The sequence below is a fragment of the Dasypus novemcinctus genome, chromosome 24 (genome assembly GCF_030445035.2).
Source record: "Dasypus novemcinctus isolate mDasNov1 chromosome 24, mDasNov1.1.hap2, whole genome shotgun sequence".
NCBI classification, from domain to species: Eukaryota; Metazoa; Chordata; class Mammalia; order Cingulata; family Dasypodidae; genus Dasypus; species Dasypus novemcinctus.
In genome coordinates this window covers 31,891,682-31,960,351 of record NC_080696.1, presented here as the reverse complement: position 1 = coordinate 31,960,351, position 68,670 = coordinate 31,891,682, and the positions used below count along the sequence as shown (strand labels likewise).

Below are 68,670 nucleotides of genomic sequence, written 5' to 3'. Positions count from 1 at the left end.
TGAGAAATAAGGGGCTCCGAAGCAAGCGGGAGAGGTCTTCCTGGGTAGGGGCCCAGTGGGAGAGGGGTGGGATTCTGGGCTCAGGGAGGAGACGCAAGTGAGGGCTCCACGAAGGGAACAGAGGCCCAGGGAGAAGAGGACATAACGAGGAGATACAGACTATGTGAGGGGATGGGTCTTCAGGGAGAGGGGTGGGGGCTTGCGGGGGTGACAGGACCTTCGGTGAGGAGTTTAAGGGGCTTCATTGAGGGATGGGGCTCCGGGAGGGGGTGGGATGTCCATGAAGAACCTGGGGTCTCTGAGAGAAGAGAAAGGAGCTCTGGGAGCTGCAGGGGGGCGCCATCCGCAGAGCCAGCCCCTGGGCGGGCGGCCCCCTCCTCCTCCCGCCGCGGCTGCGGCGCAAGCGCAGACAGCACCGCCGCTGGCTCTATTCCGGCTTCGGCTCCGGCTCGGCGAAGGCAGCAGGCGGACAGGTGAGCTCAGCTCCCGCTCCACGCGCGGCCCCACCCCGCCTCCCCAGTGCAGGGGAGTCACCCCCGCCCTCGGCCGCGTCCCGCTTGGGCAGGATGGCAGCGCCCAAGCCCTGGTGGCCTCCGGCTTTGCGAGGCGAGGTCCCAGCGAAGTGCGGGGCTGGCACCGCACCAGCCGCGTCGCCCCTCCACACCTCAGGCTGGACAGACTGAGCGCAGGCTAGGCAGGACAAGGCCCCACCCGCTACAAAAAGCCCATTCCCACCCCACTCTGCCGCGCTTTCCTCCCAGGTAAAAGGACAGAGTTCATCTCGACCAGGGGCCGGGTGGTCCGAACACAGACGGGGGTGCCGGGGGCAGAGGAGGATAGGGGGGTGGCCGAGGCCTGGCTCCCCTGGCCTAGCTTCCCGGGAGGATGCCCCTTCCCCTGGCCTGGGCAGCGACCCACGCTGAAGGGGGCGGGGCTGGGGTCAGGGAAGGAGACCCACGAGGGAGGAGGGAGGCCGTGGAGAGGCGAGCGACCCCACCCGTCAGGCCCCACGCCCGCCACCCACCCGGGATACCTCCGTCCCCTCGCCTCCTTCGCCGCGCGCTCCCCGCCCGGACTCCGCGGCCCCCTCCTCTTCCCGCCCCTCCCCCCTCCTCTTCCCGCCCCTCCCCCCGGCGCCGCTCCCCACTCGCGGCTAGGGGCACCTCCCCAGCGGCTCCCGCGGCAGCACTGGGCCCGGGTACCCGCGCCAGGTTCTCAGTATCCTCTCCCTTCCTGCTCCCCCTACTCCTGGCTGCCTCCCGGTAACCCCTAAAATGGGAGGGGGAGGGGGAGGGGCCGGGCGGAGGGAGAGGCAGAGTCAAGGTCACCTTCCTACTCGGGTGCCGCAGGACCGAGGGATTGTGCACTTGAGGGAGGGGCACTGTGAGTTGCCCTCTCCCGGGAGCCCCCGCGGTGACCCCTCCCCTAGGGCCTTTAGGTTGCGGCCCTGAGAGGCTCCGGGTGCCCCCTGCCCCATTCTCTCCTCCAGCTGGGCCTCCAGCCGCCCCCCCGACCGCGGCCGCGGCTCAGCGAGCGCGCCGCCCCCTACCCGGGCCGCCCCCTCGCTTCCGCCCCTCGCTTTAGGTCTCTGCTCTGCTCGTCTCTACCTTTCTTTTTTCTTTGTCCTCCTTTCTTCCTCTCTCCCTTGAATTGTGGGTTAGGGGAGAGGAGGCCGTGATTTACGGACAGGTTGATAGCAGTTTTGTGGGCCTGTGTGGGTTCTCTGGGGCTCCAAGAAGCAGCTCTCCCCGAACCCACACGGTGTGTGAGTGTGCGCGTGAGTCTGCGCGTGTGTCTCTGGGTGTGTGTGTCTGTGTGCCGTGTGTCCTGCGCTTCTCTGTGGTGTGCCTCGGTGTGTGCTGTTTCTGTGTGTTTCTCTGGGTATGCCTCACGGTGCTTGCGGGTCTGTGGGTTTGTACGCGGCTGTGTTGTGTGTGCTGCTTAGTCTGGAGGAATTCGAGGGCCACGTCTGATTAGAAGTGCGAGGAGCCGGGAGATTTGACTTGCCCTTCAGAGCAAGCAGCTTTATTTTATCTGAGGCTGCCCAGGGGGGCTGAGGGCCATCAGCTGGGGAGGGGGCGGCCCCCTAGCCCTTCCAGCCCTTCCCAGCGTTGATTTGAACCTTGCTGGTGTGTGGATACGCAAGCACCTTTCATCTCCCAGCCCTCGATTGTCTCCATCTGTGAAAATAATGATTTTTCTAAGTAATCTAACCTGACAACCCCTGACTTCCACTTCTTTGGGACTCGGAGGCTGTTACCTTCCAAGGCACAGCCCCTGGGAAGGCTCTTTTGGGGCCCTGCAGTTTGGGGAGCCCTACTGCTTGGACAAGGGTCATCTGTGCCGGTTACCCCATGGAGGGGACACACGGGGAGCAATAAGTCCAGGATGATGATAATAAATTACAGTAATAAGAAACAACAGTTTCTCTGCACCAGAGCACAATAACTGTATGAAACAGGTATTATTGACTCTGGCCTTTTTTTCGTAGGTGTTTTTTTGGATTCGCCTTGTTTTACCAATGAGGAAACTGAGACTCAGAGAAGAGAAGGCACTTGTCTATGGTCACAAGCAAGGAAGTGGTGGATGTGGCATTCTAATCCAGGCAGTCAGGCTCCAGAACCCACAGTTCCAGCCAGTGGGCAGCCCCTAGAGTCAACCTGTGCACTTACTGATACCTGCAGTTGGCGGATGTGCAGTTGGAACAAGCACATCAGTGCACTGGCTCATCCACAGTGTACCTAGGGAAAGACAGGCCAGGATTCTAGAAAGCCAGACTGTGCCGTGAGTGTGGAGTATCTAAAAGGGGAGAAGTGGGTCAGGCCTGAAGATTCAGGGGGGCCTGGGAGTGTTACCATGGGCGGCTCTCACTGACCCTTCCCTCTATCAGCTGCACCTTCCTGACCCACAGGGATCCATGATGCCAAGCTGTGACCGCTCCTGTGGCTGCAGCCGTGGCCCCAACGTGGAGGATGGCAAGTGGTATGGGGTCCGCTCCTATCTGCACCTCTTCTACGAGGACTGTGCAGGTACCGCCCTCAGCGATGACCCTGAAGGGTCCCCAGTCCTGTGTCCCTGCAGACCCTGGCCCTCCTTGTGCTGGAAGGTAAGGCCGGAGGAGGAGCAACTCCTGGGATTGGGGAACAGAAAGAAAAGAGTTGGTATAAAGTTAGTAGTCTTGCATGTAAAAGCAATACAAACCGCAGCTCAAATGGGTTTAAACAATAAAGGGAAGATATTATTCATTTTAGAGAAGGTACCACGGATTTGATACCTTCAGGTAAAGTTTGATCCAGCAGCTCACACTATCAAACCAAGGAGTTCTCAAGGTTTCACTTAGTTTTCTGACTAAGTGTTTGTTTAGTTAGTTAGTAGCATCTTCTTATTGCCAGGCACTGTGCTAGGCTCTCAGGCGACTCAGAATTTAAGAAGATGTGTTCCCTGTCCTTGAAGAACTCTTAGCTCTTAGTTCATTTAGTCATTCAGCGAACATTTATCCAGCCGCTGCTCTGTGCCAGCACCGTGCTAGGCACAGAGGGCACCTATGAGCCCAAACAGGCACAGTGCTTGCTTTCATGGGGCTCTCAGTCCGGTGGGGCAGGCTGACATCATTTATATAGGAAACAAAATACATGTCAAAGTGTGCACCAAGGTAAACTCGGTGAAGAAGGAGCAGGCACGGTGCTTGCATGTGCGCAGGAGTAGAGGACCAGCCCGGTCCAAAGTATCCTGGAAGGCTTCCTTAAGTAGGTGAGCTTTAAGACAAGATCTGAGAGATGTGTAGGAGTTAACCCAACAGAGAGATAGAGGAAAGATGGGACACAGGGATAAGGTGGCACCCAAATAATGCAAGCAGCAGGACTCAAAGTTGGCAGGTGAAACCCACTGTTGGGTGGAAGCTGGGAAGGAAATTAACAAAGAGACCTCGCGGTTCTCTCATGACAGTTTGTACTCCCTGTCAATCAGATCCCGGCAGGGGTTTTCTGGGACTCCTGCCTCTTAAGGTTGGACCAAGGAATGACCTTTAAGTCCCATTGGAACCCAAGGTGACCCTTTGGCCCGGGCTCCTACCAGACCCTGACTGCTTCCCTTCTGTCTGCCTTTCCCCAGATCAGCCTGTCCTCGGGCACCCTGCTTCTGCTGCTGGGTGTAGCGGCCCTGACCACTGGCTACGCAGTGCCCCCCAAGCTGGAGGGCATTGGCGAGGGTGAGTTCCTGGTGCTGGATCAGCGGGCAGCCGACTACAACCAGGCCCTGAGTACCTGCCGCCTGGCCGGCACAGCGCTCTGTGCGGCAGCCGGGGTCCTGCTGGCTGTCTGCCTGTTCTGGGCCATGACCGGCTGGCTGAGCCAGGACACCAAGGCCGAGCCCTTGGACATGGAAGCTGATAGCCATGTGGAGGTCTTCGGGGACGAGCCGGAGCAGCAGCTGTCCCCCATCTTCTGTGATGCCAGGGGCCAGGCATGGTTCTCACCACCCACCAGCCCCTTTGGGCAGTCTTCCGTGCAGACCATTCAGCCCAAGCGGGACTCTTGAGCTGCCCACATGGCCAGAGGAGGAGCCAGACCTGGGGGCTAGACCCTTCCTCTGCCCTGCCACCCTCCGCCCTTCCATTGTCTCCCCAACTTCTCCCTTTCAACGGGGCCGGTTGCATCTGAGTCCCCAGAAGGCCCAACTCCAGGTCAGAAAGTCTGGAGCTCACATCCCCTTGTCCTGTCCCCAGGGTACGGCCCCAGTTCTTCCAAGACGCCAACCTTCCTCAAGTCCCCCTAAAACTTCCCACCCACCTCCCCTTCCTAGACCCCTTGGGGCAGAAAACATTTCATCCTGTCCCTGTTTCCTCTGTGTGACCTTGAGCGAGCCCCTTAGCTTCCAGACCACCCGTTCTTGCCTCTGTACTGTGAGGGGTCTGGCCAGATTCTAGAGTTCCAGGACTTTCCATTCCTTTCTTCCCAGTAGATGAACTTGGATGGGGGAGGGGTAGAGGGCTCGTTCTCAAACTCCAGGATACGTCAGGGTGGCACAAAGATGCTCACTTGGGCTTCCCCTCAAGGATGGGGCAAAAACATCCCAGTGTCCCCAGATGGCATGTTCTCTGCCTGCATTTTGGCGTCCGAGCTCAGGACACTCCACCACGGGCTGCTGTTACCGCTGGTTGCAGATGAGGTTGCCTAGGGAGGCTGAGAGGAGAGGCGTCCAAGGTTGCAGAGCCAGGCAGTCCACAGGAACTCCACCTCCCATCTTTGGACTCCTCCTGGCTCAGCTCTTGGTCCATGGCTGGAGCAGAGCCTTTACACCTTCCTGGTTCCCAGGGGACCCACGGGGGCGGGAACACGGACAGCTGGAGAGACTAGCTGGGCACTTGATGGCCCCAGGTGGCTTGGAAAATAGTTTGGACATGGATTATTTAAATGGCCACTAAGAACCAGGGGTCAGGACAAGTGGGAAGTCTTTGCCCCTCACCTGGGAACCAACACCCACAGGCTCTGCCCCTGCCCCTGATACAAACATGCCCTCCTGGCAAGCCTAGCCCCTCCATCTTTGGGCTCCACAGCCAGAGTTGTCATCTCCTTGCTCCACCACAAGGCGGAGCTCCAAGACAGCCGGAGAGACGTGTTCACGGACCAGCCCCCCACCCATGCCCACCCCGGGGACCACCACCACCCGTAGCCTCAACGGCAGCCTGGACGCACCTCCTGGAAGGCTGCCAGGCTCTACTGCCCTTGTGCCTCGGCCTCCTCTCCTACTCCTTCCAGCCGCCTTCTCTCTCAATAAACAGCTGGATGGATGCTGATGGTGCTTCCTTTCTCCCTGACACGTGGTATGGGAGGGAGGAAAGAAAGCGACTTCTATGAGCACCTACTGTGTGCTGGGCACTTACATCCGTTATTCCACCTTTGCTCTTCACGATGACCCTGAGAAAGGGATTATTGTCCTCCTTTTACAGATGTGATAAGTGCGGCCAGGAGAGGTGGAGGCACTTGCCTGAGACCTCCGCGGGCTGGATTGAAACGCTAGCCTGAGTGGTCCAGTGCAAGAGCGTGTGTGGCGCTCCTGTCCCTGAGTGGGCAGGAAATATCCCAGTCACGGTCGACAGACAAGGAGAGGGATGAGGGAGGGAGGGTCTGGGGAGGGGACTGGCGTGCCAAAGGGCCACGAGAACAGCTACAACCTAAGGGAACTTCCCAGGGTCGCTGTTCTCAGGGCTTTACATTGAATACTCACAGCCACCTGTGAGGTGGACACCAGTGTTTCCAAACCCTGCTTCCAAACTCCAGGCTTGTTTCCAACCCCATGAACCCTGAACCCTAGCAACCCCTCACCCCCGCCCTGCCGAATCTGCCCCTCCTGCATTGTCCACATCTTAGACAGTCACAGCTCATCTTTTCTGGATGCTCCAGCCAAAATCTCGGAGTCACACTTGGTTCTCTCTTTCTCTCACACCCGGAATGCAGTCCGCCAGCAAGTCCAGTCCACCCAACCTCGGAAATACGACCTGTGCCGAACCGCTTCTCACCATCTCCGCAGCTGGGTCGGAGCCGCCAGCACCCCTTACCTGGGTTGCTGACCAGCTTCTCCCTGGCCTCCCTGGTCCCTCTTCTGTACACCACTCCCCACCCCAAATCTACTCTCCACGGGGCAGCCAGACTGATCTTGGGGCAACATAAGGGTCAGCTCATGCCCTCCTCTGCTTAGAGCCCTCCCCTGCTCCACCCGCCTCAGAGTAAAAGTCAGAATCCTCACTGGCCTACAAGGCCCCACACAATTCGCCCCTCCGCGGCTCCTTCCGCCGTAACCTCAACGCCCACTGTCCCCCTTCCTGTCTCCTCTGCAGCCACACTGGCCTCCTTGTTCCTCCAGCAAGTCAGGCCTCAGGGCCTTTGCTCAGCTGCCCCCTCTACTGGGTGCTTTTCCCTGTTAACCGAGTGGACAATTCCCTCGCCTCCTTCAAGTTTTTGCTCAAGTGTCACCTCAGTGAGGCCTTCCTAAGCATCCTATTTTAAAATGCAACTGGGCCTCTGTTCCCCATTCTCTGAGCACTTTGGATTTTGTTTTCTACTTACCACCTTTTAATATACGATATTGTTCAGTTATTTATTATATCGTTGTTCATTACCTGTCTAATCCTGCCACAGTATAAGCTCCACAAGAGCAGGGATTTTTAAAAATGTTTTCCTTATTTTCTTTTTATTTATTTATTTATTTATTTATTTTTATTTCTCTCCCCTTCCCCGCTCCTCCCCACCAAGGTGTTCTTCTCTGTCCACTTCTGTTGTTGTCAGCGGCACGGGAATCTGTGTTTTCTTTTTTGTTGTGTCATCTTGCTGTGTCAGCTCTCTGTGTGGGTGGCGCCATTCCTGGGCAGGCTGCACTTTGTTTCGCGCTGGGTGGCCTCCTTACGGGGAGCACTCCTTGCGTGTGGGGCTCCCCTATGCAGGGGACACCCCTGCGTGGCTCAGCACTCCTTAAGCGCATCAGCACTGCGCATGGGCCAGCTCCACATGGGTCAAGGAGGCCCGGGGTTTGAACCGTGGACCTCCCATGTGGTAGACGGACGCCCTATCCATTGCGCCAAGTCCGCTTTCCCTATTATTTTCTTTTAATTCATTTTTATTTTTATATATTTTTAAGGAAGTACCGTTATTGAACCCAGGACCTTGTACATGGGAAGCAGGCGCTCAACCACTGAGCTACATCCACTCTCCAATAAGACTTGGTTTTTTCGTTTGTTTGCTTTTTGTTTGTTCGTTTTTAGGAGGTACCAGAGATTAAACCTGGGACCTTGTACATGGGAAGCAGATGCTTAACCACTTGAGCTACCTCCACTCCCTGATAGGAATCTTTGCTCACTCTACTTAATGACATATCCCAAGTGTCTACAACAGTCCCTGGCACATTGTAGACACGTAGTAAAAATTTACCAGCTCCATCTCGGGTTTTACAGGTGAGGACACCGAGGCTTAGCAACCTGAAGCACCTTGCCCAAGGATGCAGAACTACTAAGGAAAAGCTGCGATTCCAACACAGGTGCTTCAAACACAACATCAGGTGCCAAGAAGTGTGTCTAAATGATTGTCGCCACATGGGAAAGTGAACCCAGTGTTAACAGATTTTTTTCCCAGAGAAGGTACCCCTTTTTATATATTAGTATCTAATCCAAAATTTGACTAAGCACGGAGCAAGACAAAGCATTCCTGGGGGCAGTGGCAACGCCTGGGCAGCTGTGGGTGACCTCTGACCCAGACACTCCCGAAGGCTCATCAGGACTAGGGATAGACTTTCATGCTGACTAAATGGTCCAGGAAACTGATTCCCACCCTCACCCCCAAATATCTGTGTCACATCAGCTTTCCTTCCGAGCCCCACATGGGAAGACAGGGGTAACCCAAATAAACCCCAGGCTTTCACACAGCCCTGTCTTCACAGGACATCCCATTTCAATCTTACCCCTTGAAGACTGTTAAAGGAGGTTCAATTTTATTCCGGTACTTGCCAGCGGGAGTGCAAACTGGTGCAGCTATGAGAGCAGCAATGTGGCAATGTCAAAATCGAAAATAAGCCTGTCCTTGGATCCCTTCCTCTTGTAGGGATAGATCTGCCAGTTAAATTCCACGTTGCCTCGTTTGTAACAGAAAACATTGAGAAAATAGCTAAAGATTCATTGGCAGGGGACTAGTTCATAAATGGTGGTGTGTTTAGACACTGGAACCCCAGGTGAAACAATGAGAAAGGTTTTTATGCACTGATCTGGACCAGTCCCCAGGTTGCATTGTTAGGTGAACAGGTGCAAGGGGCAGAATTCTAGGAATACTTTTCTGCCTTTTGTGCAAAAAGAAGAATATTAATGGTCATTGCTTATAAATGCATTAAGTCTCTATTAACTTTGGTTGTCTTTGGAGAGAAGAGATGGGTGACTGCAGATGGGGGTGGGAGGGAGACTTTCATGATAAACTCTTTCAACCACTTAAAATTTAGAAGCATGTGAATGGATTATATTTTTTAAATAATTAACTTTTAAAATTTAAAAATAACACAATTGATTAAATAAATAAATAAATAAATAAATAAATAGGGGAGAAGAAACAACTATTCTTTGCAAAACAATTCCAATTAATAACTATAGAAGGATTGAAAGACATAGAAAAACCACTATGAAAAGACCACAGCAGTAATTACTGCAGGCAAGATCTACCAATGAATTAAAAATTAGTGGGTGATACTTTAAGGTCAAATGGCATTTGCATAGCCTCAAAGCATCTTCCCCAAAATATTTAGTAATTATTGGGTGGTTTTAATATAAGTCCACAAATATTTTGATACAGCACCCTTTTAGAAGTGTGGTTTAGTTTCCTCCCCTTGAATGTGAGCTGGACATAGCAAATTGCTTCTAACAAATAGAATGTGGAAAAGGAAAAACAGTGACTTTACAGTGGAGAAATCTGGCAGAAACCATTTTAACCATATGATCAAAGTTAGTACCATGGTGATACCACGCACCCCCTGATATGATGTAAAGAAAAGGACACCTCACTTCTATAGTATTCTATCCCCAAATCCAGAACTTCAGCCTCATCATGAGAAAACCCAACCTGGACAGTCTGCAACATATCTGAGCAGAACTCTTTAAAAGTGTCGAAGTCATGAAAGACCAGGAAAGACCAAGAAATTGTCACAGGTTGGAGAAGACCAAATAGACTTGACTGAAGGGAGTACAGAAACTCTCTGTACTGTCTTTACAACTCTTCTAGAAATCTAAAATTATTTCACAATAATTAAAAAAAAAATAAAATTGTTCTGGGTAAGATGGAGTAACAGGAATCAGATTTATCCTCGCACCTGAAAGAACCAAGACTGGACTAGGAAATAAAAAAGAGGAGCCCTACAACTGTCATCTCACTTCTCTGGGAGACTTTCCAGGCCATGGCATAGATGTCAACACTTTCCCTCAACAATTTATGGAACAAGCAGACAGAAAATCAATAAGGATATTGTTACGGGTTGAATCGTGTTCCCCAAAGAGATATGTCCAAGTCCTAACCCCCAGGCCGTGGATGGGACCTTATTTGGAAATAGGGTCTTTAAAGAAGTGTTTAGTTAAGATGAGGCCAAACTGGATTAGAAGACGAGGAAATCGCGATGCAGGGACAGAGAATGGGGAGTAGGCCACCTGACGACAGAAGCAGAGATTTAAATGCTGCAGCTGTGAGCCGAGGAACGCCAAGGATTGCCCGCAGCTGGGAGGAGGAAGGGACGATTCTCTCCTGTGGATTTCAGATGGAGCGTGGCCCTGCTAACACCTTGATTTTAGACTCTAGCCTCCGGAATTGTCAGACAATACATTTCTGTTATTTTAAAAGACACAGTTTGGGCTACTGATGGCAGCCCTGAAAATCTAAATAGACATGGAACATTTAAACAGCACTATCAATGACTTGGCCTAGTTGGCATTCATAGAGCATCCCACCCAAGGACAGCAGAAAGCACGAGGCCTTGGTCCTGGGCAGCTCCTGACCACTGGACAGGCAAGGCAGCTGGGGGATAAAACAGACACCAAATGGCCGCAGCCCAGTGGTTTGACACCCTCCCCTGACCTGAGAGTATTCCCTCTCCTCTCAGAGATGGGAGACCTGAGAAAGGCCAGTGGGGTCCACCTTCTGCTCCACCCTTCTTGATCCCAGCATCTCAGCACTCAACCCCCACAGCACCCCTGGGACTGTGCCTCCCTCCTGCTGAGACTGTCTCCCCCATCCCTACCATCCCAAGGGTGATTTCTCAAGCCCAAGGGAGACGTCAGCTTCAGAGACGCCCCTCCACCCTAGTGAACCAGAGAAAGGGTAACCAGAGGCCGCCGTCTCACCTCTGGGGGGCACTGAGTCAGGGCAGGGAGCTGAGATGCCCCAGACAGAAAGGGATATTCACACAGATGGGGAAGATTTTACTGGGAAGTGGCATGAGAGAGAGCAAGCTGGGGTGGGGTTGGGGCATCAGGGAGGCAGGCATCCAGCAACATTCGTGCCCCCAATTTTTTGTCCCAAGTCATATATGGAGTGTGGGCGAAGAGTGAGTCAGTCCCCGAGGTTCAAGTCACTGTGCGAGCCTGGGCTATCTCTCTTTCTCTCTTTCTCCCTCTCTCTTTATCTCTTAAACTCTGGGCAGTCTCTTAACCTCTCTGAGCCTCTATTTCTTTGTCTCTAAACTAGGGACAAGAGTGATACCAATCCCTTGAGATTCTTTGCAAACTGAATGAGCTTAACAGTGCCTAGTTAAAAGTGCCCTATAAATGCAAGCTATTATCATTAAAGAGGAGAAACCTGAGGCTCAGAAAGAGCAGTCAGAGCACGGGTTATAATTTGGGATGACTCAGACCTGGCCCTACCCACCAGGCACTCACAAGTGAGTGAAAAGGACAGACCTGTAGACAGACAGTGGAGATCTAATGGTATGGCATATGACTGGGGACAGACACAGGGGGATTCAGAGAGCGACACATAACAATCACATATCTAACACTGATCTGTGCCAGGCACTGTACTCAGTACTTAAATATATGAATTCTTTTAGTCCTTATACCATTATTATAAGATGTTTTCTTTTGTTTTTACAATTAACAACCAATGAAGTTTACTTCATTCATTGAAAAAAGAGGGCAGATCAACATTTCCTTCTTTTTTAAAAAATATATTATTTATTTATTTTAAGATGGTTTCTATTAACTCCCACTCACAGAAAAAGCAGCTGGGGCACAGGGTGTATGCTTGTTGCGTTCGTGTGTCAGCTGGGCTAGGTGAAGGTGTCCAGTTGTCTGTTCAAGCATGCAATGGCCTGATTGTTACTATAAGGATATTTTTTGGATTTAAATCATCAGTCAGTTGATTGCACCCATGGCTGACTACATCTCTAATCAACAAAGGAGACTGCCTTCAGCAAGGAGAGAAGTCTTATCCAATCAGCTGAAGGCCTTAAAGGGAGAGCGGATGATCTGAGCAGTCAGAAAGAATGTCCATCTCGATCTCAGCCAGCCAGCGTCTCCTGGGGAGTTCATCAGAAACCTCCGCCGGCCTTCCCAGCCTGCAGCCTGCCCTGCGGAATTCACACGTGCCGTCCCCGTAGCCGCATGAGCCAATTCCTGTAATCCACCTCATAATACTTACATTATATATATTCCCCGATGATTCTGTTTCCTTGGAGATCCCCCACCAGTACAGGGTGTTGAATCATCCTGCTCAAGTTATTCAGCTTAGCAGAACTGAGATTTGAACCCAAACAGTCCAGCGCCAGAGAGCCCACACCGTCCAGCTCCAACAGCTGCAGAAGTTGCTCAGGCCCACAGACCCCACCGAGCAGCAGCCTCACAAGGGGTGGGGACTGTCCTCGACACGAGTTTGTGCAGGCACAGGCCGGCCGCTGAGTGCCTACCCAGATAGACACCAATTCCTGCCCGTTATACATGCTCAGAAAATCCTCTGAAACCCCGTCCCAGCAATGGTGTGCACTGCGGGAAGAAAATTACCAGCCCCAAATGAACTCACAGACACACGCACCATCCATGGTGGGCCCGCACACAAGTTCTTGAGTAAGCGTGCTACATGCACGGGTGCACTCGGGCGTTTATTCGCGGGCACACCTATAGGCATGTGCATTGTCAGGATGATGACTGTAGACACACCGAAACACTCCGTTGTGTATTTGCACTTACTCTGCCACTGATTCTTTTTTAGCAGTTACATTTATTGAGCACCTACTATGTGTAAGTAGGTACAGATGAGGCTCAGAGAAGTAAAGGGGCTTACTCAGGGTCACACAGATAGTAAATGGGATGCAAACCTGGTCCTATAACATTAGGGTGTAGTGCCTACCTGCACTGCTGTGCAGATGTGTTCATGAGTGGACCGATGTTCCGTGGCTGAATTCCTACATTGATATTTCCTGTGACCTTGGATACATTATAGCCTTGTCCAGGCCATGTCCTCACATCCGTCTGCTCTCAAGCTTCGTGGGAATGTGTGGTGATGATACCAGTGACTCTGGCCCCTCTCCAAGCCTCCCCCTGGACTGGCGTCATTGAGGCGATGAGCTTCCTGCCCCAGCCTTGCCATGCCCCCAAGCGTGGGGCTCAATGCCAAGCCTCGGCTCCAGGCCATCAGGGCCCTGGTGATGGAAAGACTCACAGGATTTCATAAGCATCCAGCGGGGAGAAAGAGGGAGGGAAACAGGATGCCCACTGGGGCATGCACCCGGGCAGGGTCCACAGACCGGATCTGGCAGGGGAATTGTTGTCAGGACTTGGCATCTAATGGACACTGGGCAATGCGTGGTGTGGGGGAAGGCAGTGAGAAGAGAGGGAGGGAGGCACGCAGGACGGCAGGATTCCCCAGCCCTGGAGGCCCTAAGGGAGTGACTAAATGAGCGAGGGAGGGAGTGAATGCAGTGGCAAATGAATTTAGGACAGGATGAGCGAGGGAGGGAATTTATTTTTTCCACAAATCTTGAGTGCCGCTCTGTGCAGATCTTGGGCTGGGTCCTGTGGCTGCTTGGTGAACAGGGGACACAGCCCTGCCCTTACAAAGCTAAGAGTCAAGGACAGGAAGCATCTAAGACTAAGTGGTTTTTGATGAGTGCTAAGTGCATGCAGTGGGGGAAAAGGATAGCCTCATCAACAGCTGATGTTGGGAAAACTGGATATCTACGTATAGAAAAATGAAATGAGATGCCCACCTCGTACCCTATCAAAAATCAACTCAAAAGGGATTAAGGACCTAATTATAAGAGCTAAAGCTATAAAATTCTTAGAAGATAACTTTTTTTGTTGTTGCATTGTAAAAATTTATCACTTCTGGATATTAAACCATTACCCAATATCTGGTTTGAAACTATTTTCTCCTATTCTGTAGGTTGTCTTTCACTTCCTTGGTTAATTTCCTTCAATGCACAAAATTTTTTATTTTGATTAAATCAAATGTATTATTGTTTCTTTTGTTGCTTGTGCTTTTGGTGTCATATCCAAGAATCCGTTGCTGAATCCCAGGTCATGAAGATTTTTACCTATGAATTTTTTACAATGCAACAATGAAAATACAAACAACCCAATTTAAAAATGGACAAAGGACTTGAATAGACGTTTCTCCAAAGAAGATATAGAGATGCCAATAAGCACATGAAAAGATGCTCAGCAAATTAAAACCACATGGAGAAGCAGATGTGACTCAAGTGACTGGGCTCCCACCTACCATACTGGAAGTCCAGGGTTCAATTCCTGGGACCTCCTGGTGAAAGCAAGCTGGCCTGAGTGGAGTGCTGGCCTGCACAGAGAGCTGATGCAGAAATATGGCGTAACAAAAAGAGACACAGAGGAGAGACAGTAAGAGATGCAGCAGACCAGGGAGCTGAGGTGGCACAAGAGATTGAGCCCTCTCTCCCACTCTGGAAGGTCCCAGGATGGTTCCTGGTGCCGCCTAAAGAGAAGACAAGCAGCCACAGAACACACAGCAAATGAACATAGAAAGCAGACAGCAAGCACAAAAACAACAGTGGAGGAGGGGGAATAAAAAAAAAAAGTCCTTAAAAAAAACCACTTTGAAATACCACCTCACACCCACAAGGATGGCCATTATTTTTAAAAAGAAAATAACAAGTGTTGGAGAGGATGTGGAAATCACTATAGGGGGTTGTTTTTTTTAAAGATTTTATTTATTTATTTATTTATTTATTTCCCCCTTCCTCCCCCCCCCCACTCATTGTTTGCACTTGCTGTCTGCTTGTCTTCTTTTTATTTTTATTTATTCTTAAAAATTTATTTCTCTCCCCTTCCTCCCCCAGTTGTCTGTTCTCTGTGTCCATTTGCTGTGTGTTCTTCTGTGACCACTTCTATCCTTACTAGCAGCACCAGGAATCTGTTTCTTTTTGTTGCGTCATTTTGTTGTGTCAGCTCTCCGTGTGTGTGACGCCATTCCTGGGCAGGCTGCACTTTCTTTCGCGCTGAGCGGCTCTCCTTATGGGGCGCACTCCCCTACGCAGGGGACACCCCTGCATGGCATGGCACTCCTTGCGTGCATCAGCACTGCACATGGGCCAGCTCCACGCGGGTCAGGAGGCCTGGGTTTGAATCGTGGACCTCCCATGTGGTAGGTGGACACCCCATTCATTGGGCCAAGTCCATTTCCCTGCTTGTTTTCTTTTTAGGAGGCACCAGGAACTGAACCTGGGATATTCTATGTGCTAGGTGGGCTCCCAACTATTTGAGCCACATCCATGTCCCAGAACTCTAATGTTTTATGAGTGGGAAGATAAAATGGTGTTGCCACCAGGGAAAGCAAATAGCAAAAAGTTAAATGTAGAATTACCATTTGACCCAGAAATCCCATTTCTAGGTATAGGCCCAAAGAAAACAAAAACATGGCAAACAGATCCTTGTACACCCATGTTTATAGCAGCATTATTCACAGTAACCAAGAGCTGGAAACAGCTCAGTGTCCACAAATGAATGGATAAACAAAAATTGTGCATACACACAATGTTATATTATTTGGTCATAAGAAAAAATGAAGTTATGAGACATGCTGCAACATGGATGAAATGTGAAAACATTATGCTCTGTGAAATAAGCAAAACACAAAAAGACAAAAATTGTGTGTTATCATTTAGAAGAGATACTAGAAATAACAAATTTTCAGAGAGAGAAAACAGATTAGAGGTTCCTGGGGTGGTGCAGATATGGCTCAAGAAATTGAGCTTCTGGCTACCGCATGGGAAGTCCCTAATTCAGTTCCTAGTGCCTCCTAAAGAAGACAGTGAGCTGGTGTGATGGGTAGGCACAGCAAGCTGACACAAGAGACACAAGAAGAAGAAAAAAACATAATGAGAGACATAACAAAGCAGGGAGAAGAGGTTTCCGGTGCCTCCTAAAGAGAAGGAGCAGGATAGCGAACTGGCGTGACCAGCGGATGCAACAAGAGACACAAGAAGAAAAACACAATGAAAGACACAACAAAGCAGGGAATGGAGGTGGCTCAAGAGATTAGGTGCCTCTCTCCCATATTGAAGGTCCTGGTTTGGTTCCTGGAGCCTCCAAAAGAAACAAGGAAGACAAACAGAGCAAGGCAAATGAGGGGGTGAGAAGAAATAAAAAAATAAATCTTAAAAAAAAAGTTACTGGGGTAGGTGGGAGAGGCGGGAGGAAGGAGTGTTTGTAAACATTAAAAAAAGAATCCTTGCAAGCCTCCAGCGTGCTTGGGTCTGCAGTGACCCTGTGCATTCCTCAGTGCTTGCAAGAACAGTTTTGAAATGGTTTGAGGACTTGCTCTGCTCCATCTATGGGGCAAGGTTATAGAAATTTCAGAAAGTTGCTTGCCCCCTCCTGAATCTCATCTACCAGGCATCTTGTCTGTACTGTCTAATATTGTAGCCACTTGGCCATGTGTGATTTTTTTATTTATTTACCTTATTTTTCTTTATTAATCCTCCCCTCCCCCAGATAGTTCTCTCGTCTGTCTGCTCATTGTTTGCTTGCCTTCTCCAGGGGGCACTGGGAACCGAACCTGAGACCTCCCACGTGAGAGGCAAGTGCCCGATGGCCTGATCCACATCCACTTCTTGACTGGTTTAAAGCAAGGCTATGATGTCTTTCCACCATGGTGCATGGCACTTTGGAGTCTACCATTCCCCTGGTGTTTGAGCAGCAAAATTCCCATAATGCCAGAGCTGGAAGATCCTTGAAAGGCTGCGCCTTTGGTAGCGATCAGGCTGTTCCATGGAATGAGTGCAGTGATGAGGAGGTGGATGTGGCTCAGGCAGTTGGGCGCCTGCCAACCACGTAGGAGGTCCCAGATTTGGTCCCCGTGCCTCATAAAGAAGACAGCAAGCTGATGCAATAAGATGATGCCACAAGGAAACACAGTGAGAGGCACAATAGGCAGCAAGCAGGGGTGGTTCAGGCAATTGGGCACCTCCCTCCCATGTGGGAGGTCCCGGGTTCGGTTCCCAGTGCCTCCTTAAAAAAAAAGAAGAGGAGCAGACACCGAGAGAGTGCAAACAACGGGGTAGGGGGGTTAAATTACCCTCAAAAAAGTCACTGGAATTTCTGGTTCTTGGAGTAATGCTGGTGGGTAGAGGGTCTAGTTGAGGCTTAAGCCTGGGTGGGGTGGGGGTGGTTCAATAAAGGTGGTTTTTAAATCTGTGGAAAAAAAATAAAAGAAAAATTTAAAAAAAATCCTATTAAAAAAAAAATTTTTTTTAAGATTGCTGAGTGGAGTTTTTTTTTTTTAAAGATTTATTTTTTATTTATTTCTGTCCCTTTTCCTGCCTCACCCCCCAGTTATCTGCTCTCTGTGTCTATTTACTGAGTGTTCTTCTCTGTGTCCGCTCGGATTCTTGTCAGCGGCACCAGGAACCTGTGTCTCTTTTTGTTGCATCACCTTGCTGCCTCAGTTCTCCGTGTGTGCAGCACCATTCCTGGGCAGTCTGTACTTTCTTTCACGCTGGGCGGCTCTCCTTACGGGGTGCACTCCTTGTGCCTGGGGCTCCCCTACGCAGGGGACGCCCCCGCGTGGCACAGCACTCCTTGCGTGCATCAGCACTGCTCATGGGCCAGCTCCACACGGGTCAAGGAGGCCCAGGGCTTGAACCGCGGACCTCCCATGTGGTAGGCGGACTCCCTATCCATTGGGCCAAGTCAGTGTCCCTGAGTGGAGTTATTTATTCCCCATAAATAACAATAATGATAGCCACTAGCATGAATATAATAATAGCACCCAACTGTTTTTTGAGTATTTTGTTACGTGTCAGGATTGTGCTGAGCAGTTTATATTCATTCATTCACTCAGCACCTATCCATTGGACACCTAGTAGGACCTGGCTCTGTGTTAGACTTGGGAATACAGCACCCCTGTCCCCAGAGTGCTTACATTCCAGCAGGGAGGAGAGACAGATAACAAGCAATTTAATACATAAATGAGATCATTCCAGACCTTGACAAGGGCCATAAAAAAAGTAAGACAGGTATGGGATTAGAGAGGGACCACAGGGGTCCAGGTGGGACACGGTGTTTCATGAGGGGTCTAGGTATGCTTCTCAGAGAAGGTGACATTTGAACTGAGACATGAAGGAGGATAAGGGGCCTGGGAAGATTTATAAAAAGATCCAGAGAGATGGAACAGCAGGGGCAAAGCCCCTGGGGCAGGAAGATTTCGAGGTGTTCAAAGGTAATGTGGCTGGAGCAGGAGGAACCAGGAGAGGACGGAAAGAGATGACTTGGAGAGGCTGGTAGGGGCCAGAGCACTTACTATCCTTCCAACTTTAGAGACAAGAGAACCGACGCTCCTAGAGGGAGCCCAAGGTCACACAGCTATTTCGGGGCTAAGCAAGGGTTCAAGCCCAGTCTGCCCTGACTGCAGAACCCAAGCATTGTTTTCCTTTACACCAGGCTGCCACAGAGGCACACACCTGTGGGATACACATCAACATATGCACGTCTGTAGCCACTAACTGCTCACTTGCTAAGGGCTGGACTGACAGATAGGCCAAGAGTCTAACCTTGTGCTTGGTGTCTTGTGGGGCCAAGTAGGAGGCTAGATGTCACCTTAGACCAACCTCCCAGAAACACTGGGCCAGGAAAAGGTTAAATAGCAGGAAGAGGGCTTCCCAAGGGAGCTAAGGGAGGGGCTGGGAGCCCTGGGATGGCCTCTGGGGATGTAGAGTTGAGGGGAGGAAGAGGTAACTAAGAACAGAGTCAGCAGAGGGAGCAGAGACTGCTCTCAGAGGTGCAGGGCCTCCCCGATGGCCGCAACCCTGCCGAGGCCAACAAGCCCTGCCCTGTGTTGGGTCACTGTGTGCCAGAGTCTGGGTTCCTCCGTTTCTTGACCCAACCCCATCTCAATGCCTGCCGTGGTAGTTGGTACACTGCAGGAGTACAGGAGAGATTCTTAGCTTACAGATGAGGATGGATGGCTGGGAGGATGGATGGTGAATGGTGGATGAACAGGTAAATAAATGGAAGATGGTGGTTGAGTAGATTCATGAATGAATGATAAATGAGTGGATCTTTAAAGCAATGGCTTTTACTTGATCCTGCAGCCCTTCCCATATGTACCACCTCATTTTGCTTCTTTTGCAGCAAACATCTTTGAAAAAATTATCTATAGTCACAGTATCCAATTCCTCTTTTCCTCTTTTTTTCTTAAATCTATTCCAATCATGCTTTTACCCCCATGACTCCACTGAAACTGCCCTTGTTAAGGTCACCACATTGCTAAATCCAAGCTCAATTCTCAGTCTTAAACTTCTTCACCAATCAACAGCCTTTGGCAATGTTGGCTGCTCTGTGCTCCTTGATCGACTTTCTTTCTTTGCTTGGCATCCAGGACACCACACTCACCTGGCTTTCCTTCCCTCACTGGCCCCCTTCCCATTCTCCTTTGCTTCTCCCAAGCTCTCACTGCGGAGCTGTCCAGGACTCAGTACTTGGTGCTCTCATCCAGTCTCACATTGAGGACTCCCAACTCTACATCCTCTTCCATGAACTCCAGCACAAACGTTCAACTGCCTACCCAACGTCTCCTCTGGAATGTCTAAGAGGACATCTCAAACTCAGTGCAAACAAAGACAAACTCTTGGTTTTCTCCCCCAAACCTTGCTTTGTCTGCAGTCTTCCCCATCTTATTTGGTAGCAACTCAGTACTTACAGTTGTTCAGAAACCTTGGAGGCATGCCTGACACGTCACATTCCTTCCCACCCCACATTTGAAACATCAGCAATCCTGTTGGCTCCACTTCAAAATATATCCAGAATCCAATCACATCTCAGCACCTGCCCAGCCTGAGCCCCTAGAGCACCTCAACAGAATTATAACAGCGTCTACCTCTCATCTCTCTATCCTTGCCTCCTTCAGTCTATTCTCAACACAGGTCCCAAAATGACTCTATTTTCAAAGTAAGTCAGAGCATGTTTCTCCTCTGCTGAAACCCTCGCATGGCTCCCCATGGCTCCCCAGATCCTTTCTAGGGCCTCTAATGCCCCAGTGGTCTGAACCTCCATAACCTCTCACCTCATCTCCCATCTACCCCAATGGTGCTTGTGTTTAGTTAAGAGATAAACACTAAACACATAAAAACAAAGAACTCCAAATTCTGATGTGTACTTGAAGGGAAAGAACAGGGTGCTCAGGGAGAGAATCATATGGATGAGCGATGGATAGATGAGTAGCTGAAGGTGGTAGGACTTGGACTGGTTGCTTCACCTTAAAGGTCCTTGGCGGCCACATGCACCACCCAGCATCTCCAGACCCGGGGCCTCCACACCCTCCTGGTGGCTCTGACCTGGGAGACACACTGTCCCCTCTGCCCACACTGACTCAGGACCTGCCCCAGCCCATCCCCAGTAGTCCTGCCTGACTCCACCTCCAGCCCCCACCCTGCTATACTGAGTCACAGCCTTCTGTGACCGGGCCCACCCCTCCAGGTTCAATCCTGCCTCTTGGCCATTCTCAACCCAGGAGGAGGTAAGAGGACCAGAGGGAGGGCAGAGGAGCCAAGTTCTTGCCGCCTATGTCTCAGTACCGGCTCTTTCATTTTGGGAGAGAGTATCTGTGATCAGTCTGGGACTGGGGTTGGAGTTTATCTGGGGGCCAGGGTCAAGGGTAATGGATTAGAACTGCCTGTCTCCAGGTTTATAACTGGATCAGAAGTTAGCATTGGGATTTGGGTTAGGGATCAAAATGGGAAAAGGGGAAGTGAATGTTGCTCAACTGATAGAGCAGCCACCTATCATGTAGGAGGTCCTGGATTCAAACCCAGGGTTTGTGGTGAGCTGGCCCATGCGCAGTGCCGATGCACGCAAGGAGTGCCATGCCATGCAGGGGTATCCCCCAGGTTGGGGAGCCCCGCGCTCAAGGAGTGCACCCCACAAGGAGAGCCGCCCCACGCGATGAAAGTGCAGCCTGCCCAGGAGTGGCACCACACACACGGAGAGCTGAGGCAGCAAGATGACACAACAAAAAGAGACACAGATTCCTGGTGCTGCCGAGAAATGCAAGGGGATGCAGAAGAATGCACAGGGAATGGACACAGAAAGCAGACATGACTAGGGTCAGTGCTCAGGTCTCAGCCTCTGTCCAAGGGTTCAGTTCAGAGTTCGGAGTCCAGAGTCAGGGAACAAGGCTCCGTCTACGGCCAGGGTTGGGGCTTAGGCTTCAGTGTCCAGGAGACCAACTTAGGCTCTTCTCTGCCCAGGGAGGGACTGTGTGGCTGAGCTAGGGTCAGGGTACCCTGTGCAGCACCTTTGGTCCTGATGTTCTGTCACTTATGGCAGCCGGAGCCACCTTAGCACCTGCCTCGCCCACCCAGCCCTTCATGTCCTCCCCCCACCCCAGGTCACTCCTCCAGGGCCAGGCCTGGCTCAGTGACCCCCATAAGACCTACCATTCCTCACTCGGGCACCCCTGGGAGCCAGGGTGAGGGTGGGAGGCTGGGCTCTGCTCCTGACCCAGGAGGGTGCCTTGCGCAAGGCTTTCTGATGCAACTGGCGGAACACCTCGTCCACCGGGAGCCCCCACCCCCTCTCCCAGCTTTTCTCAGAAAGGGAAGGGCTGGGCAGTGGCCTGGATAGAACACACATAATCTCTTTCCTTCCCAGGACCCACGGGAGGCTGCAGGGAGCAGGAAGGCAGGCAGGCGGCGCAGGGGTCAGATGACTCAGCGACAACCACCTTGTGTGTCTTGGGAGGAGAGGGGAATTGGGCCCCCTCCTCCACCCAGCTGGAAGATAAGGGAGAGGATCAGGATCCCTGGGGGCTCAGAGGTCTCTGCCCTCGAAAATGCACACCCTCTCCACCCAAAGCAGGAATTAGGTAACTGAGCCCAGAGAGGGATTGCTGGCCACCCAAGGTCATCCACCTGTCAGAGGCCAGGTCAGAACCAGAAAACAGCTTTCCTGCGGCTGCCTTCAGCACGCAGCTGCTACTCTAGCTCCCCCAACCACAGGGAGAGGAGAGGATCCTTGCTTTACCTTTGATGGGATGGGGGGAGGTGTTGAACTTTTCTAGGAACTTGCATTCAGTCTCGTGGAGGCTCCTGAAATAGAGAAATGACCTGGGATTTGAACCACACAGACCTGGGTTCATATCCCACTGGCTTGCTGTGTGACCCTGGGCAGGCTACTTTCCCTCTCTGATACTCAGTTTGCTTACTTCTTATAAAGTGGGCATACATCCATCCTTGGCTCACAGGGTTTGGGAAAATTTCATCAAAATTGCCATGAACAGGGAAGCGGATGTGGCTCAATTAATAGAGCTTCCACCTGGGTCCTATCCCTGGGGCCTCCTGGAGAAAAAAAGAAGAAAAAGCACGCACACACAGCAAGCCAGTGCCTGTGCGAGTGCCCATGCAGTGAGCCAGTGTCCCATGCAAGTGAGTCACACAGCACGATGATGATGCATCAAAGGAGAGACAGGGCAGAGTCAAGGTGAAGCACCTCAGGGACCAGGAACTGAGGTGCTAACAGTTGACAGGGAACATCTTTCCACATCAGGGGTCTCCATGATCAAATCCTGGTGAATCCTAGATGAGAGAAAAAGAGAAGAGGAGACAACACAAATAGCAAAAATAGCAGGGTAGGAGGAGGGGAAGGGGGGGGGGGGGAATAAAATAAATCTTAAAAAAAAAAAATTGCCATGGGCAAGTCTCAGACAATGTGTCCCCACTGTCAGGAACCCCCAGCCTGGGAAATAACAGCCACTTATGGAGTGCTCACCATGTGCCAGGCGGTCTTCTAGGCACTTGGTCTGTCTTAACTCATTTAATTCTCCCCATAACCTATCAGGAAGATGCATTAACTCATTTTATGGATGACAGCTCTGGGGCTCAGAGCAGCTAAGTGACTGGCCCAACGTCTCACAGCTAGTATGGGCTGAGGAGGAGGTGGTACAAGCAGTGGACAAGAGACTACATGGGCTTTGAGCCAGACCAACCAAAGACGTCAGCTCTCTGAGCCCAGTTACTGGCATCTGTCTCTAGGATGAAAGCAGCAGCTTCGCTGGGAGGTTTAAGGACTCAGGGAGAGGATGTGCAGGGATCACTCGCAGGGTACCGAGCTCCACCGTGGACACGAAGCACATTCTTCCCAAGGAAACAGCCCACAGGGTGCATCCGGATCACCTAGTTAGGGCCGAAGTTGTCACTGGGCCACCTCTAGGCAGTGATCTCCTGGGGCCCAGCCCGAGCCAGATCTAGATGATGAAGGATTTCTGCAAAGCCTCTGGGACCCTCCAGAGCCGGGCAGGTGCCCAGTCACCCCACAAAGGCTCCCTAGGAGAGGCCCAGCCTAGAGCTGCAACTCTTCAGTCTCCCAACATCCTCCCCAAACTGATTGGCCCAAATCCATTTACCCATCTCTACTATCAGTTTCATGGCATTTTTCTTACAATCAGCTCATTTTCTCTTTCTCTCTCTCTCACTCTCTCTCCTTCCTTGCTTCTTTCCTTCCCTCCCTTCCTCCCTCCCTTCCTTCCTTCCTTGCTTCCTTCCTTCTTTCTTCTTGGGTCAATTTCTCTTAAATAGAAAATTTAAAATCACTGACCTCAAATGGAAAACTACTATCATTTGCCATACAGAGAAGGTAATAGTAAAATTAAATACAAGAAAAGCAAAACAAGGTTATTATATTCTAATTCAATGCTGTTTCTTGCTGAAGGCTCTGAGCCAGAGCTCTGCTCTCCCTTCCTTAATAAGCAAGGTGCTAAAGATAGAGCAGCTGTTAAATGCTACTTCTTCCCCGAGTAACTGGAGGAACGAAAAGGAAACAAAAAAGGAATAGGTGCATCATGATGTTATTCAAGACCCTAAAACCATCTGGTATCCCACCAGGGCTGTACATTTTATATTTCAGAAGTGACCTAATCCATCTCTCCCTATTTTTACAGATGAAGAAACTGAGACCCCCAAAGAGGTGGTGACTTGCCCACAGTCTCACAGTCAGTGGTTTCAGCCAGACCAGGAATCCAACCAGAATTCTTTCCAAGGCATGGTGTTCCATTCTGGGGAGAACCAGTGATGATGAGGAGCCTTAGGGAAGGATGAGTGTGGACTTTCAGGCAAAGCAGTCACTAGGGAGACCCTGGTGGGAAGGAAGGGGGCAAGCCTGGCTCCTACACAGCAGCCACAGGCCCCGTCCCTCCTTCCTTGGAGCAGAGCCGTCCGAGTTCTTCACCCTGGCACGGGCGTCCGAGGTCCGGCCTCACCAGAACTACAGCACACGCAAACTCAGCCCTTTTGGCTCAGAGATCTAGGCAGAGAGATGTTCTGAATCTGGAGAGAAGGGAATTCATAAGAGCCAAACTCCTCTAGGAAAGGGCACATTTTTGCATTCAATTTTGGGGGTTGGGCACCATTTATGTTCTCACTTTTAAACAAATGCCTACATAACACTTATATTTCAGGTCCTTCACAAATATTAAGTCATTTAATCCTCATGACAACCCGATGAGGTAGGTACTATTACCATCCCTATTTTACAGATGAGGAAACTGAGCACAGAGAGCTTAAGTAACTTGCCCCAAATCTCACCACCAGGAAGTAGTAGGATCTAGAACTCGGAACCCAGGAAACGTGGTTGAAGCATGACACAAAGCTGCCTCAGGATATTTGATCCTTACAACTACAATGCAAAGGGTGAATAATTTATTCCATTTTATAGATGCAAAAACTGAGGCTCAAGGCCATTAAGGCTCTATGTTGTAGGCCCAGGAGTCAAACTCCTGTCTGCCCGGGCACATAACCTTATATACCCCAGACCACAGCTCAGGAATTCTGGTCCAGGGTGACACTGTTCAATATGGTAGCCACTAGCTACACGATGTGGCCAGTATGACTGAGGAACTGAATTTTTTACTTAATTTAAATTTTTAAACTAAAGCAGGGGAAACATTTTTTCCATGAAACACAATTTAATTGTTTTGGTTAGGACTACCTTCAACCATTAAAATTTTAGCATCCAAATTGAGAAATGCTGGAAGGGCAAAATACATACAAGATTTGTAAGAAAAAAAAAAGTGGACGTGTCATTAATAGTTTTCATATTGGTTATCTGTTGAAATGAGAATATGTTGGATGTACTAGATTAAATAAAATATATTATTAAAATTATTTCACCTGTTTCCTTTTACTTTTTTAATGCAGTGACTAAAAAATTTAAACTTGCAGATGTCGCTCACAATGTGTTTCTATTGGAAAGTGCTGGTCTAGAGAACTGGGGTTTGGCAACCCTAACCATGATAAGTCCTCAAATCTGGGGGCCATGCCCAAGGTGTGTCCATCATCACAAGTGTGAGTAGACGGCGCTGGGTCGCAAAGATTTTAAAATGCCCCAGGACATTACGGACACTGAAGTCAGCTTCTCCAGGTTCAAATCTCAAATCTTCCTCAAACAAAGTGGGTGGCCTTGGGTAAGCCTGTTACTTTGACTCACACTTCTGGAGAATGGAGGCAACAGTGACCATCTCACAGCTTCTTAAGCGCCTTGTGTTCCTACCTCAGGGCCTTTGCACTCCCTGTTTCTGCTGTTTCCCCCTTCATCCCTTCTCTTCCCTAAGATCTTCATTCAAGCATCATTTTCCTGATGAGCTCTTTTGAAAACAGCCACCCCATCAATCATGCTAGAGAACAAACCCATCCTCTTTTATTCAATAAAATAAACACACGACATGCAGTCTATTTTAAATGATCTTGATTCTTGGTTTTATTTCTTGATAATGGTCTGTCTTTGCTGAATCCCCAGCATTTGGAACGGGGCTCGATGCAGCATCCAACAAAATTAGGACCCTATGAACAAACCCAGCACAGCGAGGGCTTCATAGAGATGGTCAGAAAGCAGTCACCCCACCAATCTTCACCCCCACAGCCGCGGTATATGTTATATATGTTAGTTTTGTACATTCACAACTGTTACTGTACACTTATTGTTTATGTATGGGTGATACACTTCAATACATTTTTAAAAAATGAAATATATATATATATGTAACAAAAACAAAAAAGAAAGTGAGTTCATTCATCTCCCCCTGGCAGGGGAGTCACCAGGGTTAAATGGCATCCCCGGGGAGGCTGACACACAGTCGCTCATCCCTGGGGTTCTGGAATGGGGAAAAACAGACTCTGATCCTCCTCCCATCCGGCCCCTGCCAGGAGGAATTAGTTTTTGACACTGAGTGAATTTAGATATCAAGACCCTAAGGGACTTCTAAGAAGGGTGCTGCTGGGGCTACCCAGGGAGTCCCCACTACACAGTAAACGGTCTCTTGCCCTCCCTGAGCCTCAGGTGTCTCCACTTTATTTGAGAACCTACAGAATTTGACATCTATTAACTCAATCCTCACAACAATACCATTGTGAGCCCATTTCATGGAGGAGGGAACGGAGGCAGGGGTTTTGAGGCAGCACAGTGGGTCCAGCCGAAGTGGTGTGCACACTCAGGCTGATTCTAGGGTGCTGGTCCTTAACCATCAGACGTTCTAGCGGTCGAAGGCTGCGGAGCCCCCCACGGCGAGGCTGCGCCTCTCCCGGGTGCCGATGGCTCCGGTAAGCCCAGAATCGGCTCCGCTGTCAGCCCTGCAGGCTGTGAATCTTTGCAAAGCTCCGGGGCTGCCTTCCCACAGCCTCGGGCGGCACCTCAGTAGGAAGGAGATCCTGGGACTTCCTGCCCGGGGTTCTCGGGAAGGTTTCGGAGGCAGTGGAGGGAAAGTGCTTCTCCGCGGCAGCGCCGGGAACCTGCCGCGGCCTGCTCCTCCCCTCCTCGGCACCCTTCTGGAAGGGAAGGATACGCCTCCCATTTCGCAGGTGGAGAAACGGGGGCTCGGAAAAGCACAGTGGCTTTTTTCAAGGTGATAGGGAGAGTCCGTGGCGGGTCTCTGCACTCACGCTCCGGGTGCGGGGTGGCGGGGAGCCGGGGAGCGCAGAGGGTCGAGGCAGCAGCCCGCCGAGGCGGCTCGCGGGGCCGCGGCGCGGGGGCCGGGGCGGCCCGAGAGCGCGGGGCCGGGGCGGGGCGAGCTCGGCCTGACCTCGAGGGGCGGGGCGCGGCGGCTGGCGCAATCCCCCGCCCGAGGGCGTCAGGCGGGGCCGCTGGGCTCAGGTTTGCATCACCCGACGCGGGAGCCCGCCGGGCACGCACCGCGCCGGCGGCCGCTCCGCAGAGGTCGGGCTGCCGGGGACGCGGGCCGGAGCTCGAGCGGGACGCGGAGCACAGCCGTCGCGGAGCGGCCCCCAGCCCACCTGGGGTGCCCTGGCGGCTCTGAGCTCGGGCGGCGCCCGGGACCCGCGCGGGGCGCGAGGGCAAGGTACTCGGCGGGGCGCAAGGCACCCGGTGGACGCGGCCAGGGGTGGCGGGTTGAGGGGGGAGCGGGGCGTAGGGGGACCGGGGGCCTCTGGGCGACTGAGGAGGGTGGCTGCGGGGTCACACACGCGCTCGACTTTTAACCAACCCACACCCCGCCATCCTGGGGGCGCCCTAGGCCGAGTGTTCCCGCCGGGCCTCAGATGACGGGTCCCGCAGGGCGTGGGGTCGCCTGAGTGTGTCCGAGTCCGGCTGGGACGAGTGTGGACACCCGCGGGGAGTGGCAGCTGTGTCCCCGGGAGGAGGAACGAGAGCCCCGACTGAGATGTCCGGGTACATCCCGGAGAAGTGTGTGGGGTTGCCGGTCCTTTGTGAGTGGGGGGTGGGGAGGTCTGTGGGGGAGGGGCCGGCGGGCTCTAGGCGGGGTGTGTCTCGGGGGCCTGTGTCTCCGTGACGGTAGGAGCTGGGGAGAGGACTGGGCAGCTGGCGGCAGGTGTTGGCTTTGCGGGGGGACCTAGCTGCACCAGGCAGGGCGCGGGATGCAGGTGCAGGTGCAGGGCAGATGGGAGCGAGCGTGGCGCGGGCTGCGAGTGCGCACCCGGCGTGCGCCGCAGATGTGCACCTAGTGGTGTGACTGAGCGCTTGCACATTGGGCGTGCGTCCGGGTGTTTTGTTCCTGTCAACCGCGTGTGCTGTACCTGCAGATTGGGATGTGTGGGGCGAGGGCCGAGGCTCTCCCCTTCTCCGGGCCCTGGGGTCCAACCTCCTTCCCTTTGCCTCACCCCCTGTCGGTTCCGGGACCACCCCGTCGGTTTCTGCCCCCAGAAGGGCGCCGCTGGCCACTTGAGCTCCCACAGGAGACTCCGGCCTGGCAAGGGTCAGGACCCCGACTGCGCGTGGCCCCAGGGCTGGGCCTGGCCTCTGGGCTTGTTGGCTCCAAACCAGTGTGATAACTCCGAGGTGTGCGCGCGTGTGCCTGCCTGTGGGGTGAGGGCTGTGTCATGGGATGATGTGGGGGCCCCTCTCTGCCTTGTGTCTCTGCCTGCCTACTTGCGTTTTTGAGGTGTGAGCGTCCACCTGGCTGCCCTGGGTGTGTGTGTTTGGTGTGAGTCACACACGCACGCCTCTCCTGGGGTGTTAGGGACTGTCTCCATCCCACAGGCAAGGCTCTGCTGTGTGGCCTGCCACGTCTCTTGCTCACTTAGCAATGGAGCTCGGCCCAGGCCCTGCCAGGCTCTGAAGCTGACAGGGCAAAAGCGTCCTAGGGTGCTGATATGGCCACAGGGCAGAGCACCTCCAGGGAGTGTCCTGCTGTGCTAGGCGCAAAGAAAGCATTTATACTGCCAGATCACATCTCCTGTGACTCTCGAACTGTCCTGTGAGAAGAGGCTTGAGGCCCAGCCTCATCCCTGGGGAGATTTCTGAGACTTCAAGAGGAGCACTGAAGCACTTTCAGCTATAAGTAATGATAGTAATAACAGAACTACAGTAGTGACCATTTCCTGTCACCTACCCTGGGCCAGGGTCATGCTAATCTGGCTACAAACTCTGTGTTTCCATTTCATCATCCCCCAAATCCTGTGTGCTTTGCATCCTGTTTCCATTTTGCAGACAAGGGATCAGAGGCTCAGAAAGGTTGAGGAACTTGCTTAGGCCTACCCAGCCAGGAAATGGCCAAGGCAGAATTAGATCTCAGGAGCACCTGACTCTAGTCACCCCCTTTTGTATTCATACCAAGAGGCGATTATGGCCTTCCACCCTCCTAAGGCAGCACGGGCATTTGGGAGCAGCACGATTAGAGAGGCAGCACGATTAGAGAACTGAGTGATGGTCTCCCCAGGGATCCTGCCTAGACCACAGGGCAGGTCTTTAACAGGGCTGGAGACTTTGGCCCTCTAACCCCCTTCCTGGGCCTCCTTGTCCTCATCTGAGTCTGAGTGGGTGGGCAGCGGGGGTCTGGAAAGAGCCTTCCCACTGCCCTCCTGCATCCCCACAGACACAGCTGGGTGGGTGGCTGCTTCCTGCATAGGTGAATGTCTGAATCTTGGGGCCTGCGGCGTCCCACTCCTCACTCAGCGGTAACCTGGCGCGCTCAGTTGTCTGTTTGGTCGACTACCTCTGCATGTGGGCCCTGTGCTTTCTGTAGCTGTTGGACCATCAGGCCGAAACTTTGGATAAAAGTCACATTTAAGAAAAGAAATACACTCTCTAAATGAAGATTTTAGGTACTGGGGATTAAACCTGGGATCTTTTGTGTGGGACGCAGGTGTTCAAACTAAGAAATACACTCTCTGTTTTAAAATACCCAAGCAATAGCTGAATCTTTATTTTAAAATTTTAAATGGAAAGTTCCCTAGCCTCCCTTCCAAATCCCTCCCTCCCTAGATGCTGCTGGGGCTAGTTTAGACTGGGTCCTTCTAGACATTTTCCTATATATTTCCTATATATATATACACACACACACAAATAAATTGTAAAGACCTCCAGTATGTTCAGTGAAAAAAAAAAAAAGGAGTGCAGAGATGGACTTGGTTATGGGTAGGAGGGAGGGAGTCTTGTAGTGCAGGCATCTATTATCTATGGAATAGAGGTGGGAAGAAGGAAGGAAGGGTGCTTTTGAAGTGAGGCTGCAATGAACAGCTTTATATATACTGCACTCTTTTTTGTTTATCTGGAATATAAAGTTCTGGGATTGGGACACCTGTCAAGGATGTGTGTGTGCATTTGTCATTTAATACACACTGCAAAATCACCCTCCATAAAAGCTGTGCCAGTATACCCTCCCCCCAGCAGAGCAGAAGGGGGCCTCAAAACAGCCTTACCTGAGCCTCTTTCTCCCTTCTTTCTAGATGCACGCCACCGCTCTGGATGCTCCTTTGGGTGCCCTCAGCAGAGAGAAGCAGATAGAACTGGATGATGACCTAGACACTGAGTTTTCTGTTAGAAAACAAGCTCAAAGTGGGCCCCAGCCCAGTGTGGCCCCCTGTTTGCTGCCCCTGAGCCCACCCCCTGCCCCAGTTCTTGCACCTGCTGTGACCACTGCCTCCCGGCTTGGGCCCTATGTCCTCCTGGAGCCCAAGGAGGGCGGGCGGGCCTGCCGTGCTCTGCACTGCCCCACAGGCGCCGAGTACACCTGCAAGGTGAGTCTCCCAGGGGCTGCTCTCCCCCAGCATGGGGGGAGATCTGGAAGGGTCCTTGGCTCCAGAAGTTTGCCAGTGGCTGGGGGGTTCTTATTTCATTTTTCCCTTTGTTTATTAAGGAAGCAGCCAGCGAGCCCCAGCTCTCTGTCAGGCCCTGGGCTGGACTGAGACTAGAGGGCTGACCCAAGCACGGTCCCAGCCCTTCAGCAATTCACACCATGGCCCTATGGTGTGGTCAGTGCCAGGGGCTGACTTAGGGGGCTGTGGGATCACAGGGGAGAAGGCGATACTGCATTCAAGGGAGGGAATGTCAGAAAAGAGTAGGAGTAAAAAAAACCAAAAAACAAACAAACAAAAAAAATGTACCCCTCTTAGTGCCCTCCCAGGTGCAGCAGTTAGGTAATAACTCCAGGTAATTCTGGACAAAAATCAGGTGTAGGGTAGGCAGTTCTGAATGATAAGAACTGACCCATCTCCGTTATGTAGCAAAGGCTTTAAAATAAAACAAACAACAAAAAAAAGAGTAGGAGTTAGCCAGGTAGGAGTGGGAGAAGGGAGTTCCAGACAGGGGAACGAAAGGCCGTGTGTGTGTGTGAGTGTGTGTGTGAGTGTGCAAAGCCTAGGGCTGAGTGAGAGCATGGCACCTGAGAGGATGCAAGGACTCTCATGGCTGGAGCGGAGACGATGTGCACAGGGGGCGGGAGATGATACTTGGCAGTGCCTGCATGTGAAAGCATTAGGAAGGAGCGTCCAGTGGGCCGGGGGAGCCACTGAAGATGTTTGCACAAGACAAGGGTCAGGAGTGGTAGGTGTCAGGACCCATGGCCATTTTACAGGTGCGAAGGCTGAGGTCAAGAGGGGGAAGGACCGTGCATGAAGTCACAGATCGTCGGGCCTGGCTCCTATGGCAAGGTTAGGGGAGAGAAGTCTGAGGATTCCTGGCAGAAATCAGGAGACAGGCAGGACTTGCTGAGTTCAGGCCCAAGCAGGGTGTTGGCAGGTCACACCTTAAAAGGATAGAGATGAGAATAAAAGCATAAATGTAGACATACTGTGCACCAGTATTATATTGATTGCTTATTGTACACAATCTTTTTTATTTCCATTTTCTTTTAAATGTTACATTAAAAAAATATGAGGTCCCCATATATCCCCACCCCCCCTACCCCACTCCTCCCACATCAACAGCCTTTCCATCATTGTGGCACATTCACTGCACCTGGTGAATACATTTTGGAGCACTGCTGCAGCACATGGACAGTGGTCTTCATTGTAGTTTACGCTCTCCCCCAGTCCACCCAGTGGGCCATGGCAGGACACACAATGTCCAGCATCTGTCCCTGCAGCACCACCCAGGACAACTCCAAATCGTGAAAATGCGCCCACATCATGTCTCTTCTTCCCTCTCCCTACCATCAGCAGCTACCGTGGCCACTTTCTCCACATCAGTGTTATAATTTCTTCCCTTACTAATCACAGTAGTTCCCCAGGAGAACACCAGTAAGTCCACTCTAATTTATATTCCTCCATCCTATGGACCTGGGATGCTTAAGTCCAGTCCCCCTCTACAAAGAGCGGGCTTAGATTCCACATGGATGATGGATGCAGTTCTCCTGCTTGCAGTTGTAGGCACAATCTCTTTTAATCTTCACAACCTATGAGGTAGTTACCATCTTTGTGCCCATTTTACAGGTAGAAGACACTGACGCTCAGAAAGGTGTGGTCACTTGTCACATCCCAGAGCCAGGAGGTGTCAGAGCTGGGATTGGGCCCATCCTGGCACGGGCAGTAGTGACAGAGTGGACTGTGCTGCAGGGCAGGCTTGCCCCCAGGAGCAGGGTGAGAAGGTGGGGGAGACCTAAGTCCACAGGAAGGGGTAGAAGGGCGCCTGGTTTCCTTGGGGAGACACAGAGAGGCAAGGGGGACGTAGGCCTCCACTGGGGAGCAGCAGCAGCTGGCTTCAGCTCCTGTGGCCTGGGTGCAGTGGACCAGGGCCATCCAGACATAGGGTCCTGCCCCCGGCTCCCCGGGCTCTGGGCTGCCTGAACTCTGGCCTTCCTACAGCATCACAGTCACTCCAGTTCCCACTGAGGGGAGCAGTCCATGCACAGGAATGGCCAAAGCGGGCTGAGGCAGAGGCGTCGTGCTTTCAGTGGCCCCAGTTACCAGAAACATTTTGGGGAGCCTGCTGGAATGTGCTCAGCCCCATGCCAGGGTGAACTTGGGGGCTGAATCCCCATTTCTAGCCACCTGGGGTTTTCTGCTCAGTGTATACCCTATCTCCATATATAATCACCTTATTAATTAATTCAACAAACCTTCACCGAGCACCCATGTGTGCCAGGCACTGTGCTGTGATACAAAAATAGGCAGAGTTCTGCTCTCATTGAACTGATTTGGTGTTCTAATGGGGGAGACAGACAATGAACAAGTGTAAAAGGAAAATATGTGCCAGTTGATTATACATGCTATGGAGAAAAATAAAGCTGGGGGCAGGGGGAGTGGGGGAAAGGGAGATGGGGTACAGATATGATTTTTAGGTAGGTGTGGGAAGACCTGAGAGGGGACATTTGAGCAGTGGCCTGCATGCTTGAGGTTGCTGGCCATGTGGGCAGCTGGGGGAGGAGTTTCCAGAAGCAGAAACTCCAAGTCCAGGGAGGCAGGAATGTGCTTGCTCCAACTAAAAAAAAAATCTGTTTTTGGATTATTCCCTCCATGCATGCCACTCCAACTGTTTTTTTTTGTTTTTTGTTTTTATCATCTGCTTTAAACAACAACAGCAGCAGCAACAACAAAAACACCTAATGGATTAAATATGTATATGCTATGCTTTTTGTGTGTGTTGCATGGCCAAAAGAACATGCAGGGGGGTGGGGGGTATATGGGAACCTCTAATATTTTTTGAATGTAACATTTAAAAAAATATAAAAAATAAAGAGATCGTAGGAAAAAAAATAAAGCATTTGAATGGCTAGTTCTAAAAAGCCATTATTAATTAAAAATCTAAATTAGTATTAATGGCAGAAAGTAAGTTCATAACAATAAAACCTGTCTGGAAGTCACCTCAATGTGCATATTGAGTGGTGGTAATGAAAAGTTACCTTGATTCCATTGGGAGTCTTCAGTTTTCATTTTAAAAATAGGAAAAGTGGTTTTTCCTTTACAACTAAAATAAAATACCTGTGTAATATCTTCATAGTAAAAATGTAAAAGTAAAAAGCAAAATACTAAAAGTTTAATATATAACACATTGCATTAAAAATGTTTAAAAGATAAATAAAAATCAAGAGATAAATTTCAAGAAAGAACATGCAATGAAGGGTATAAAGTCAGATGAACCAGAGTGAGTGTTTCAGCTCTGCACTGGTATGGCTTCTAGCAAGTCACTTCCCTTAACTGAACCTCGGTTTTCCCAACTGGAAAATGGGAACACGTTCCAGAACTATGGCAGGGTTTCAGCCTACTGTCCATAAAGCCCCAGTCACATTTCCTGCCAGCCTCACCACGCTCACAACATGCCCCTCCTTTCCTTCTACCCCATTCCAGCCACACTGATCTTGGGCTGGGGTTCCAAAGCAGGCCAAGCTCTTTCTTGCCTCAGACCTTTGCACAGCCCATGCCCTCCACCTGGAAAGCTTATCCCATGGGCATCTCCAGATCCTTCAGGTCACTCAGAGTCTTCTCTAGACCATACTTTTCAAAATTGGTGCCCCCTACCAAAATACTCTTGATTCCAGCATCATTTTTTGCTTCCTTTGCAACTCTTCTGAGAAATTTTAAGTCTTTAGTCTGCTGGCTTGTTTACTATCTCCTGTACTGGACTTTGGGCACCTGGAGGGCAGTCAAGTTACAGCCTCGCTGGCTGGCACAGGTCATGCAGGTGGGGAGTGAAAGGGTGGGTGGAGGGGGGTCCAGTAATTGGTAGCTATTATGATCACTAGCATAAGGAAAGCATCTGCGTTATCCATTCCTGAATTTCCCCTGCTTTGAGGGTGGTTTTTCTGTTTGGGTTGCGTATTATTTTCAATTATCTGACATTTAAGACCATACAAGGTAGCAGTTAAGAGCCCAGACAATGGAGTGCATGGGTTCAAATACCAGCTCTGCTGCTGGCTGGCTGTGTGGCCTCTCAGGTTCCATAGTTGTAAAACAGGGTGAATCATGGTACTTATCTCCTAGGGCTGCTGTGAGGGGTGAGAGACTTGGTGGGTCTTGGTAGAGTGCCAGCACACAGTAGGTATCTTAAGGGTAGTCTGTTCCTGTCCCAAGCCCAGCCCGGGCCCCCCCCCCCCCCCGTGCTCACGCCCTGCCCCGTCCACAGGTGTACCCGGCCTGCGAGGCCCAGGCCGTCCTGGAGCCCTATGCCCGCCTGCCCCCCAACAGGCACGTGGCTCGGCCTGCTGAGGTGCTGGCCGGGGCCCATCAGCTCTACACCTTTTTCCCGCGGCCCCACGGGGACATGCACAGCCTGGTGCGCCGCCGCCGCCGCCTGCCCGAGCCCGAGGCCGCTGCGCTCTTCCGCCAGATGGCGGCCGCCGTGGCGCACTGCCACCAGCACGGCCTCGTCCTGCGTGATCTCAAGCTGCGCCGCTTTGTCTTTACCGACTATGAAAGGTGAGTGTGACCACAGACGTCTCACCCACAGACACGCTGTGATGGGGAAACTGAGGCCCTGGGAGGCAAAGTAACTTACGTAAAAAGTGAGAAGCCCAGACTGGCCTCACTGGCCTAGTTCTCTGGAAAGAGTCGATCCAGTCGTGTTGGAAGCCGGGTCGAGCGCTGTGCTCGTGATCATCCTAATAGCTGACAGGGAAGATCACAGGACACTGCTCGGCTGGACCCTTACACACAGGAGCCTTCACAGGAGGTTCCTAGCGCCGGCACGGAGCTTGAGAACGAAGGTTCAGATCCCAGCCACGTGCCCGAGGACTGAGGACTCCTCGGTTTCCTCAGCTGTGAGATGGAATCTTCCTTCCAGGGTGTAGAGCCAGGTGATGAGCTCAGCGCGGTGTCCAGTATGCAGCAGGCACTCAGCACATACAGCCTCTACTTACTGACACCCTCTTAGGTGTGCTTTATGCTGAGACGTTTGACGCAGTTCCCGCTTCCTATTTCTGTCATTTTATTAACTTCCTGGACTCCAACTTTGTGTGTGATTTAAAAGAGATTTAACCCTGCAGATCCCTCCAAGGGACTGTCGGGGAATGTGTTCCTCTCTGAGTCTTATTCAAATGGAACTGCTCTGTGACCTTGTGAAATGACTTAACCCCTCTGAGCCTGGGGCTCCTCATCCGTCAAATGGGAAGAGCCGGGCCAGCCTCACAGGCACTCGGGAAGTGGGTGCCGTTGTGGAGGACCGCGTGGGGTGATGGTTGGGGGGCCCAGGTAGACCTGATCCCTGCCCTTCCCCCTGGCTCCAGGAGAAAGCTGGTGCTGGAGGACCTGGAGGACGCCTGTGTGCTGCGCGGGCCCGACGACTCGCTGTGGGACAAGCGCGCCTGCCCAGCCTACGTGGGCCCTGAGATCCTCAGCTCCCGCCCCTGCTACTCGGGCAAGGCGGCCGACGTCTGGAGCCTGGGCGTGGCGCTCTTCACCATGCTGGCCGGCCACTACCCCTTCCAGGACTCGGCGCCCGCCCTGCTCTTCGGCAAGATTCGCCGCGGCGCCTTCGCGCTGCCTGAGGGCCTCTCGGCCCCTGCCCGCTGCCTGGTCCGCTGCCTCCTCCGCCGGGAGCCGGCCGAGAGGCTCACGGCCGCCGGCGTCCTGCTGCACCCCTGGCTGCGGGACGACCCACTCCCCCTGACGCCTCCCCGATCCCACCTCTGGGAGGCTGACCAGGTGGTCCCTGATGGGCCGGGGCTGGAGGAGGCCGAGGAAGTGGAGGGAGAAGGGGAGGTGGGTCTATACAGTTAGGGCCACCCCACTAGATTCTTGGCTACAAACAACGGATTGAGTCTGGGGAGTCTCCGAGCTTCCTTTCTCCTCTTTGAACCAAATCAAACCTCATGTGCCTTCTAGGAGGGAGAAAGGAGGAGGTGTGTAGGTGTGCAAAACACACACTCTAGTGCATTCAGCAAGTCCTTCTGGGTGCTTACTGCGTGCCAAGCGCTTTCTTAAGTGCTGGAAACACGGCAGGGAACGAAAGAGACGAACTCCCTGCCCTCCCAGTGCTGACCTACTGGCCTTCTCGAACCACTGGTACTTTTCCACGCTGTGTGTGTCTGGGCTGGGCATGCTCTGCCCCCACGTGTGTCGACATCCCTTCGTGCTGCTTCTCAGGCCCCTTCATCCATAGGACAGTCCCTTTCACAAGTGACCCAGCTGCCTTTGAGTCTTGTGCCTTGTTCAGAGAAAGGGAAGTGCCCCTGTGCCAAAGGCTCCAGGCCCTCCCCTGCAACTTAGGACTCCAGAGCCCAGAACATGCTGGCGATTGTGCTCCCAGCACCTCTGTGCTCTGGATCAAGAGTCTTCCAGGCCCAAGCCGAGGATCTGGGCTGGAAGAACATGGATCCAACCTTTCTAACTCAAGTAATAGCCTGGGATGAAGGTCCAGGCCTGTCTGCCCAGTGACCCCTGACCTGAAGCCTGAGCTCGGGGACAGGATCAGGCAGGGGTCTGCCCCCCGGCCACCTGGAAAGTACTGGCCCCTCTTCAGGGGACTCTCAGGGACCAGGATCCCACATCAATACTATGGGTTTTGGATCCTATAAGTATATATTTCTACCTTGTGCCTAATAAAGGAAAGTTATGAAATACTTTTATTCCTGCAGGAGATTTCTTCTCTCTTCCCCTCGCCGTCACTTATCAGTTTTCCCTGCTCCAAAACCAGCTCCACGGTGAAAGGCCCTGAGTCTCATCCTCAGCTCAAGGATCTGTGGCTCCACCCACACTCCCTGTTCTTCTGCCGGCAGTGGTGTCTCTGTTGGGGTATTTTTGGCTGCAAGACAGAAGCACTGAGTCAAAGTGGCCTACACAAGAGGGAAATTTATTCTCAGGCAAAACAAGGATTCAGTGGGTGGGGCGGGCTTCAGTACCAGTTGATTGTGCCCTCAGCTGTTAGCAGGACGTGGGCTCTCCAGGCTCTTTCTGTCTCTTTGTCCTGTCGTCGTTGGAGGCTGCTGCTGTATTGGCAGACCTAGGTGTCACATGGAGATATTCATGACCAGAAGAAGAAGGGGACATCTCTAAGGGTGGCAGTGTAGAGCTTGAGAACACGGATTGTGGAGCCAAGAATAAAATCTTGCCTGGAATTTAATCCTGGCCCCAGCTCTCATTAGCTGTTTGACCCTTGGTAAGTTTCTTAACCACTCTGTGCTGCAAAACGGGGAACAATGGCACCTGGCTCCTGCAGACTGATTAAGCTATTTCATGTACAGCACTTAGAATAGTGACTGGCGTAACAGGCCCTCAAAAGGGGTTTGTTGTTGCTGTTATTACAAGAACTCCTTCATGCCTGGGGAAGCACTAACAGATTTTCCCATACATCCTGTGGGCCAGAGCCAGTCAGGGGGAATGCAGTCACATTGACTAGGCAGATCCAAGTGCTGTAGGTAGGGCCACCTCCCTGAGGCGCTTGCTGAATGTGGGAGGGCAGCTATCTGAACAAAATCAGGTTCTGAGGCTGGAGGGGTTAGGGGGTGACTGAAGCTGGTGGGCAGCCAACAGTGTGCACTGTAAGTGATGATGGCCAGCAGATCTGAGCAGCTGAGTTCTGGATAAATAGTTGTTTGGAATGGTGTGCTGGATGATGCCTTGCGATTGGCTGCTTATATCCTTCAGTGGCTCCCCATCCCCATTGTTCTGGGGACAGTCCAGAATCCTTACCACAGCCTCAGAGCCCTATGTGCCCTGCCTCTCGCACTTCTCTTCTTCCCACTCATCTTGCTCAGGCAGAATGCTCTGAAGTGCTTCCCCAGAAGAGGGCCTTTGCATGTGCTGTTTCCTTCCCTGATGGTATCTTCCCACCCCACCTTGACCTTCATCCAGATAACAACTACTCATTATTCAGATCTCAGCTTAAATCCTCCTTTTCAGAGAGGCCAGCAGGCCTGTGGGTCAGGACACTGCTGTTGATGCGCTTTTCCTAATCATTGCAGCCACTGCAATGGTAAATGAATAAATGATAGGAGCATTTTGAGGCTAATCCATTTATGAAGCACTCGCCCCTCTCAGATATGAACATAGGAGTAGCAGAGACCCCAGGGGGCAAAGGCAATCCTTTCCCCCACTGAAGGATGCCCTCCCCAGAGTCCTTGACAGGTGGTCTTCCAGCTCCAGGCTTGAATACCTGCAGGAGCAGGGAGCTCACTCTCCCTGGAGAGGGCCCATGAATCACTCCTCACCATAACCACCAGTCAGCCCATTCCTAGCGCTGGAGCACCCACTCTGGACCAATAGCTGTGTAGGCTGGGATGTATTAGAGATAGTTCCTGCTCTGGCAGGTTTTCTGTAACAGCAGCCATAGTGCCTCCAAGCTGGAACACAGAGAATGAACTCGGATCCTGAAAACATAAGCCCATGCTGATTAAGTCAAGGACAGGAAGTAGCGCATCCATCGAGAGGCTAATGAGGAAGTGGCAGGCAGCATGGGGTTTGGGAAGGCACATGGGGTTGGATCAGAAGGGTTTGGGTCGAACTCTGGCTCTGTAGCCTACAAGCTAGGAGGCTTTGGACAAACCCCTCCAGGTACCTCAAGCCAAGTTTTCTCATTTGTGCAAAGGAATTTCTAATATGTCTGTAAGAGTTAGGATGCTTTTGGCTGCAAGTAACAGAAAAAACCTTTTTAAACAAAAAGTGAGAAAATTTGTCACTAGAAGACTCTCCCTGTGGGGAATTCTAAACAGCGGTTTTCAAACTTGGCTTCTTACTACAAACACCAGAGAGTTTTTAAAAACCCTTATGCCTGGGCCCTACCCCTAGAGATTCTGAATCAATTTATCTGCATGTTGCTGGGACATCAGGATTTTTGAAATCTCCCAAGGTGATTCAAATGTACAGCCAAAGTTGAGAACCACTGCCAGGCAGAAGGAAAGTGATTCCAGATGGAAAGGCTGAAATTCATTCAACAAATAATCCTAGAGTACCTATTATGTGTTAGAAACTGGTCTAGACAGAGCAGTAAACAAAAGAGACAAAAGCCCCTGACCTCACAGAGCTACCTTCTAGAGGATGGAGACAGTTAAAAATCAAGTAAGTAAAATATGCTTTGTTAGATAGCAATATATGCAAGGAGAAAAAAAAGAATCTTTGAAGGATATGGAAATGTTGGATGTATATGTGCATGTGAAATTTCAGATGGGGTGGGCAGAGAAGACTTTGAGTAAAGACTGAAATGAAAGGGGTGAGCCCTACAGATATTAGAGGAATGGCAAGTGCAAAGGCCCTGTGGTACAAGTGTGCCTGTCTTGTACCAGGACCAGGACCTGGACCAGGACCAGGACCAAGGAGGCCAGTGGGACTTGAGTGGAGTGAACCAAGGGGAGAGTAGTCAGACAGGAGAGCAGGAAAGTGGGGCAGTGGGCAATCCACAGACGGTGGGGAGGGTTTTGACTATTATTTGGAGCAAGATGGTAGCTGTGGGAGTCTTGAGTGGGGAAGTGAAATGCTTTGATTTGTATCTGAACAAGGCACTCTGGCAGCTGAGTGAAAAATGGACTGTAGGAGAAAAGAAGCAAGAATCCCAGTGAGGAGGCTGGTGCAGGTCACGGGGGGGTGGGGGTGGGGGGTGGATATTGAGGCCCAGGGCACGATGGGGAATAGAGGATATGAGAGGTGATAGATTCTAGATTCTGGACCTATTCTGCAGATCAGGAGACTACTAATCTTTGGGATGAAAAGTGGAAGAAAACAAGGGTGGAAGTCCTGGAGGACGCAAAGGGCTTCCAGCCTGAGCCAGGCGCACGCAAAAGTCATTAGCGGCTCAAAACCAGGCCGAGAATGAACCCCGAGAGGCCAGGTCCGGCCTTGACAGAGGGTGGGTTCCTGTGTCTGCCAGGCCAGGACGTAAATCCCGGCCGTGTGCCTTAGGCAGGCCACACAGAAACAGCGTCCGGCTCTCTGGAATCGGAGCTCAGGACTCCGCCCGGCCGCGCGTTTGCTGGCGGCGGGGGTGGATCTGCGCCCGCCGACCCTGGCTCGGCGCCGCGCCCCGCGTACTCGCCCCTGCGGGCTGCCCTGCGGCCCAGCGCGGCCCCGCCTCCCGCGGCCCGCCCGTGTCATCCCCCTCCCACCCCCGGCTCCCCAGCCCCTCGCTCCTTGCGCGGCGCTGCCGGCGCGGCCCGGCGGGTGAGTGGGGGTCGCGAGTGGGGGAGTCGGGAGTCAGCTCCGGGCGCCGGGGTGGGGGCGCCGGGGTGGGGGCGCCGGGGCCGGCGGCTTGAGCGCCCGAGAGCGGGCGGCGCCGCCGGGGGGCAGGGGCGTCAAGGATTGCTTGGCCTGCGCCGCCCGGCGGGGGGGGGGGGGTCGGGGGGGGGTCCCGGGTCCGGGAACCAGGCCCTCCGCCCCCACCCCCGGCCCGCCCCACTTCCGGGGCCGCCGCTTTCACTTTCTCTTCCGCGGAAGCCGCTTTCCTCTCCCTCCCGAAAGACTGGGGCTGCCCGGGGAGGGGAGAGAGCTGGGATGAGCCCCTGGGCGCCGGGGTGAAGGGGGCCCTCCCGGGGACTGCCAGCGCCCCCCGTGGGCCCGAACCCCGGCCCGAGCCGGCTCCCCCGCCCGCCCCGTGCCTGCCCCGTTTTCTCCCAGGACGGGCCTGGTTGGGTGCCCCCGGCGCTTTCACCCTGCCACGCGGAGTCCCGGCCGTCCCCTACCCCAGGGCCTGTCCCCAGCTTCCCCCTCGACTGCCACCGGGGACACTGTGGCCGAGAGAGGGCTCGGGCCTGGCGGTGGGCCACCCAGTGGGGGCCGAGTTGCTCCTGGTCGCCCGCTCTCGCCCCAGGTGACCTGACGGTAGCATTTCCCCGGAGCCCCCGCCTGGGGGGATGGGCGCAGCCACGCCAGATGGACGAGAAGACCAAGACAGGTGGGCACGGGCTGGCGGGGGAGCTTCGGTGGGAGGTGGGCCCCTGGCCAGGCCTGCTTCAAGGACCTGGGAGGGGAGCTTTAACTTTGCCCCCTCTGGACACGTGCCCTCCACTTCCTCCTTTGGGGTCCCTGGCTTCCTGTCGTTCATTTATTTGATGTCCTCCTTGGGCCAGTTCTGTGCTGAGGCGGGGGGGTGGAGGCCCCCAGAGGAAACCAAGGGTTCAGCTGGGAGACCTCCCGGACTGTTGGGGGAGCTAGGCCTCAGCAGAACTGAGTCCCCAGTCCTGGCCTCCTCCCTTGCCTTCTCCAGCCAGCCTTGGACAGCCTAGAGCAGGTCCTGGCGTGCCCTGCTGGAAACCCTCCCGCCTTCCTCTGCTCTCAGAGCCCTAGGGCGGCCCACAAGCCGCTGCTGCTTTGCTGCCCTCACCATCTCCCCTTCACCCCACTGGCTCCTTTCTGATTGTCCAAAGCTCTGTGCCCTTGCACTTGAACCCCTCTGCTGGGTCGAGACATGTCCAGCTCCTTCAGGTCTTCTACCTTACCTCCTCCTGGAGGCCTTCTCTCATCTTGCCCTGTTTATTTCCTTCTGAATTTTGTTCTTTTGTTAAATTGGTTGAACGAGGACTGTGAGGAGAGACCCTATTTATCTTATTCATTGCTGGATCCCAGTTCCTGGGACAGTGGCTGACACACGGTGGAAGCTCAATAATTGCTGTCAAATAAATGGAAGTGTGGGGACCCTGGGAGTGTGAAGGGGAAAAAAAGTGAAGCTAGCTGACCCTGAGGTGGGAATGAGTGGGGACAGTGTTAGCAAAGGCCTCCCAGAGGGAAGGCGTTTTAAGCTGGATACTGAGGACAGGTAGGAATTCACTAGAAAGCTACAGAGGAAGAGCATCCATAAAGTGTGGCTCCCCGCCCCCCCACGCCCAGCTCCTCAAAGGTATAAAACCCTGGTGCTAACCTGCTCCCCCCGTGCTGGCTTTCAGCAGAGCAGATGGCCCTGAGCCTCGCCCGGGCAGTGGTGGGCGGGGATGAGCAGGTGGCCATGCAGTGTGCCATCTGGCTGGCAGAGCAACGGGTACCCCTGATTGTGCAACTGAAGCCTGAGATCTCCCCTACGCAGGACATCAGGTGAGGAGTGCATGGCTGGTGGGTAACTTAAGACTCCTGGACACAGCGGGTGGCTTTATATTCTTGTTCTCAAGAACAGTCATTCTTAATGATGGGCTTTGATGTCAGAAGACTCGGGTTCAAACTCCAGCTCCATCACTAACAAGCTGAGAGATCTAGGGCAGGTTGTTTCATCTTTCAGAGTCTGTTTTCTCATTTGTAAAATGGGCGAATAACAGTAGCTGTCTTATAGGGCTATTAGAAGGTATCTTAGGATGAAGTTAGAGCCTGTGTCACAGAAACCCCATTGCGACAGTGGCGTAGAGGTTGATGGCCGTCCAGGTGTGAAGCTCTGCTCCCTGTATTCTTCAGAGGCTTGTTCTCCTCTTGTTATTCTGCTGTTCATGGCTTTCATTCTCAGGTTTACCTCGTGGTCCAAAATGGCTCTTCCCACTCCAGCCATCACGTGGGCATTCTTTTCTTTTTCTTTTCTTTTCTTTTTAGGTACCAGGGGCTGGGGATTGAACCTGGGACCTTGTATGTGGGAAACCGGCGCTCAACCACTGAGCCATGTTGGCTTCCTCGAGTTGTTTTTTTCATTTGTTTTGCTTGTTGTTTGTCTCTGTTTTTTCAGGAGGCACCGGGAGCCGAACCCGGGACCTCCCATGTGGGAAGCAGATGTGCAACCACTTGAGCCACATCCGCTTCCCCACACAGGCATTCTTGTCAGCAGGAGGAAGAAGAGAAGAAGGGTACCTCTCTCTCCCTTCAAGGCACACCCCAGAAATTGCACACACTACTTTTGCTTAGTTCCTGTGGAGCATAACTTATTCTCACAGCTACACCAGTTTGAAAGGAGCTGGGAAGTACAGTAATATATTCTGCTAGAATTGAAGGGTTCTCTTAGCAAGAGAAGTAAGGAAGAATGGGTACTGTCAGCCTCCAGCAGGAGACTTAAACTTGATGCTGAAGCACTTAGCACAGTGCCCAGCACATGCTGATCACCTGGAAATGGTGGTGCTTCCTCTTTGTAGTAACGTTCTCTTTTGGCATCTAAGACACCACATTCCCTTTTTCCACACTCAGGGACCACGACTTCTCAGTGTCTCCCCAGGTCCTCTCCCTGACCCTAAAGGTTGGTGTCCCTCGGGACGGGTTCTGGTCCCTCTTCTCTCCTGGAGCTGCACCCTCTGCCGTGAGGCCTCACTCCGTGATCTAGACACCATCCGTGTGCACAGGACGCCCCGTGCTTTTCTGAGCTCCAGCCTCCTGGATCCACTGTGGACGTTACGTCTCATCTGGCTCAGGCTTCTAGAATTCCATACAACTCAAACAGAGCCTGGTCTGCCCCCAGAGTTGCTTCTCTCTCCATCTCCCCCTCTTGACAGTTGGCACCTCCTTTCCTGACACCTTCATCCATCAGAAAGTTCTACCTCCATAACTTTTCTCTAGTCCTTCCTCTTGTTTCCAGATCTTCCCCCATCACTGGGCCTTGCTTGTCACACAGAAAGAGCTTCCTACTGGGTCTCCCTGCTTCTTCTCTCACGCCTTCCTGTCCATCTTACAAAAATCTATTAAAATAATTTCTGGACCTACGGTAAAATAAATAAAAAATAAATTAAGAAAATAAAATCATTTATAAAAAACGTAAATCCGAACAGTCACCATCCTGCTTAAAGCCCCCTGGCTGTCGGTAAAGAGGAGGCAGTCTGGGGAGGCCGACAGTGGGGGAGGTGGCGCCTGCGAAAGCTGCGCCCCGCCTCGCTCCCTGCCCTCAGGCTTGCTTGAGGTTCCTCAGCAGCTGAAGCTGCTTCCCCCACAGGCCTGGCCAAGGCCCAGCAAATGATCGGAGGCCTTCCCTGACCTCAGAACCCAAATTAGGTTTACGTCAGTCACAGCCTGTTCTTTTCCTTCCAGCACTTACCACAGTGTGTGTTATCTATATGTGTGTGTGAAACCTACTAAGGGTAAAAAGAAAAACTATACGAAAGGATCTGAAATGAAACTGCCTTTCCCTTTCAAGTTCCACTTCCAGAAGTAACCTCTTTTTTATCTTTTAACTACATTTTGTAATACTTTCCACCTATGTCATTTATTCTTATTGATAAGGTTCATAAAGCAAAAATTCTAAACGGGTTTATAATGAAAGGCGTTTTTGCCCCATCCTCCAGCCACCCAGTTTCTCATCTCCACCGGCACTTTCACCAGCATCTCCTTCCACAGAGTTTCATGCGTGTACAAAAATATAAAGCATACCCACATACAGAAGTACATTAAAAGTGCATGCATATGTGTTTATATTTTTTTCTCACCCCTTTTTTACCATAGTCTCTGACCTCTCCCCTGCTTTTGGAGATCTTTTCACATCTGAACATAAAGCACTTCCTCATTCTTTGGAACTGCTGTGTAGTAAGGCAATAGTTTTACATTTTCTGATTTTCAGTTCTGGTGGATCCCATTTGACGTTTTTAAAACATCTTTATTGAGATAAAATCCACCTACCATACAGTTCACCCATTTCAAGTGTTCAGTTCAATGGGTTCTAGTATATTCGTGGAGTCGTACAACCATTACCACAGTCGACTTTAGAACATTTTTATCAAACTGAAAGGAAAGTCACACTCACAGTCACTCTCTACCATCTCCCTTACCTTCCCCAGCCATGCCCAACTTGAGGCAATCTAGTCGACTTTCTGTCCCCGAGAATTTGCCTACTCTAGATATTTCCTGTAAGTGGAGTCATTTGACCTTTTGTGTCTGGTCTGGCTTGTTTCACCTAGCATGTTCTCAGGGTTCATCCACGTAGCCTATCCCGGTACTTCTCATCTCCCGCCTTTCTTTTTCCTAGCTCCTGATTTTTGTTCATATATTATAGTAGCGGCTCTCCCAGTTGACCTCCACTTGATCCCCCAAGTTAACTGGAGTCTCCTCTGTAAAGTGTGCTGCGCTCAGAGTTTGGTGGACAATATCAGCCAGCAGCTGGCTACTCAAAGTGTGGTCTGTGGACCAGCAGCTTTGGCAGATCTCAGGCCCCCCCTCAGCCCTCCGGGATCAGCACCTACATTTGATAGGCCCTCCCTCTTGCAGACCTGCTCTCCTTGCTCACCGGTGGAGTGGATGCTCACCAGCAGTCCCCTGAGTTTGCTCTCTAAGCAGTTCATACCAGTTGTACTTACTATTGCAACAACGTAATTTCACTAGCTATTACATTAATTAATAAAGCATGAGTACTAAGAGCTGCTTCTATGAAAACTAAAGTGGTGGCTTTAGAAAAGACACGATACAGCAGTCACCAAAAAGAATTATGGTCACTTTAGTGTGAGACAGTTGTAAAAAAAAAGATAGAATCCAGAAGGGTTCTGTATTTAGAAGCTTTCAAAGTGCCTAAGTTCTTCCTCCACTTTATTTTATTTTTTTTAAGATTTATTTTTTATTTATTTCCTCCCCTCCCCGCAGTTGTCTGTTCTCTGTGTCTATTTGCCATGTGTTTTTCTGTGTCCGCTTGAATCCTTGTTAGTGGCACCCAGAATCTGTGTCTCTTTTTTTGTTGTGTCATCTTGCTGTGTCAGCTCTCCGTGTGGGTGGCGCCATTCCTGGGCAGGCTGCACTTTCTTTCGTGTTGGGCGGCTCTCCTTACGGGGTGTACTCCTTGTGTGTGGGGCTCCCCTACGTGGGGGGCACCCCTGCGTGGCAGGGCACTCCTTGCGCGCATCAGCACTGCGCATGGGCCAGCTCCACACGAGTCAGGAGGCCCTGGGTTTGAACCTTGGGCCTCCCATGTGGTAGACGGACGCCCTAACCACTGGGCCAAATCCGCTTCTGCTCCACTTTAAAGAAGCTGAAACTAGAAATCACAGACCACGTGTTATGCATATGGAATAAAAAAAAAAGTCCTGGGTAATTCCAGTCAGCAGTTTCCTGCTTAGAGAAAACCTGTAGGCTCTACACCTAGAGATTGGCCAATGAATATGCATTTATAGCTTATAAGTTAATAAGTTTTGTCCAAAGTTGTTTTTGCAGTTCTCTGCTTTAACCAATTTTCTAACTGTCCACCCTCTGATCCTGATGACATTGTATAAGAGGATTGGCTCCAACTGTGGCTTTTTTGTTTGTTTTTTTTATGGGTAGCGTTAAGGTTATAGCTTTTAGATTTTGTTTTCTGACTATAATTAAGAGTTCTGTGCTTTGCCTCTTAATTCTAAAAATGTAAACCCACTAACATATCATTTATGGATATGGAAATATTCACTGTAGAATTTAGTGCAATTAAAACCATGTACACTCTTAGGTTATAAAACCCTCATTACTGGGCGGCCGACTTGGCCCAGTGGTTAGGGCATCCTGAGTTCAAACCACAGAATCTCCATTGCTCAAAGATGTATTCACCAAATGCAGTGAATGTCTCATGATGATGCAGGAGGTTGTTGTTACGGGCAGAGGAGTGGGGTGAAGGGGGTGGGGGGTATATGGGGACCTCATTTTTTTTAATGTAACATTAAAAAAATAGAGAGGGAAAAAAAAGGTGAGATTAAGATATTCCCAGATAGGGAAGCAGACTTGGCCCAATGGATAGGGTGTCTGCCCACCACATGGGAGGTCCGCGGTTCAAACCCCGGGCCTCCTTGACCCGTGTGGAGCTGCCCACACGCACTGCTGATGTGTACAAGGAGTGCCCTGCCACGCAGGGGTGTCCCCCACGTAGGGGAGCCCCATGCACAAGGAGTGCGCCCTGTAAGGAGAGCCGCCCAGCAGGAAAGAAAGTGCAGCCTGCCCAGGAATGGCGCTGCACACACGGAGAGCTGACACAACAAGATGATGCAACAAAAAGAAACACAGATTTCCGTGCTGCTGACAACAGAAGGGGACAAAGAAGACGCAGCAAAAAGACACAGAGAGGGCCCACTGGATGGAATGGAGGAGAGTATGGGCCATGATGTGGACCATTGACTATGAGGTGCAGAGGTACCCAAAGATGTACTTACCAAATCCAATGGATGTGTCATGATGATGGGAACGAGTGTTGTTGGGGGGGGAGAGGGGGGGTGGGGGAGCGGGGTTGAATGGGACCTCACATATATATTTTTGATGTAATATTATTACAAAGTCAATAAAAAAAAAATTCTTAAAAAAAAAAAGACACAGAGAACAGACAACGGGGTGGGGGATGGGGGGAAGGGGAGAAAAATAAATAAATCTTAAAAAACAAAACAAAACCCTTATTACTTGAAGAAAAACATTTTGAGGGTTAAGATCCAGTTGTTCTTTTCATTTCTTTTTGGTTTCTTCCATTCTTCTGCTTCGGACTCAACCATTTTTTTTTTTTTTCTTTATTTCAACTGTTCTTGTATCTTGTATTTCAAAAGCTTTTCATGTGGAATAAAAAAAAGAACAAAAACCTTTTCATGTGGAGAAACTGAATGGTAAACGTTTAGAATCTTTACAGATCCAAAAATTTCCATATTTTGACCCCTTTATTATTAGTTGACTGAGTGTTCAAAATCATTTTCCTGAAGAACTCTGAGGGTATTTTCTGGAGTATTTTAAGGCAGATTTCAGCTGTTATTTGACCCATAAATACTTTGATATGTATCTCTAAAAAACAAGGACTTAAAAAATAACCTCCATATCTTTATCACACAAAACTAACAGTAATTCCTTAAAATTCTCAGATACCTAGTTTGCATTCAAATTTCTTTGATTATCTTATTTATGTTTTTTTTTACAGTTAGTGTTTTTCAAATCAGGAGCCAAATAAGATCCACATGTAACATTTGGTTACTATGTCTCTTAAGTATCTCTTATTCTACTTCTCCATTTTTTTTTTTTTTTTAGATTTTTAAAATTTATTTATTCCCCACCCCCCCAATTGTCTGCTCTCTGTGTCCATTCACTGTGTGTTCTTCTGTGACCACTTCTATCCTTATCAGCGGCACCAAGAATCTGTGTTTCTTTTTGTTGCATCATCTTGCTGTGTCAGCTCTCCGTGTGTGTGGTGCCATTCCTGGGCAGGCTGAATTTTCTCGCTGGGCAGCTCTCCTTATGGGGCGCATTCCTCGGGCGTGGGGCTTCCTTAGGCGGGGGATACCCCTGCATGGCAGGGCACTCCTTGAGCGCATCAGCACTGCGCATGGGCCAGCTGCACACGGGTCAAGGAGGCCTGGGGTTTGAACCGTGGACCTCCCATGTGGTAGGCGGACGCCCCATCCATTGGGCCAAACCCGCTTCCCTCTCCATTTTTCATACCATTTTTTTTTTTAAAGAAGCTTTGTCCTTTGTCCTTTAGAATTTTCCCACACTGTGGATTTAGTTCATTGCCTCCTCGTGGTGTCATTTAATAGGCTCCTCTGTCTTCCATGTTTTCTGTGTACTGGTAGGTAGGTCTAAAGGCAGTCACCTTTCTAATTCCCAGGAACTCTTCCTCATTTTCTTATTTTATTTAGAAAGAAGCTTTAGATTACAGAAAGTTATATTGAAAATATAGGGGTATTCCTATATCCTCCCCTCCCCCTCCCCATTAACAACATCTTTCATTAATGGGGTACATTTGTTACAATTGATGAACACATATTGAAGCATTGCTACTGACCTTGACCTGTAATTTACATTATAGTTTACACTTTGCACCGAACAAATTTTATAGGTTTTGACAAAATGTATAATGTCCTGTATCCATCATTGCAGTGTCATGCAGGACAATTCCAATGTCCCCCAAATGCCCCATGTTACACCTATTCTTCCCTCTCCCTACCCTAGAACCTCTGGTGACCACTGCCTTTATATCAATGTTATAAGTTTTTCCATTGCCAGAGTAATAATAAGTCTACTTTAGTCAATAGTTGTATTCCCTCAGATATTCGTTCATTTCTCAATCTTGAGGATGTGGGGATGGTGATGCCCACTGTTTCTGATTGAGAGGGGGCTTAGATCCCATGGGGCAAATGGATGGAACTGTCTTGTTTGCAGTTGTAGATACTTTGTTTTTTGGGATGGGCGTCGTCCATCATCATCCTTTTGTTAGTTGTCCTGGGTGAGTCCAGTGAACTGGAGAGCAGGTGTTACAGCTCTGCTGCGATTCCGGGCATATGAGAAGACCAAAGATTTAAGTCTCTGGGATGTATATTTAACAGGTATACCTTCCTTACTTGCTGATTGCTTCTTCTTGCCTGTACTTGCTTTATGGATACAATGTTTTTCCCTGTCTTCCTGAAGGTACTAATTAGACTTTATTCCTATTATTGTTTTCATCCCCAAATTATCTGTTTTCTTTGGGGGTCAGTTCTCTTTTTTTCACTGTAGCTCTTCCTCTTCCGGCTCTTGGTGTTTTGGCGTTTGGTTTGAGTGTCCTTGAAAAGTTGATGGTTAAAACCTCTTTCTCCGAAGAGAAGACTGTTTGGGTTTACATCCTGGCTCTCTGTTATTAATTCCTCCGGCATCGTCACTCTCACCTCTCTGTGCCTCATTTTCGTATCTGTACAACAGGGAATAACAAACAGTACACCTGCCATATGTTTGTTGAGTGGATTAAATAAGTTAGTACATTCTAAGCACTTGGAATGGTCTTGGCACATAGTAAATAATTGGAGGTTTGCTAAGGAGCAGGGGAAAGGATGATAGAAGCAAGTGGAGAGGGAAGGCGGGGCTTGGCTGCGATGAGTTTGGATTTCATTCTGAGAGCAGCTTGTGGCCACTGGAGGAGCTTAAGCAGTGGGATCTAATAAAGGGTACAGCACAGGGAGATAGGATCCAGGGGAGACGTCTAATGCAGACGGGGAGTTGTGTGTGTGTGGAGAGCCGTGTGCAAGCACATGTGTGCAGACGGGTACATGTCCATAGCTGGTGGCTGAGGTTGTGGCCGGGTTGTCCCTGTGACGTGGGCCCTTGCCCCTCTGTTCTCCACAGACTGTGGGTGAGCGTGGAGGATGCACACATGCACGTTGTCACCATCTGGCTCATGGTGCGCCCTGACATGACGGTGGCTTCCCTGAAGGACATGGTGAGTGAGGGGCCATTTGCTCCCACCTCTCTCTCCTCTGGTCCTGCTTCCCACTCTCCCTCTCTCGATGCTCCCTGCCAGGTGTTCCTGGACTATGGCTTCCCCCCAGCCCTGCAGCAGTGGGTGATTGGGCAGCGTTTGGCTCGAGACCAGGAGACCTTACACTCCCACGGGGTGCGGCGGGATGGGGACAGTGCCTACCTCTACCTGCTGTCAGCCCGCAACACCTCGCTGGATCCCCAGCAGCTGCAGCGGGAGCGGCAGTTGCGGATGCTGGAAGGTGAGACTCTGCTCCTGAGCTATACGGAGCACAGAGGGGACCCTGGCCTCAGCTGGGGCTGGAGAGCGGGAGGGGGCAGAACCCATGGGCTGCTGTCCAGGGCCCACCCTGGGAGGGAGTCATTTCAGGGAACGATTGGAGGACAGTCAGCCCCAGGGATAGGACTGAGTTGAGTCCTGGCACTGGCATGTACCAGCAGTGTGACCTTGGGCAGGTCCCTTCCCATCTCTGCACCTCAGTTTTCTCACCTGCAGATTGGGTATGATGAAAATAACTAGAGTTTATCTTAAAATTTTTACCTTTTCTTTTTAAATACTCCAGATTTACAGAAAAGTTGCAGAAATGTACCTTCACCCAGATTCCCCAAGTATTGCCATTTCACCACATTTGCTTATTCCACATATATATAAACTTACATGTAAATAATTTTTTTAACCATTTTGAGAGTACGTGGCAGGCATGATGTTCCTCTTCCCTCAGTACTTCACGATTTCCTAAAATCAAACGGCCATTTTCTTACATTACCACACACAACTGTCAATTGTAGAATACCTTACTATTATTATCTAAATTACAGATCTTTAACTTCTACCAGTTGTTCCACTATTGTCCTTTATAACAAAAGACATGATATTCAGCTGCCATCCTCTAGACTCCTTCCATCTTAGGTCTTTTCAGCCTTCCTTTGACTTTCTTGATACTGACATTTTGATGAATCCGGGCCAGTTTTGTTTTCTTCTGTAGAATGCCCCTCAGCTTGGGTTTGCCCAGTGCTTCCTCGTGGATTCAGAGTTAGTATTTTGGCAGGAAGACCTCAAAAGCGCTGTGGCTGTCTAGGTGCTTCTCTTCGGGAGGTGGGTGTTGAGGCCGGGTTTGGAAGCCAGAGGGCACAGGAGCTTTCACAGTGGAGCAGAAACGCTGAGCCGTGGGAGCCGGGGCGCCAGGGCGTGGAGGCTGGAGATGCCCCGTGGAGGAGGGGATGGAGAGAAGGTGGGGAGGGCGAGGGGAGCGGCTCATTCCGCCACCCGCTTCCCCCCTCTCCCGCAGATTTGGGCTTCAAGGACCTCACGCTGCAGCCACGGGGTCCCCTGGAGCCCGCAGCCCCGAAGCCCGGAGCCCCCCAGGAGCCGGGGCGGGGACAGCCGCACCCCACGCCGGAGCCCCCGCGGGTAAGCCGGCCCCGCGCCCCGCGGCCCCGCGGCCCCGCGGCCCCGCGCCCCCGCGGCCCCGCGGCCCCGCGCCCCCGCGGCCCCGCGCCCCCGCGGCCCCGCGCCCCCGCGGCCCCGCGCCCCCGCGCCCCCGCGGCCCCGCGCCCCCGCGGCCCCGCGCCCCCGCGCCCCGCGCCCCGCGGCCCCGCGCCCCGCGCCCCGCGCCGCTCACGGCCCCTCTGCCCCCAGGTGGGCTGGCAGTGCCCGGGGTGCACCTTCATCAACAAGCCCACGCGGCCGGGCTGCGAGATGTGCTGCCGGGCGCGGCCCGAGGGCTACCAGGTTCCAGCCTCGTACCAGCCGGACGAGGAGGAGCGCGCGCGCCTGGAGGGCGAGGAGGAGGCGCTGCGCCAGTACCAGCAGGTGGGCGCCCCGGGCCGGACAGACACCTGGACACTAACCCCTGGAGGCCGGACGGGGGAGGCACAGGCCAGGAGCGGGACGCCGCCACTCTGCCCTCCTCCCGGTTCTGCCTTACCCTCTTACGACTGCGCACGCCCCTGACGGTGACCCTGTCCGGATGGTGACCCTGTCCGGACCGTGACTAGCCCTCCGCGGATGTCGCTGCCTGTCACCCGGGATCACTTGCCCCGCCCCTCAATGGGCTGTGGCCCCGCCTCTAGCCTTGAGGGTCCCCACCATTATGCACCAGTGTCCTAGGCCTTGACCTTGACCCTGACCGTGCCTCAACTCGGACCTCAGCCCGATCTGCTCGTGACCTTGTCCCTGACTCTCTGACCCTCACCCCACTCCCTCACAGGCCTACAGCCCACCCTTGACTCCCTGTGACCCTGGCCCCAGCCCCACTCTGTCCTGCCTACACACCTGTTACACAAATACCTGATCAGGGTCCCTAAGCCTCATCTCCCACCTGCATTCCCCGGGACTGCCCTTACCTCCCCACCCCGGTGACTCCACTCCGGGTCCCATCTGTATTGGTCGAGATCCCATCCTCTCCTTGCCTTAGACATCCTTCTACCCCTGACCTACCCTGTGACCTTGACCCGGCTCTGCCCCGCCAGACCCCAGCCCTGCCATGCTGCTTTTTCTTTTCTCTGTCCTGCTCCTTGGCAGGGGTGTGAGCCCTGCTGCCCAAGACCCTTGCCCTCTTACTCCGTGGCTTCTGCCTCCCTGCCTGGCCCTGCTCCCCCGACCCCACCACCCTTCCCAGCCTTCTCTCCTCCTGCCCACCCTTCACCTGCCCCCCACCCCTCCCCTGGATCCTAAATCTTCCCGTTTTGCTCCTGGTCTGACCCAGTCCCTGAGGCCCTCATCCTACCCCCACCCTCTTCCTCCACCCGGCACTGGCACCGGTCTGACTGCCTCTGAGACCCTGACTCGCCCCGTGCCCCCGCCCCCTGTGTCCAGCGGAAGCAGCAGCAGCAGGAGGGGAACTACTTGCAGCACATCCAGCTGGACCAGAGGAGCCTGGTGCTGAACACCGAGCCCACCGAGTGCCCCGTGTGCTACTCGGTGCTGGGGCCCGGAGAGGGCGTGGTGCTGCGGGAGTGTCTGCACACCTTCTGCAGGTGGGCCCTGTGTCCTGCGCTCCAGACCTGCAGGCTTGGCTTGGCTGGACTGCCTTTCCGGTGGGCGGGGCCCTGTGCTGTTCAGCTCACTGCAGCCAGAAACCTGCGAGGCAGGCTCTGTCCTCCCAGTTTGGCGGAGGAGGCTTGTGAGGTACTGAGAGGCCAAGCAACCTGCCTGTGGCCCCACAGACCTCAAGTGGAGCAACTGGCTGTAAGCCCAGGTCTTCCAGCTCTGTTACCACCACCCAGGCCGTACGGGCATCAAGCCCCCAGGCCTGGCAGCCTGTGCCCATCCAGGCCTCTCGTCCACAGCCGTTGAGAACAGGGCACCCCTGGGGGCCTGGGACTCTGCTAGGCCCCGGGGATCCAGGAGCCAACGAAAGGCTTACTTGCCGCCCCCTGGAGCTTCTGCATGTTCCAGGGGTGGCAGATGGTAGGCAAGCCACCTGCTTGCTACAGTTGCAAGTTCTCAAATGCTAAGTAACAGTGGACAGTGATAAAAACAACAGGGGCCGTGCAAAAATGTGGCTGGGGAAGCCTGGAGGAGGTGACTGAGCAGAGACCGCAGAAAGCAAGGGGGAGGGAGTCTGCAGTGGGCTTGTGCTGGCCTGGAGGAGAGCAAGGAGGCCAGTGTGTGTGTGTGCGTGCGCGTGTGTGTGAAGGGGGAGAACAAGAGCAGGAGGTGGGACAGAGAAGTGTGTTAGGGGGGTGAGGGGGTAGCATGTGAGCCGTAGTGAGGGGTTCCAGTTTGTTCTGGGCAGGGCAGGAGGCCACTGGGGAGGAGTGTGGCTGCTGTGTTGAAACAGACTCCCAGGGCAAGGTAGGTGCAGGGAGCCCAGCAGGAGGCTGCGGCTGTCACCCAAGCAGGGGCGGAGGAAGTCTGGGTCAGAGTGGTGGCCGGGGCGGGGACAGAAGTGGAAACCTTGGTGATGGGTTGGTGGGTGGGAAAAGAAGGGAGGTATTGAAAGAGATGCCCACCTGGTGGTGGCTGAGGACCCCGGAGTTAGGCATGGCAGCGAGAGGGGTGGCATCCCTGGAGGGGGCTCAGCTGGCCCTAACCCCTCCTCCCACCGCTCCCCCAGGGAGTGCCTGCAGGGCACCATCCGCAACAGCCAGGAGGCGGAGGTCACCTGTCCCTTCATGGACAACACCTACTCGTGCTCGGGCAAGCTGCTGGAGAGGGAGATCCGGGCGGTAAGGCCTGAGGGGCGAAGGGGCACATGTCCTGTCCCAGGGGAACTGGCTCGAGTGCTGGCCTCGGGAGCCAATGTAGCTCAGTATTTGGGCGCCTGCTTCCCATGTATGAGGTCCTGGGTACAATCCCCATACCTCCTAAAAAGAAAGTGCTGGTCTCAGCCAGCAGACCCCTATCAAAAACCTCGGCGTGCCGTGCTGGGGACCCAAGCAGTGAATAGGGCAGGAAATGGGGGAAGTAGTAAGAAAGCACCCTGAGGTGGAAGGACAGCGGAGCGGGGAGCTCGAGCCAGATGGCCTGGGTGCCAAGTCACATGGCCTCTCGGTGCCTGTTTCCTCGTCCTGCTTAGGGTCAAGGTTACAGTCAGTTCCTAGTTCAAGAGTTGTAAAGATTGGATCAGAGAGTATGTGGAAAGAACCCCTACCCCTTTGACTAAAAGCAGCCCCCTTTTCAGCTCTCATCTGTGGGACTTCTGAGAAGGGCTGCTCGGGTGGTTGCTGGGCTTCCTCAGTGACCTGCCTGCGATTTACCTCACTGGAGCCAGCACAGCTGCAACTGCTTGTGCTGTTTTGTTATTGAATCTTTCTAAAGATTATTTTGAATCTCTACAGCGTCTATCTTGTTTATACCTCTTTTATTAATTTCAGTTTCTTAAGTAATGGTTCAAGGAACATATTACTTGGTGCCTCTTTCTTCTTACATGTTATATTCTTAAGATAAACTTGTAGAAGTGTGATGGGTCCCAGAGGGTCAGAAAAGTTTGGGATGACTAAAACATTATTGCCACATTGTTTTATTAAATTGGATGTTGGAGGATACTAGTTTAGCCACATCTTTCCCAGCATTGCTTGTTATTATTTTTGTCTGCCTTTTTTTAAAAAAAAAAACAATTTATTTTGAAATAATTTCAAACGTATAGGACAGTTGCAAAAACATTACAAACCCAATACCAAGAAGTCCAACAAACCCCCACTCCCAGCCCCAGATACCCAGATCCACCAATTTTAATGGTATTTATTTATTTATTTCTCTCCCCTCTCCCCACCCCAGTTGTCTGCTCTCTGAGTCCTTTCACTGTGTGTTCTTCTGTGTCCACGTGTATTCTTGTCAACAGCACCTGGAATCTGTGTCTCTTTTTGTTGTGTCATCTTGCTGCATCAGCTCTCCGTGTGTGCGGTGCCACTCTTGGGCAGGCCGAACGTTCTTTTGCGCTGGGCGGCTCTCCTTATGGGACTTACTCCTTGCATGTGGGGCTCCCCTACACGGGGGACACCCCTGCGTGGCACGGCACTCCTTGTGCGCATCAGCGCTGCGCGTGGGCCAGCTCCACACGGGTCAAGGAGGCCCTGGGTTTGAACCCTGGACCTCCCATGTGGTAGGCAGACGTGCTGTCCATTGAGCCAAGTCTGCTTTCCTGCACTTAATCTTTTGAGGCTCCTTTGTACCTGACACTTTGCTTCTCTCTTGAGGCTTTCAGAATTCTCTATCTTTGGCATTCAACATTTGATTATAACCTGTCATGGGGTAGGTCTGTTTGGGTTTGTCTTGTTCGGAGTTTGTTGAACACCTTAGATATGTAAATTCATGCCTTTCGTTAAATTTGGGGAGTTCTCAGCTGTTATTTCTTTGAATCTTCTCTGTGCCCCTTTCTTCCTTCCCCTCCTGGGACTGCCGCAGTGCATGTACTGATGCACTTGACAGTGTCCCTCAGTTCCTCAGGCTCTGTTCACTCTTTATTTTTTCCTCTTTCTGCTCCTCAGACTGGATGATTTCAATTGTCTTATCTTCAGGTTCTGTAATTCTTTCTTCTGCCAGCTCCAATCTACTGTTGAATTCCCCTAGGGAATTAAAGTTCTGTTACTGTGGTCTTCAGCTCTGTTTCATTCATAATGTTTATCTCTTTATTGATATTCTCTTTGTGTTCATCTGTCATTTTCCTGATCTCCTTTAGTTCTTTGTTCATGTTTTCTTTTAGTTCTTTGAGCATATTTAGGGCCATTTTTAAAAGTCTCTGGCACGTCAGAGGTCCGATCCTCCTCATTGATGGTTTCTAATGCTTTAGTCTTCTCCTTTGCTTAGGCCACCACTTCCTTTTTCTTTGTATGTTTTTAAAATCTTTTGTTGAAACCAGACAGTTTGGTATTTTAATGTGTTATGACTGGAATTTAGACCCCTGAGGCATCTATTCCTTAAACTTGTATCCCGTCAGTGTTAAGACAGAGCTTACCTTGATTGTCAAGAAATAATAATAATAAAAAAGAACCACATCTCCCAGTTTTTGCAGATTGACCCCTGTGAGTGAGTGACCTCTCAGAGCTTTTCCATACCTCCATACCATGAGTATAGAGAAGAACCTTCTGTCTTTTTTGAATGGCATTTTGAAACACTATGAGGGTTATGGCAAGAGAAGGTCTTGGCTGTGTGGAGCTCATGTTTTGGGAACTTCCTGGAGGGTATTTGGGGGCGTGGAGGGCCAGGTGCTCTGAACCTGGTCTGTTGGCAGCTCCTGACCCCTGAGGATTACCAGCGTTTTCTGGACCTGGGCATCTCCATCGCTGAAAACCGCAGCACCTTCAGCTACCACTGCAAGACCCCTGACTGCAAGGGGTGGTGCTTCTTTGAGGATGACGTCAACGAGTTCACCTGTCCCGTGTGCTTCCACATCAACTGCCTGCTTTGCAAGGTGGGAACCGGCACCTCCACTGCTTAGTCCTCGCGCCCCGCCAGGGGCTCACCGCTCGTTCCCCTGGGAGCAGGGCGCATGTTGCTGGCTGGGAGTTGTGATTTAGAGCTGCCTGTCTGTGGCAGCACCTGGCTTGGGCCCCACACTGAGCCTGCACTTGACCCAGCTGCTGACCTTCACTGAGCCCCAACCCGGAGGCTGAGTCCAAACCTGGACCGAACCCTCCCCTGCTTGAGCCCTGTACCTGGCCTGAGCCCAGCCCTGACCCCAGTCACCAACAGATCTGGCCCCAGACTGAGCCCCAACCCCATACAGAGCCCCAAACTGCGCTCTGACCCTGGACCCAGCCCCACTGAATGCCAGCCCCAGCCCGAGTCTCAGTTCCTGCCCTGTTCTGATCGCTGACCCCAACCCCATCCCTACCCCAGGCCAGTCACTGCCCCATCATCTAGAATGTTGGCCACTAATGGGGCTGGTCATTAGCAGGCAGGCCAGGAGCCTGCTCAGACCCAGCTGAAGTGACAGGGCCAGAACCTAGGTGGGAACGGGGCCCCACTTGGAAGAGAGGTGTGTTGGGGATTTCTGTGCCTGCCCATATTTAAGCAAATACGGGTATATAATTATTAGCACTTACGACAGTCCTGGCCTTACCTTCCCTGGGCCTCAGTGTCCGCTTCTGTAAAATGGGTGTACAGTTTACAAGTGAGGCCCGCTGGTGACTACATCTGGGGGCATTAAGTGCTTATGTAGGGAAGCAGATGTGGGTGAAGCGATTGGGCTCCCGTCTACCATATGGGAGGTCTCAGGTTCGTTTCCCAGGGCTTCCTGGTGAAGGCAGGTTGGCCCGTGCAGTGAGCTAGCCCGTGCGGTGAGCTGGCATAAGAGAGACAGAGGAGAGACAATGAGAGACACAACAAACCAGGAAGCTGAGGTGGCAGGTGGCTCAAGCGATTGAGTGCCTTTCTTCCACATCAGCAGGCCCAGGATTGGTTCCAGGTGCCTCCTAAAGAGAAGATGAGAAGACAAGCAGACACAGGGAGCACACAGCAAATGGATACAGGGAGCAGACAGCAAGCGCAAATGGAATAAATAAAAAATCTTAAAACGAAAAAAAAGTGCTTATGGAGATGCGTACTCTGCCCCTCATCTCTCCCTGCTTCTTAACCCCGTGGGGAAGCTTCTCACCCCAGCCTCTCACCCTGCCACAGGCCATTCACGAGCAGATGAACTGCAAGGAGTACCAGGATGACCTGGCGCTGCGGGCTCAGAACGACGTGGCCGCCCGGCAGACGACAGAGATGCTGAAAGTGAGGCTGGGGCGGGGGCGCTTCTCAGGAAGGGCAGTGGGCCGCGCCTCCCTAGAAGCTCTGACCTCCCCTCTGCCTCCTGTCAGGGCAGATGGGACTTAGGACAAGGAGTCAGAAGACCATCTGGGTGGAGGGAGGGAGCAGCAGGAAAGAGAGTGCGGAGGCTGGAAGCCGGCTCGGGTGGAGAAGCGTGGGGAGGGATCGCACGGCTCCAGAGGGGCGGGCAATGGTGGAGAAGGAGGCCACGGGCCGCACCGGGCCAGGTGGCTGCCCGGTCCTGCCGCGAAGTCAGCACTGCCACGCTTGCTCCAGGTGATGCTGCAGCAGGGCGAGGCCATGCACTGCCCCCAGTGCAAGATCGTCGTGCAGAAGAAGGACGGCTGCGACTGGATTCGCTGCACTGTCTGCCACACGGAGATCTGCTGGGTCACCAAGGGCCCACGCTGGGGGCCCGCGGTGAGTCCTTCCGGGCGCAGCAGGGGAGGGTGTCCTTGAGGGCCTTGCCGCAGAATAGGGGGTGGGGAAACTGGCCTGTTTTTGTACAGCCTGCAAGCTAAGAATGTTTTCTACATTTAAAAAAAAAACGGTGGAGAAGATCAAAAGAATATTTCACAACATGTGAAACTGATGTGAAATTCAAATTCCAGGGGAGTGGATGTGGCTCAAGCAGTTGAGGGCCCATTTCCCACATGGGGAGGTCCTGGGTTCAATCCCCCACCCCTGGTACCACAAAAACAAAAGTCACAGGTTCCAGTGACCCTAAGTGAAGTTCTGTTGGCGCATCGCCATGCTGTGCTACAGTGGCGGGGCCGCATGGCCTGCACAACCTGAAATCACTAACTGCCCATTGTGGGAAAAGCTTGCCAACCCCTGCCCTGGAGGATGGTGTTGAGGGTCCAGGCTGGCGTCATGCAGACCAGTCCCGGCTCTGGCACGTCCTGTCCTGGCTGTGAGACTAGGCTGCCCCTTCCTCTCTAAGCCTCAATTTCTTCATCTGTAAGATGGGGGTGACTGCGGGGTTTCTCTCAGGTTGTCATAATCAAATGAGAAAGTGCAAGAGAAGCGCCCATCACACAGCGAGCACTCCTGCATGGTAGCTGCCATTTAGGTGCATGTCCCTGGAGGGGGGACTCGTGGTCACACACAGGCCAGCAGGAGCACAGATGGAAGCAGAGAAGGCCTCTCTTATTCACCCTGCCAGCGTGTGGACACACCAGAATATGCCAAAATCCATACTTCCTCTTCTTGCTCTGGGTCTAGGGGTGGGCGGATGGAGACCACGAAATTAGGGTGCTGTGGGAGCCCAGAAGGGGCCCTGGTGACTGCCTCCAGCAGGTTGAGGCCGAGGCTGTTCTGAGCAGGAGCACCTGCAGAGGCCGAGCCTAGAGTGGGAGTGTGCACTGCTCCGGGGCGTGATGGTGGCGCACGGGGGGCACTCACAGCCTCACTACCCCAACACTACTCTTTTCTCTCCTCCCCACCCAGGGCCCAGGAGACACCAGTGGGGGCTGCCGCTGCCGGGTGTCTGGGGTTCCTTGCCACCCCAGCTGTCAGAACTGCCACTGAGCTGACGACAACCTGGTCCCAAGGCCCCGCAGCCTCACATCTGTAGGCTGCTGGTGGCTGGGCTGGGCTGGGCCTGGGCTTGGCCTGTGACTGCTGGCCTGGGACATGCCTTTGGGCTTGACTGAGGCAGGGGTCCTGCCGAGAGGCCAAGGCCCTGAGCTGCCTGGATGGTGGCTTGTTTGCTGTGGGTGCTGCAGGGGGCCTGCCTGGAGCTCGCCTGTTGTCCACAGCTGCTACTGCCCCAGTGCCTTTGCCCTTACCTTCCTGTGCCATCCGAAGCCAGATCTCTCATCTCGGAGGCTGCCTGACAGCACCTCCCATGTGGCTCCACACTCCTCCCTGCGCTCTTGTCAGCATATGCCAAGCATTCCTAGTCTCCCCACTTCCCTTTTCAGCTTTCTGGGGGCGACTTTGCTCTGCCTGTGCTGTTGGAGGCCGGTGGCCTCCCAGAGCTGCTGCTAACCCTGCTCCCAGCCAGGAGGGAGACCCGGCAGGTTCTAAAGCATAGCCCATGAGGCCCAGCCTCTGCATCTCCCTCTTTGCTACTGTGTAAGCTAATTAAAATGGTTTTCCAGGAACGGGTAAGTGTGGCATTTTTGAGGAGGACTGAAAGGGTGATGGGCTAGGATTCTGCACCCAGGCAGGCTCCCCAGCTTTCTGGGCATCGCAGCAGGACAGTGGTGTATTGACCACTTCCAATGGCTCAGCAAGGCTGTGTCTGAGCCCCCGGACGCTTGCACCAGAATTGGCATGCCTGTGTCCAGCTCCAGGGGAAGAGATGTCCTTGGGTCACTGTTAGCCTGGGTGGGGGTTGTGGGGAGTGGGTTGCAGTGTGCCGAGGGTCTGAAAAGACACTTCTGTAGATGATCATGGCTTAGGGAGAGGAAGGGGTCAAGGCAGCAGCTGCAGGCTGGCAGGAAACCTTGCTGCCCTCTTTTGACCTCTTGTTAGCTATCTAGGGTTGGGGAACAGTCCTGTTTCAGGAACAAATGAAGCTGCTGCTGTTGAGGGTTGAGGTTGTCCATCCTAATTTTAAGATTTCAGGCAAAACTTCGAAGTATCGGTTCAGCAGCAATTACTAAGATCCACTTGGGGAAAGTGAATGTGACTCAACGATTGAGCTCCCACCTACCACATGGGAGGTCCCAGTTTCAGTTCCTGGTCCCTCCTAAAGAAGACATGCAAGACAACGAGCTGATGGGATGGGCAGGCGCAGCAAGCTGATGCAATAAGATGACAAAATGAGACACAAGGAAGAAAACAACATGAGAGACAGCAGGGAATAGAAGTGGCTCAGGTGATTAGGCACCTCCCTCCCACATCACAGGTCCCCAGTTTGTTTCCCAGCACCTCCTAAAAAGAAGACCAGCACACAACCAACAAGACACAGCAATGCAAACAATGAGAGGATGCCTCCTAAAAACAAGCGAACAAATGAAAAAAACAACTTGGGAGAAGATATGGCTCAGTGGTTGAGTACTGGCTTTTCCCACATACAAGGTCTGCAGTTTAATCCAGCCCTGGTACCTTAAAAAATATATATGTATGTATGTATGTATGTGTGTATATTTATATGTATATGGAGGGGTTGGGGTCTGGAGGAAAGTGGGTGTGATTATAAAATAACATTATTAAAAGAAAAAAACATTAGTGATCCTTGTGATGATGGAAATGTTTTTATCTTGTATGTATCAGTGTTACTACCCTGATTGTGATAGTATATTCTAGTTCTGCAGGGGAAACAGGGTAATAGGTGCATGGGATCTTTCTGTACTATTTATTACAGCAGCATGCACTGCAATGAATCTACAGTTATCTCAAAATTAGAAGTTTAATTTAAAAAAAAGATCCACTCTGCTGGTGAATACAACAGGGTCCTGGGGTGCCTATTCTGTGACCCCCCTATCCCCAGTTGAAACCTAATACTTGAGTCAAGACATCATCTGCACCCCAGTGGGAATCACAGTTACAACACGAGCCGGCATCTCTTCTGGTCAAGGCTGGGACTTTAGGCTCCAAGATACAGGGTTTGGAGGAAGAGTGACTCGACCACAAGCACTGTGATAGGGACGTCAGAGGACATGTGGATGGACTGAAAGCCTTTCTGCTTGGCCAGCGTTGGCTCGCGGCAGCTGATGGAGCCCTGGGAGCGAGAAAGGGTCGGGCGGAGCCGTGGTTGGGAGGAGACAGGATGATGAGGGGAGAGCTGGGCTGCAGGAGAGCCAGAGGGACCCAGCCTGGGGCAGAACTCTTTCAGCTATACCCTCCTGCATCTCCTGTCTTAAACGTCTCAGCAACTTTCAGGGCTTGGGCACCAGAGACAAGCAGGGGTTTCAAAGTGGTAAGCCACAGGCAGTAACCATTCCACTGGCATTGTTTTACAAATGTGAGTTGGTTGCCAGTATTTTTATATTGAGAGATATTGGTCCTCGTCTGCAGAGTCATGGGGAGGCTGCCCCTCTTCCTGAGGACTCCCCAGTCCACTGTGCTCATCACCCCCACCCTCCTCAGGCACCATTCTTTTTCTCAAATATATTATGAAAATAATGAGCCCGGCAGCGTGGGCTGCACTGCCTGCGTCGTTCACTCAGCCTGCTCCATCTCCTCCAGCATAGGAAGTGGGTTTCTATCTGGGGCAGTCAGATGGGCAGTCAGAACCAAGTGCAGGGCCGTCCCTGATCTCTAGCCTCCAGCTTGATGCTTAATGTATGGAATGTGCCAGGTCTAAGGTGGGCAGGTTCATGGGCACTCTTCCCTGCAGGGTCAAGTGGTGGTGCCTCCACCTCCCAGGGGATCACCCAAATCGGCCACAAACGTGAGAGCCTAGCACCAGCTCTCCAGGGCAGACTTAGTGCCACAAGCCTCAGGCTCAAACCACCCCGCTGAGGAAGTGGCCTGAGATCCCACATGTACTTGGGTGATGCAATCCCTTTTTCTCCCCAGGAAAAGTGGAAGGTGAGTGGAAGCTCACTGCTCAGATAAAGGGTGACTGCCGCTGGTGTGGACAGGATGTGGAGGATGGGCCCCACAGCCCATGCCAGGGCTGGCACAAAAGCCACTTAAAAGCAGGAGGTTGGAGGTAAGCTCATAGACTTGCCTGCTCACAGAAGCTGCTGGGCAAGTTCCAACCAAATGTACATCTGGAGAAAAGACTACCAGCAAGTAGAGGCCATTACAAGGTAGGGAAAAAGGCGGCAGGGACCACCAGCAGAAAACCTCGGTGGAGCAGCAAGGCAGGACAGAGCAAATAAAGCCAGGTTATACCTCACGCCCCACATCCTGGACTTCACAAAATCTGGAGTATTTTTTCAGTTACTGCTTAATCCCTGATGAGCACTGAGGCCCAAGCACAGAGCTGCCTAAAAGCATTGATCAGTAAGTATTCCCTGGAATAGAATTAGAACACTCACACGACTCCATCATTTCATTAGACCCTCCATTTTACTGCATGGGAAACAAGTCTCAGAGGAAGTGATGTGCTAAGCTCATGCTGCCAGAAACAGACAGCACTTTGGTTCTCATCTGACTCATTAGGCACCAATTGTTCTCTCGCAGACTTTGGTCATGCCCCTGCCTTGTCCTTTAACCTGTGGAGGGGTCTCACCTCCTTGATACTATGCTCACACCCCTCCCTGGCCTTGCTCCAAATACCCTTCCACTGCTATCACTCACTGCCTCTCTCAAAAGACTTCCAACTCTGGTCCTCCTGGACTTTGCTGTCCCCAAAACACCCACTTTGTATTGTTACCTTTACACTGGCTGTTTTCCCCTCATCTCACATACCCTTCCTTTGATTCTCTACTTATTAAAATTCTCCTTATTCGTTATACTCAGATGTGGGCTCCTATGAAACTGCCCCTGAATTTCACACTTAAAACTAATTGTTCCACCAATGTAACTCTCTGGTGGGGCATCTTAGGGGCAGGGGGGAGCATCCTGGCTAGTCCCTGGTGTCCTCTACAACTGTCCAATCAAAAGGGTGGCAATGACAACATTGTGAGTGTAATTAACTGAATTACACAATGTGGTTAAGAGGAAATTTTAGGTTGTATGTTACTAGAATAAAAACTAATAGAGAAAACCAGGATTGTACAACACAGTGAGCCCTATTGTAAACGATGGACTATACTTAATAGTACAACTTTCAAAATGATCTTCTGTGAATTAAAACAAATGTACCACACAAACGCAAGGCATTAACAGGGTGGTAGATTGGAAATAAAAAATACACCCTAGTGTAAACTATGGACTAAATAGTATTCTTTCATCAATTGTAACAAAGTTACCACACTAATGCAAAGTGTTAATGATGGAATGGGGTTATATGGGAATACTTATTTTTTTTACATGATTTTTCTGTAAACCTATAATTTCTCTAATTAAAAAAAAAAAAAAGTGTGGCAGCCAGGCACAGAGGTGGGTTTATCATGGTCATGGAGCCAAGTGATGACAACTCTGCCTTGGGACACCTTCCCACCTCTTTTAGCCAGGGACATATTAGCAAACGTCCCATACATGTAATCTTGCCTCCTTGATGGATCCATCCCCAGGGTGGAAGCAAACTTCATGTGGAGACAAAGTTGCATTCACAACAGCCTTCTGCTTTTTTTTTTTTTTTTTAATCCCCCCTCCCCTATTGTTTGCTCTCCTTGTCTACTTATCTTATTCTCTTCTGCCTTTCTCTTTAGGAGGCACTGGGAATGGATGCTGGGACCTCGGGTGTAGGAGAGGATTCAATTGCTTGAGCCACCTCAACTCCCTGATCTGCTGTGTCTCTGCTCTCCTCTGAGTCTTCCTTTGTTGCGTCATCTTGCTGCGCCAGCTCTCTGCAGCATGGGCCAGTTCTTCACCAGGAGACCCTGGAAAGTGAACCTGGGGCCTCCCATATGGTAGATGGGAGCCCAATAGCTTGAGCCACATCTGCTTCCCTCCTTTTGGGTTTCAACAGCAAATGTCAGCCTTTAGAGCTGAAGGCATTCTCAGAACAAAGTCAGAAGGCCCCACACTTATGTCACACATCACAGCAGCCAGAGTGTATAAGTCACACTTCCTGCAGGTAAAGGAGAAACAACAGTATTGAGGGTGTTGCCCAAGGACTCCCGGCACATCAAGGCAACCAGGAGTGTATGGACCATAGCAGAACTAGGTGGGGCCTGGTGTGGAAGGTGGGAGAGCATCAAGGTCAATGTCTAAGACAAGACACATTCAACTTGATGGACAAGGGCAGAATGACAGAGAGGTGACTAGTAACCATATATGGCTGTTTATTTCATACAGGGCTCTGTACAAAATATTTACACATATTCTTTATAGAATAAATAAACCACCTGGAAGTGAAAAGATAATGCTTTCTTCTCTTTGGCAGGGGAGAATTCTGGTGTCAGCAAAAACTTTCTTCACATTTTTAGGACACGATGGAAACAATGCCCCTTGCTTTCTGAGATCCACAAAACTGTAGTCTTGGGAACCTGATCATACGAACCTTTCCTATCCCTCATCAATTCTTCCATTACTGAAAAAGGCTTGTGGCAGGAGGGGCAGATGCAGCTACCCATTTGTGAAGATGACAAGGAATATCTGTCACATTGTTACTTCTGCAAGCAGGAACCATTTCCTCTGTCCTCACGAATCCACCACTTTCTAGGTTACTCTATCTACATCACACTCACCCAACGTGGGGCTCTTGCTATCAAGAGGGACATGTCCCTTTGCGCTTGTCCTGGCTTTAAAGTGCTTAGTATAATTTCGGTGTGGCCACCTCTCCTGACTGCTCAGGCTCAGTGGCTGCCTGGCATGCTAAACACCCTCCACGCTGCATGGGGTGGAGCTGGAGGTGGGTATAGGTGAAAGCACTGAGAGAAGGATAGTGAGGTGGAGTGCTTCTAGCATGTACACCCTAAGATAACACCTGCCAAGAGAGGACAATGCCAAGGAGAGACCAGGAAAATAAAAGTACATAGCTGCTTCATACTATATGCTCCGTTTATTTAAAGCAGCAAAAGGCACTTTTTAAAAGGCCAGAGTTGATCTGAAACAAACCTAGTTTTGCTTACAGGGAAAAGCTGGTCCCAGGAAGACTGCATAATCCACCTTGTTCCCTCAGGCCTGGAGATCCCCCGGGGGAGCTTGAAGGTGGGGACCTGGCTTTTCCAGGCTCACCAAGCTCTTTTGGCTGCAGTTTGTCCCTTTCTGGGTATTGGCAAGTTAGTAATGACATTTCCAACCAGATAGGAGAAATTGCCAGTTGAGAGAAATCAAACCCAAAAACCACCACCAAGGTAGTGGGTACCTATTTTGGAATAGAAGGTTGACTTGAGGAAAAGAGAAAGGAAGAAAAGTCAAGGGGAGTGGGCACTTTGGAAGTGTGGGCTGTTTACAAATAGCAACTCTGGCTAAAGTGAAATGTTAAATAATTGAATAGAAAGAAAACCTTAGAGTCTTAGAAGCTCATCCTCCTAACAAGAACCATTTTTTCATAAAGGAGCTGTTATTTTGAAAGTGTGAATACTTTATATGTTACACGTATATAATTCTAAAAATAGTAATAAAAATGTCTTTTATAAGCAATATCGTGTAGCTTGTGGAAAAGAACAGGGAGTGGAAAAAAAACAACAACCCAGACTGGCAAAACCAGACTGGGTCTGAGCCCTAAAAATTGCCATTCATTCCTGCTGGACTGGAAATGCTCAGACTGAAAATAGGATTTAACTAGTAACCTAGTTCACATCTGTCTAATTTCTGACCAGCAAATGGAGCCACTCTGAGAGAAGCCCATCTTGTTCTCAGGCTAGATTCCTCTGTCTTCCTGCTTTCATTCCAAGGACCAACTTCTGTTGAGGCAGCTCCTTCCTTCTTTGTTCGTACGAGGCAGAGAGAACAGAAGAAACTGCAAGGAGGGCAATCAGGGGGTCAGGTTATGTATTACTGGGCAGTCAGGAGGCTCCCCAGTAACCAGGATAGCCCAGGCCTAGCTGGCTCCAAAAACAGCTGGGAACTGGAGAAAGCCCTTTCCTCCAACAGAAAGAGAGGCAGCAAAAAAAAAACCACTATGAGGGAGAAAGCTCTATTCCCAGGACCCCAAGTGCCCTCAAAGTCAGGGGGGCTCGACTATTGGCCTCTGAAGCAAAGGCAAACCATGGACAGGCAGGCAGGGAAGAGTGGCAGGAATAGAAAACCCTTGACAGAAACCCTTTTAAAAAAGGAAATTCCACCCTCTCCTAATCCTTCCATGGAAGGGTGAGATCTTAATGTAACATAATAGGAAGTGTCTTCTCTGGTTTTTAGGGAAACAGCTGCAATTGAAATTTAGGAGCCCACTCCAGGGCACTTTTCACCACAGCCAGAGCAGCTGCTCCAAGTGCCACCGTCAGCCCCATCACGGCCAGTTTCACAAAGCGGTTGGTCCTTGGTTTGGTCAGGACATCTTTTGTTCGATCCTCAGGCCGTGTTAGTCCCCGAAACCGCTGTCGCAGCACCATATCAGGCCTCTGCTGGGCTGATGCCAGCTCAAAGTCTTTGAAGGTAGAAGCTGCCGTTCTGTAAGGGAAGGAAACAGAAAGATGGAAATGATATAAAAGGAGAAGGAAAGAAAAACTGAACTAAAGATAAGGGTAGAGCCACCCACTGCTCAGAAAGCTCTTCTTGATAAAGACCCATGAAGTCTCAACTGGGGATTCTGCTGGCGTAAGTTTAGATCTCTGGAAACTACCCCCCACTCACCACCTCCAGACCCAGATCTTCCCTTACTCACTCTCATTTATGAATGTTCCCCAGTCAGTGCCTCAGCCTCACTCACCTCTCGGCTTGCTGTTGGGCAGCTGCCTCCCGAGCAAGTTCAGATGGGGGGAACTGAACAAAGAGGTCCCCTGCTCTACTGATCAGTGTCTCATAGGGTAGGTCCTGAGGGATCTGGGACAACAGGTGGTGGACAGAGGCCATGTCACAGTCACAGTCCAGGACTTCTTGCTCACGATACAACACAATCTGCAGAGAGTAAGATCTTGTATCAGAAGCCCAGAACACACAAATGCATCTTGGCTGCCCACATTTCATTCTTCTTAGAGATAAATTTAAAGTGGTCACAGATAAGGCTTACCCCAAATTTTCAGCAATCTCTTGTATCCATCTAGGAAGTATAAATGTACATACCCTGAGTGCTTTTCTTACTGGGCTAGCCTTCCTGGTACAGGCAAACTTCTACCCCATAATGTAAAAGGCTAAATTAAAATCTTTGTTATTCCAGGCACACTTGTCTGCTCAAGTGTCCCTCAAAATCTTGAAAGAAATGAAGCAGATTTTTTTTAGAAGAAAAGGAGAGGGATTACTGAATG

General features: G+C 51.6%; 4 protein-coding genes and 1 non-coding gene across 16 annotated transcripts in view; 4 read left to right on the top strand and 1 right to left on the bottom strand.

The window, feature by feature from the left end:
- Positions 1-396: 396 nt before the first annotated feature.
- On the top strand, positions 397-5,789 carry NRSN2 (neurensin 2). Of its 6 annotated transcripts, none has more exons than XM_004463995.4 (3): positions 397-473; positions 2,912-3,106; positions 4,111-5,789. In XM_004463995.4, the coding sequence occupies exons 2-3, from the start codon at positions 2,918-2,920 to the stop codon at positions 4,534-4,536; spliced, it is 615 nt and encodes a 204-aa protein (XP_004464052.1). In that variant the 5' UTR covers positions 397-473; positions 2,912-2,917; the 3' UTR covers positions 4,537-5,789. The 6 variants fall into 6 exon arrangements, with proteins under 6 accessions (XP_004464052.1, XP_012382837.1, XP_004464053.1 ...); XM_012527383.4 differs by having other exon boundaries at positions 417-473; positions 2,891-3,106; XM_004463996.5 differs by having other exon boundaries at positions 461-761.
- A 10,419-nt stretch (positions 5,790-16,208) lies between these two features.
- Positions 16,209-16,342, top strand: LOC111765491 (small nucleolar RNA SNORA9). The gene has a single exon (XR_002797811.1). It is a non-coding gene; the product is annotated as a small nucleolar RNA SNORA9 (small nucleolar RNA).
- Positions 16,343-26,793: 10,451 nt separating this feature from the next.
- Positions 26,794-36,515, top strand: TRIB3 (tribbles pseudokinase 3). 2 transcript variants are annotated; one of them, XM_004463992.5, is made up of 4 exons: positions 26,794-26,864; positions 30,163-30,453; positions 34,775-35,067; positions 35,874-36,515. In XM_004463992.5, the coding sequence occupies exons 2-4, from the start codon at positions 30,163-30,165 to the stop codon at positions 36,364-36,366; spliced, it is 1,077 nt and encodes a 358-aa protein (XP_004464049.1). In that variant the 5' UTR covers positions 26,794-26,864; the 3' UTR covers positions 36,367-36,515. The 2 variants fall into 2 exon arrangements, with proteins under 2 accessions (XP_004464049.1, XP_004464048.1); XM_004463991.4 differs by lacking the exon at positions 26,794-26,864 and adding an exon at positions 27,184-27,317.
- Positions 36,516-40,578: 4,063 nt separating this feature from the next.
- On the top strand, positions 40,579-60,918 carry RBCK1 (RANBP2-type and C3HC4-type zinc finger containing 1). Of its 4 annotated transcripts, none has more exons than XM_071211621.1 (13): positions 40,585-40,737; positions 41,384-41,467; positions 42,459-42,600; positions 50,479-50,572; positions 50,654-50,852; positions 51,900-52,021; positions 52,250-52,423; positions 53,429-53,589; positions 54,672-54,783; positions 57,288-57,467; positions 58,676-58,774; positions 59,087-59,230; positions 60,260-60,918. In XM_071211621.1, the coding sequence occupies exons 2-13, from the start codon at positions 41,446-41,448 to the stop codon at positions 60,338-60,340; spliced, it is 1,530 nt and encodes a 509-aa protein (XP_071067722.1). In that variant the 5' UTR covers positions 40,585-40,737; positions 41,384-41,445; the 3' UTR covers positions 60,341-60,918. The 4 variants fall into 4 exon arrangements, with proteins under 4 accessions (XP_058142825.1, XP_071067722.1, XP_058142824.1 ...); XM_058286841.2 differs by having other exon boundaries at positions 42,456-42,600; XM_058286842.2 differs by lacking the exon at positions 42,459-42,600 and having other exon boundaries at positions 40,579-40,737.
- Positions 60,919-65,587: 4,669 nt separating this feature from the next.
- Positions 65,588-68,670, bottom strand: part of TBC1D20 (TBC1 domain family member 20) — a 16,428-nt gene continuing 13,345 nt past the window's right edge. For all 3 annotated transcript variants that reach the window (XM_004463983.3, XM_058286845.2, XM_058286844.2), the window contains 2 exons: positions 68,136-68,323; positions 65,588-67,876 (listed from right to left, as the gene is read on the bottom strand). In XM_004463983.3, coding sequence (XP_004464040.1) covers positions 67,621-67,876; positions 68,136-68,323 — 444 coding nt within the window. In that variant the 3' untranslated portion in view covers positions 65,588-67,620. The remainder of the gene's footprint in view (positions 67,877-68,135; positions 68,324-68,670) is intronic.

Bases quoted from the DNA above. Each gene is read 5' to 3' on its own strand.
- NRSN2 (XM_071211623.1), top strand. The intron at 3,107-4,110 runs GTAAGGCCGGAG...GCCTTTCCCCAG, and splicing joins GGCCCTCCTTGTGCTGGAAG to ATCAGCCTGTCCTCGGGCAC.
- TRIB3 (XM_004463992.5), top strand. From the start codon at position 30,163: ATGCACGCCACCGCTCTGGATGCTCCTTTGGGTGCCCTCAGCAGAGAG. The intron at 30,454-34,774 runs GTGAGTCTCCCA...CCCCGTCCACAG, and splicing joins GCGCCGAGTACACCTGCAAG to GTGTACCCGGCCTGCGAGGC. The intron at 35,068-35,873 runs GTGAGTGTGACC...CCCTGGCTCCAG, and splicing joins GTCTTTACCGACTATGAAAG to GAGAAAGCTGGTGCTGGAGG.
- RBCK1 (XM_058286841.2), top strand. From the start codon at position 41,446: ATGGACGAGAAGACCAAGACAG. The intron at 42,601-50,478 runs GTGAGGAGTGCA...TGTTCTCCACAG, and splicing joins TCCCCTACGCAGGACATCAG to ACTGTGGGTGAGCGTGGAGG. The intron at 52,022-52,249 runs GTAAGCCGGCCC...CTCTGCCCCCAG, and splicing joins CCACGCCGGAGCCCCCGCGG to GTGGGCTGGCAGTGCCCGGG.